We start from the raw sequence: 72,089 nt of genomic DNA, 5'->3' as shown, positions 1-72,089 counted from the left end.
TTTTCAGTTCTCAGATCTTCATTCCTGCTCTAGTTATCCTTCTGTTTCTTCAGAACATACGTTTCTTTCCTCTTAGCATTTGTTTTCTTTTTTTGAGGTTTAGTCTTGGAGTACGTTTTTGCCCTTACATTCTCTCTCTTCTGTGTGTGTGTGTGTGTGTGTACGTTTTTTCCCTTACATTCTGTGTGTGTGTGTGTGTGTGTATGTGTACGTTTTTTCCCTTACATTCTCTCTCTCCTGTGTGTGTGTGTGTGTGTGTGTGTGTGGCTTCAGTCGTGTCCGACTCTTTGCGACCCTGTGGGCTGTAGCCCACCAGGCTCCTCTGTCCATGGGATTCTCCAGGTTGCCAATCCCTTCTCCAAGGGATCTTCCCGACCCAGGGATTGAGCCCACATCTCTTACGTGGCAGGCAGGTTCTTTACCACTAGTGCCACCTGGGAAGCCCCTCTCTTTTCCCAATTTCTGCAATTATTTGCACTTTGATGACTTCCGAGAATTTTACTGTTTTCAAAGAATCTTGAATGGGATAATCTGCTTCTTTAAATTTTGCTATAAAGTAATCTCTTTAGGTGGCTATACTAACAGATTTGAAACATCAGAGTCAGTTTTGGTAATTTGCTGTCATGTGTCCTAACCATTCGGAGTTACTAACTAGCAAGTTCAGTCTTTAACAAAGGCAGTTAGTGACTGCTTTAATAACCTGGTTTCTATATCTTTATTTGGAGTGAAGAAAAAGATTGGTTTGTACTAATAACTATTATAGTTTCACCTGACCCCAGCATTTTCATTCCTTTGATTTGCAGTGTTCACTAACTGCAAAGCATCGATTGACCATTACTGTTGTCTTCCTGAGTCTGGAAAAACTTGTATCTTCTTAGCAGGTTAACTATATAGGATAAGAAAGAAAATAATTGACCTGTCCTAAATAAATTGTTCAGATAAATTTCAAGTGAACATTTAAAATGAAGCTATGTCACTATGCTATTATGAATAGTTTAGATAGATATTTTAATTCAGTACTGAAATACTTTTTTGCTCTCCTTTCCTATTTTACCTTTCTCTCCTTCCCGGTTTTCTACACGTCAGATTAGGTCATTGATCTGAGAGAGACATCACTGACCCAGAGCAGTGTTGCCTATGAAACGACCCTCTGGTCTGCCCAGTGAACTTTCATTGTACGGAGACCTTCGCTGTCCAAATTAGAGTGCCTGTTTCTGACTTGTCTCTTAGATTTCCGAAGCAGGTGAACATTTCTGGGTGTTTTGTGTGTGTTTTTGTTTGTTACTTGAGCTACTTTTTTTGGTACCAGCTAGGTATAAAAAGTTTACCTTTACACTCTTGCCTGCTATTTTAGCCCCATGAGAGTTATGGATATCTTGATGACCACATCCTCCATCCAAAAAAAATTATATATATATATATAAATCTCCCCATTATCTCTGCATTGGAGAAACCAAGGGGGAGGAAATATAAAAGCTGAAAGGACAAAATACTGATTTCTGTGCCAGGAGGGTCCCATGCAGTCTTTTTCTTCGGCTGCACCATGCGCATGAGGAATCTTAAGTTCCCCCTGAAATGGAAGTATTGTGTCTTGACCACTGGAATAGCAGGGAAGACCCCATGTGTAGTTCTAAATAAGAGGGGTCTGTCAGCATTGATCCGGTTTCTTTTGACTCCCAACAGTGCATGTTCGCTTGTAAAATCATCTTACACATACCAAAATATTTTACTTTGGAAACATTTGGGAACTTGTGGGTAAATTGGAAATAGTGATTTACTCAAAAGGGTACCTGTTGGGGGCTACACTTAGATTTGCTTCTGAAATGAATTTAAGTCTTAGCCTTTCTTCCTCCGTCGGTAGACTTATCCCCCAAGTCGGCTAAAGTCGTACACGTTGCTAACCGTGAGGGCAGTGGCAGTGGTGGCCGTTTGGTACTAGGGCTTTCCATGGGCCCGGTGTGTCTGTCTGTGCTGCCTTGTTTGTGACAGTCTTGTGGAGTAGTGATGCCATCCTGTCAGATCAGAGAAACCAGGCCCAAGTTAAGTTCTTTGCCTAGTTCACACCACTGATAAGCGGTGGAGCTGGAATTTGAACCGAGCAAGGCCCATCAGGGTTCATTCAGTTCCCATGCTTTTTACAACTGAATGAATTGGGTGACTGAGTGATTTTTATTGATGCATCAAGTGTCTGACAGTGAAGCAGAGAATGTGCAAGTTGAAGTTTTAAAAGTCTTATACATGGGCTGGGAAGTATGTTTCTTAAAGATCAGAATATCATCATCAGTTTCTTAAGTCCTGTTACTAGGAGTCTAGATCTCTTGCCCTTTGTAGAGGTAATTACAAGCAAGTGGTCCTCACTTCTGTGGAAGATTTTGATTTTCTCAAATGCAGATAATTACAGAGAAACAAGATATGCTTACCAACTGTACGGTTGAAAGACTAGCACATTATTCCTGACATATTCTTGTTCATTAAACTTGGGAGCTCACACTAGTTTTCCTTGTTCAAATGCTAAAATTGTCTTAAGGTTTTTCTCCTACCTAGTTACACATATTAGGATCAGTGAATCCTTGATTTTTTCAGTAAAATTGGAATGATTCAGATTTAGTCCATTTGTTCCAATCATGTTAGCATTTTATGTATGTTCTGAATTTTGGCTTGTCTGTAATCTTCCAAATGTTACCTTTGATGTGCTTTCAAATTTGATTTTTTTTAACTCTTACGTATGCACTGAGACTTCTCATACATATCTCATTGACTTTATTTTCTCTTACAAGGTTCAGTTATAAAAAAGATGTTTCAAAAACAGTATTGTTGGCCTCAAAATGATTTTTTTAAATTAAGTTTAGTAAGTATAAAATAGCCACCAAAGAATGAGCTCTCTAAGTAACCCATCAAAGTAAATATTGACACTTGTTATTTATGGTTAAGTAAATTTATGTTTTCTTCTGTTAGACTTCAAGGCTGGTATGTTTTTAGTAAAATGCTCACGAGTGTGAAACCCCTCACATCTGCCATTTCTGCAACAGCAGCTCCCCGACGGCTGCTGAAGCTCTGATGTTCAGTAGAAGGAAGCTCGAGCCGTCTGCCGGGTGGGGGCCAGCTCCCCGCATTCCCCACTCCCATGTGTTTCACCTGAGGGGCGGGAATCTGCACTCTTCTTTCAAATCTGAGATCCCCAAATCTGCTGTGTTCGTTGATCTTTTGCCACTTGTCAACAGCCCCTTCTCGAATTCCTCTTCAGTAATTTTGCCTTTTTTAAACTTTTTCAAGAGCCTTGTGTCATTCAGAAGTTCCTCCATGTCTTCATGGAGGAAAATAGGAGTGAAATAGTCTTCAGTGCTCATAGATGGGCATTTGCAACTGTACTGCTCCCACAGTACAACTGTGAAAGTTCTAAACAACAGTAAACTATTATACATACGATGTGCTTGATGCTCCGTCAAGTGCATTAAGTGGCAGTACTGCATAGTGGTTCAGTGCATGGACTCTGAAGACCGCCTGTTTGAGATCAGTCCTGGCTACCCTGCTTACCTGTGTGACAGCGGGCCAGTGCTTCATGTCTGCACCCCAGTCTTCCTGTTCATGAAACTGGGCTGATACCCACCTCGTGGGCTTTGATGGGTTGAAGGCGTTAATTCCCCAACTGTTTATCCTAATCCAGATGGTTCTAAAAACTAAACTTGTGTGTGTGACTCAGTGGTTAAAAATAAAGTCTAACTTAGAATATGAATAGTCATATATTTTGCTGCAGAAATATTCATTTGTTCACAGAATGCTAATGCTACTGCAGATCCTGCTGAGGTTATTACAGAATACATAATATATCTATATTACATTCTAAAATTCTGAATTCACAAACACATCTGGCCCCAAAGTATTTGAATCGGGTTATATATACTTATATATGTAAAGTGCAGAGAGCAGTTGCTTATTGTTGTGGATAACATCGGTATCTTACATGCATTTAGGCTGAGAGGTTTAAATACTATATAGAAAGCCTTTCTAAGTTCAGTCTTTCAAGATTCAGGATTCTGTCTGAAGAAGGTGTATCAGCTAGTTAAAAATAATTGCTATAATTTTTTAAAATTACACTAAGAGCATAAAAGTTGACTGAAAAACTTTAATTTTGAATCAGTTATTTTAATTAAGCAGAGCTTAAATATGCATGTGTTGTCAGCACTACTTTAAAAAGAATCATGAAGTGTGGCCAGAATATTACAAACTATGTGTAGACTGTTAAGGGACTTCCTTTCAGAAGTTCTTTAATTCCATTTTAATTTAAATCTCAAGACAGAATAAAACTATTAGGGCTTATAAAAGCAAGTTGCAAGATCACAGCACTTGGAACCCACAGATTCTGTCCTGTTATTTTCATCTGTGTACAGAGGCTGACAGTTGCTTTTTGCAAGAGTTAGTTCATTGGTCTGTTCCCTTTATCCCCTGCTCCCTGCCCCTCAGACGGTCAGTGGGGAGCGGAATGTCTGTGCAGTACCTTGTATATACACTGTATACTCAACTATAGACTCAAGTTCAGGGGCTTCTCTCTCTCAACTGCCACTTTTTGTCAATCATTTGTACTCTAGCATTGACCTTTTCTGTGACCCATTTTACTGTAGATGACACTTTGCTAATTTAGCTGGTTTAATGTAGTGCCTATGAAATCTGCTAAGAAATTGAATGTATTTCCTTGGAATTACTACTTAACTATTTTGCTGTTTTATTAGTTGTAAAATTATCAGTTTCTTTCATTTTGACTATCGCAGCGGTAACTTTTATAGCAAAAAGGATACTAAGACAGGAATCTGAAATCTTAAAATCCCTATTTTGATGTTCACAATGGTGTTTTGAGGACAGTGACTTAACCCTTCTGAACTTTTTTTGCCCTGGATGCTAATTACCTGTCAGGGCCGTGAGGGCTTAGTTGTCCTGACTCAAAAGTATGTGGCCAACAAATGTCAGTTAAGTATGAAGTCCTGGATTTTTTTTCCCCCTCAGTGCTGTTGAGTATTGGAATTCCTAAAAAGAAGGTAACAAATCTGTTACCTGTGCTGTTCAAGGGCTTTTGTAATTCAGCCTCAGCCATAAATATATAAATTTTTTCAGTTGTATCTCTCACTGCTTCACGGTGTACGTAAGATCCAGGCACACAGGAATAGTCTAGGGGTTTGCATACCTTTTATCTAAAGAGCCTTGTAGTGAATATTTTAGACTTTGTGTGCCACATAAAGATTATTACATGTTCTTCTTGTTTTTAGCTTGCAGACCTCTGTCTCTCAATATCCCCCCCCTTTTTTTTTTTTACCCCTTCCACCCAACCTGGAAAGCCTGTTTCCTACTGTTGTGTCAAAACAGCTCCCATGCTGCCTCCAGGAAAGCTGTGTAATCTTGTGCCACTCCGTCCACCACTGACTTTGCAGCAGTCGGATCGGGGTGTCTGCTTATGGTTGAGGCACCTGTTAGAGCTGTTGATAGAGCAAACCTAAACCACAGTGTCATGTGAACATGTTTGAGAGTTTGATCTGTCTTTTATCAAGTCACTACAGTTGACTCATTTCTTTGCTCGTGTGACTGAGCGTCTTTGGGGAGGGTGGCGCAGGCTGGCTTCCAGCCTTGTATCTGCAGTACTTCCCTGGTGCGTAGAGAGGAAGCCTTCACAATTTGGTGAATGGTCTTCATGTTGCACGCTGCAGAGAGAAATGTCCCTATTTTCTTCTCTTCATTCTTTAAGTGTCCTCAGAATACTCTCAGAATACCCATTCCACCACCCCCTCATTCACTGCCAGCTGTGATGTGGCAGTGTCTCGTTGATGCCTTTTTAAGGCACCTCCCAGAGTTTCACTGGTTTTAGGGTTAGTTGGGTGGTATCTGTTCTACCCTATGTGTCCTACTTCATTATTCCCTTACTTTTGGATCTTTGATGCAGAGCATAATGCCTTTCACGTAGTAGATATCCAAGTGTTGGAACTGTTATTTTACACCAGACTAGTTTTAAAAAATTGTACTTTGTTTCTAATATGTGACCTTGATATTATTTATTCATCTGCATATAAAATTGATTTTTAAAATAGATGATTAGCCTGTGGTCATGAGAACTAAATCTGATTTGTTCTTTGGTTATCTTCATCGCTGGAGGGAATAGCAGTTATGTAACTAATCAAAAACCATGTGATATTCAGGTATTTTTGTGATTGATTTAATTTTTAGTTTCCTTTTATTCTCCCCTCAGTGTTTTAAAACCAAAATATGTGGATTTCCTAAAAGAATGGACTGACATTTACTTTCTTATTAGCTTTAATTATTCTTTGAGAAGAAATTTTGAGCCCAAGAAAATTAGAGTAAAAGAGGGCAGAGTTTTAACAAATCCAGAATTTGTGTGGAGATATGCACAGTTCTGGAAACCAAGAGTGAATCAAGCAGTTTAATTTATAAGCATACCAGCTTTTGGAGCTGAAAAGTTGAACTGCTTACTAGTACATTTTTTTCTGGAAAACCCCCAAAGAAATGCTGAGATATTGAATACTATACGAACCGCTTTGGTGAGAGTTGCATACTTTATTTTTGTAAACAATAATATCTTTGTGGTCTTTCTGTCAAAAGCCATACTTTTTTTCTTGGAGTGGGTTTTCACTTTAATATACGTAATACAGTACTATATAGAGTAATATAAGTGAAAAATTCATGTTCATGGCCTCATACATGATTAACTGCCTCATTCTGATTAACATTGAAGGCCAGGTATGTGCTAGACCTTGTTTCCAAACCAGGGGAATGCACTGGTGAATGAATTCTCTGCATTTATGGAGCCTAGCTCATGGGGGGAAATAGGCTGAGTGTATGTTAATGATGTTAACTAGATGCTTAGGGAGAAAACTGCATATGCAAAGAGGACAGTCGGTGGTTGAAACTTGATGTAGGAGCCCAGTTGAGAACTCAGAGCAGGTGATGCCTAGATACAGACTTGAAGGAAGTGGAGGGAGCCGTGAAGATGTTGAGACCCAGCACTGCCAGCAGCAGGAACAGCGGCAGCTGGGGAGGCGGCAGGGCTGGGGCGGAGGGAGTGAGGGGAGACGGAGTGGGTGGAGGTGGCGGGGGGCCTCCACCTCCCAGGGCCTTGCGGGCGGTCCTGGTGAGGCGATGGTGGCTGACGCCAGGGCTCGCGCCCGCTTAAGGTAAGCCCCCGTTGTTCTCAGCGCTGTCACAGTGTGTCTTCAGTTTTCATTAAATGTACGTGCAGTCGAATCAGATGTAGTTTATAAATCTAACAGGGATTGCAGTGGAGTTTTACTCTGAACACCTGATGATGTGAATGAATTTGAGTTACCGTTTATGACTTAATGGGTATATGTGAAATCCTTAGGTTCAGTATTTTATTAAAATAGTTGTTTCTGTTCTTTCCACATTACAGGTGATATTACATTTTAGTTTAATCTTTGTTTAGCAAAGCTATTTCCTGTTCTGGAATCTAAATATATAGTAAGACCAGATACTGAGGCAAAATTGGGTTAATTAGAACAACTGATTATGAACAGAAACTTAAGTGTGGTATAGGATTCGATGTGTAATAGAATGGTCAAAGTCAGACCAGCAGGCATGTTGTTACGGGCCATCTGGCAAGACTGGAAGTGGTCTTGGTACCTATCCTCCCTTAACCATGTGTTTGCATGCATTCCTTGTCAACATGAGACAAAACAAAAATCAGGATTTTAGAGCCAGAATGAGTCTTAAATACTGACTACTCTAAATCTTTGGTTTTACAAAGGAATTTTTTCCCAGACACACTCATATACTTTTTTCTTCATAAGCGTTCTTTCACTTACACAGGTAGAATTTAACTTACATAAAACTTACGCTATTTACCCCAGTCTTGATCTCATCTTCTGACAATTGTCCCAAATGCCCGGCAGCTAAAAATTACAGCGTTGGGAAGGTATTCTGTATAAGCTTGAGGGTGAATGACCTTTGCCTGGGAAGCTTGTTTTTTAAAATGTAGGCTTTCATCACTTTCCCCCTGAGATTTGAATCAGTAGGTTTGGATAGGACCCAGTGAATCTGTTTATTGTGACCTGGTGACTTCGAAGTATGTGACCTGGGACCTCACCCTTAAATAAGTGATTTCATGGAGTAAAAGATTAAAAAGTGATGTTACTAGTGCTAATCATCTCTGAAGTCTTATTTCCAAGAAATTATAGAGACAGGTTGAAAAGCTACTTGGGATCTTGTTCTTTGAAGAATCTGTTTCCCTCTAATGTAGATGTGAGGCAGAGGAGAGGTGCTTAGTGATTATTTTTGTTCCTCTGTCAACAGAACCTTACGGTCATTATGATACAAGTCATTGAATCCATATGACCATGTGGTGTTGCACACGATGAAAATCTTTTTCAGTCAAGTGGAGCAAATTGAGACCATTTGGACAATATACTGTTTATCGTTGCTGAGATATTATTAAAATTGAGCAGAGAATACTAGAATAGTCAGTATCCATGGAGTATATATGGAATATCAGAGTATTGATTTAAATAAGGCAACTTCTTTAGTAACTGGAATATTCTCAGCTGTTGTATGATTACACATAGGTGCTAAATGAATTAAAAATTATAATGCTGGTTGATTAAGTCAAGTAAAATGTGTGTTTAGGAGAGCTTTCTGGAGTGGAGCTCTTTTTCACTTTGTAGTTTTAGAGTTTCCTTAGTACCTTCTAGGCAGGAGTATGGTTTTAATTAAAAAGAAACCAATTGCCTTTAAAAGCATAATTTCCTGCTGAGAGAAAGTTTATGGATAAGTTTATTCCAGGTCTTTGACTATGTCAGTATAAAGTAAATCCATTATAAAAAAGATGGGTAATGGCCTATGTTAATAAATAGGCCGTTGAAAAGAAAATTTTTGGTAAATAATCACACCTCAGGAAGCTGAAGAACAGGAAGCTAAGGAAATCATGTTTAAAAAAAAATTGCAAGTAAGTGTATAAATATAATGCTAGTTTTAAGAAAAAGTGTATAGACAGTATTTCTCCTAGACTATCTCATTGCTATTAGGATTTTTGCAGCTGTGTTACAGATGAGAAAAAGGAGATTGACTCAATTGCAGAAATTTGATATGAAGAGAATTTTTGCACAGGAGCAGGCGCAGAAGGAACAGAAATGTGACATGTGACATCTGTAGGGCTGCTAGTGAAGTCATGGAAGGGACTTACAGTGGGGTGTGCTGCTTAAGTGGTTTTTAATAATTTGGTGTTTAACCTCGGCACTTATTTATAGCTTCGTTACTGATCTTTATCAATCTATGGTGATAACATAGATCCTGATAAAGACTGACTCTTGTATATTTGATTTAAAAACTATTAAGACATGGTAAAGGTTCAGTAAACCAAAACACCTGAGAAAATAGCGTTAGCTATTTGCTAGGTTAGGTTCTATCAATACATGCGTAAGTGTATATATAGTTGTACTTACCTTTACACAGTAAGTACCTAAAAATTGAATGTAAATTGATTACTTTTGAATGTAAGCATTTTAAATAAAATCTGTGGTTGAGTCCCTTTATCGTTAAAAGTCAGTCAACACTAACTTAAACCAGTTCTGTAAATTTGATTCTAACATACTGGGCTTTTTCAAAGTGAAACCTGTATATGCATATAAAATATGAGCATGCATATATGTACAAAAGCCCTTAAAAGGAATTCAGCTTTCTTTTATAAACAGCAAAACTCATTCTGCTTGTAAAACGTTTTTGCTAAAGTTTGCATAGTTGACTCAAATTTGCACCTTCCTGTCTGCATATGCTACTGGGGCTGTCTGCATGTAGAGTTTTGTTGACTCCCTCCTTCCCCTCAATAAGTCAGTTAACTTAAGAGAAAATGTGACATTTCTATAAAATAAATGTACATAAACAAATCAGCGTATTCAGCTTATGCAGAAATAAAAATTATTCCACTCACACAAGGAATTTCTACTTTGTAAAAATGTAGCTTGTATTTCGGACTGTAATAAAATCTGGTATAAGAACACCTGTTGAGTGGGTTAAGTGATTATTCTGAATATATTTGCTTTTTTAGTGTCAACGTGATGGTGGGAAGGAGGTTTAAGGATGAGGTTAAACAAGTTTTTAATATTGCAGAGGAAGTTTGTTCAATGAGACATGTTAGTCACATGAAACCCAGCAGTACTGTTTCTTCATTTTCTCTGCTGACACAGCAGCACCTATTACATCTAAGACTGCTGAGTCAAGATGGGACTTGACCTTGAGAATGAACCTGTGGTGTCCATACGGATTGGTCTACCTCACCAGTGAGGATTAGCCAAAGGACAGGTCGAGATTCAGCACTGCAAACTGGGCAGCGTTTGCAGCTTTTGGACCGCCCAGGTCAGAGGTCCCTTAGGGATTAGGAGCAGTTTGTGAAAAGTTTGTATTCTGCAGTGTCCTCTCTCCCCTAACCAAATAGTCGTCTTTGTACACTCGATCTCCTCTTTCAAAGTAGACCTTTAGTTTTTTCCATTGAAAAATTTGAGTTGTCATTCTTGCATTTAACCAACTTTGACTTTCCTCTCTATTCTTAAAAAGCCCAAAGCTTTGGCTCAGATGGTAAAGAATCTGCCTGTAATGTGGAAGACCTGGTCTTGATCCCTGGGTCAGGAAGATACCCTGGAGGAGGGCATGGCAACCCACTCCAGTGTTCTTTCCTGGAGAATCCCATGGACAGGGGACTCTGACGGGCTACAGTCCATGGGGTCACCAAGTTGGACATAACCAAGCAACTACACTTTGTTTGCTTTTTCTTTTTTGTCCTTAAAACATCCATTTCTCCCCTGCTATGTTGACTTCCTTAGGTGTTGAGTGACTTTCTTTTTTTTTTTTTTTTTTTTTTTTGTTGAGTGACTTTCATAACAGCATAATCCTATTAAGTAAATTATCCACCTATATTTCATTTACTTGTGGTGCTTTGAGGAGGGCGCACGTTTTCAAGAGGCAGCCTTCCTTCCCTCATGACCCGCTCTCCTCCTCGCTAAGCCTGGCACCCTTCACTTCTCACGTGGAAAGCTTCCAAGGGGCTCCATGTAAAGTGGAAATGACCAGCCCCCTCCTTGCCCAAAACCTTTCATTGGTTTTCTTTTCGTTCTGTGCGTGTGTGTTCAGTAGCTAAGTCGTGTCTGACTCTCGGTGACTCTGGACTGTAGCCCTCCAGGCTCCTCTGTCCATGGGATTTTCCGGGCAGGAGTACTGGGGTGGGTTGCCATGTCCTCCTGGTCCTTCCCCCAGTAAACTCAGAGTTGACATGCAGTATTGTCTGGTGTTTCTGCCTGTTCCCATCCTGACATGCCTGCCTCCGCCTGAGTGCTCCGTTTCCCTGCTTAACCGCACAGCCTCACGCCTACCCGAACTGCTCCCTCTGCCTGGAGTGCCCTTCTGTCACCGCCTGCCCGGCTCCTGCTCATCCTCGAAGACCCACTGAAGGCCTTCCCTTCCCAGAAGCCCAGTGCTCGCAAGTCTTATCAAGGCCTTCTGTGTACTGACGCCGTCATCTGCCTCATGAGACCGCAAGCACATCTGGGGTGGGATCACCGACTCTGTCTTTTTCCTGTCTTATTTGCAGAGGCAAGTACATACAGGCTGCTGGGTGATGAGGTGGGAGGTGGTGTGCAGAACCATGGGCACTGACTTGCTTAGAGGGACTGCCATTTTGAAAATGTCAAAGTTGTGGCGGCAGGAAGCTGCTGTTGTCTGAACAGCATGACCATACATGTCAGTATGTGTCTTCCTTCATCCCTTTTTTCTCCAAAGCCCTGACTTGCTGTTCATCCCATTTAATGTAGGTACATGAGTGTTCGTCCGATAACAAAGTTTGAGAACTAGATGTACCGTAGTAAGGTGTCTTTAAGACTATGGGACTGTCGTGGTATCACAACCTTTCATCTCTCTGAATCTTTGTGTTGTTTTGGAAAACTTACTTTCTTTAGGAGGGTTTTTAATCTCTTAAAAGTGAGAGTCAAAACTAAAATGTCAAAAATAAGAAATACCTGTTCATCTTCCTGATCTAATACCTCAATTTTTAAAGACAGACCTTGGTCCTGAGGTTCTTTGTGTCGTCATAAATAAGCCATTCCTCCTCAGCCGTGTCTGTCAGACAGCGCTGCCCGCCGTGTTACTAGGAGAGTAACTCACTGGTAATTGAACTATGTCAGCAGCCCAGCGTGTACTACAAAGGTAGAAATCATTATGCTGCTTCAACCCCGAAGACCACCTAACGGAAAGCAGATTGAAAGGGATGTGAAGACCTGGTTTTCAGAATGTCAGTGAAAGTGCTTCCCCACAAGTCTGATTAACCTTGGACTGCACTCTTCTTTACCCTAGCGCTCTTTTCTTGGCCCAACTCTTAACAGAGCGGCCTCCTATTACCAGAGTTCCCGTGAGCTGCCACCTTCAGCGTTGTTTACTCTCAGGTAGATTTCATTAGATGTCTCATTTTCCCTTTTTTGTCTCTTATTTTTATCTGGGAACTCTGGGGGCACATTTGCAAGAGGAGAAAAGAACAATAAAGATTAAGAACAACTGAGGAATTCTGAGCAAATAACAACAGAAGACAATCGTTTTAGTCAGTGACTTGATTTAAAAGGAACTCAAGTGTACAGTTGAGATCTTTGACATATTGTAAGTAATTTTTCATGATTATTTCAAAATAGCTTGGTAAGGAAGGCTTAAAAGCAGAACTTCCTGGCAAAGAAAAGCAAAAAAAAAAAGCAATTAATAAAAGGACTATTATGATATTTTAGACTTAAAACTACCCTCTCAGTATGTTTGCAATTCTGAATAAAGTTCTGTAAAGCAGTTGAAAAGTATTCTGTTCAGTGTCTCGAATAACATTGCTCAGATGGAACATAAAATACTTTATGGTCCCTTTAGCTTCAAGATGCCCCAAGCTTTGGCTGTCTCTGGAGTTTGACTTCTTCACAGCACCTGCTCCCTGAAGTACTTTCACACCATGCCCAGGATGCGGGCCACCCACCAGCTACAAGGCATGATAACTCTGCAGGCTGAACGGCAGCCCTGGTAGTTATAAGGCCACGGGTAGTAGCCCCCCAGGGGCTCACAGATCTTCTGGCAGTGGGTGTAGCTCCTCCTGCATTCTATACAGCAGATCCCTTCATGATCCAGTCTGGGGTCGAATGTCATGCTTTCTCCTTCCTGCTGCTGTGAAATAAAAAGAGAATTACTTGTGTTTCCTTCATAAGGAGACGTTTATAGCACGCACATTCATTTTAAAATAAGGTCTTAAATGTCTCAGTGGTACCAGCAATCACTGTTTTCCGTAAGGCGCTTTCAATCTTTAAAACCTTATCATTCAGAAACCCTTCTAACATGAGGGAACTTACACACCCTGCGTGATCGGTTGCTTACAGGAAAATTTTTTTTTTTTTTTTTTTTAATGTTATGGTGAAGTTTCTCCATTCTCAGGTGGCGCTAGAGGTAAAGAACCCACCTGCCAATGCAGGAGACAAAAGAGACAGGAGCTCCATCCCTGGGTCAGGAAGATCTGGAGGAGGGCATGGCAACCCACTCCAGTCTTCTTGCCTGGAGAGTCCCATGGACAGAGGAGCCTGGCGGGCTCCAGTCCACGGGGTTGGAAAGAGTCAGACACGACTCCGCACACATGCACTCAGGGCAGGAGGGGTCAACAAGCCTACTGGCTGAGGCATTCCTCACCTGAGGGGTCAACAGAAGTTTACTAGGAGTAAAAAGTAGGCAGGAATCTCTGGTTATTGAGAGGTTTCTGAGCTACTTCCTTAAAGGGATAAGGGAAGGGCGGAAGTCATAGGGAAGATGTTCCTGCTTGCAAGCTCAACACTTAAGATGGGAAGAAACTGCTCTGTGAAAGTTTTTCAGGGACACGGATCCCTGAAGTCTGGAAGCAGGGCACAGTCACATCCTATCCACCTCCTGTAAAGGGGCTGAAGCCCTCCCCTAGACCCAGGTGCAGGGAGGCCAGCTGCCTGGAGAATAAATTAACTTTTCTGTTTGTCTATTCACGTTTTATTCCTTTATTGTTCTTTGAGCTTTAGCAATGAAGTACCGTGGCATCCTGAATTTTCTAGTAAGCCTTGGGTTACTTAAATACTTTTTGCTCTGCGTCTTTTTAAAATATAAATATTAGTCTAAAATGACAAACCAGAAAATAATTTGCAACACATGAAACAATAAGGGACTGAGTAGGCTACATAGGAAAGAAAATGCGCAAATGACTTCTCTGTGCATGAAAAGATGCTCAGCCTTACAGATAATTAAAGACTGGCCAAGACAGGAGACACAGTTTTACACCCAAGGCTATTTAAAAAGTTTGATAATAAACGAGGCCTTGTATTACCATTTAAAGACTTGTAGCTGCTATAATTCCCTGGAAGGCAATCTAGTGTCCTCTATTACAATGTAAAATTCCCATCCACTGTGACCCAGTAAACCCACATGCGTCAGTACCTGTGCTAAAAGTGAAAGTTAGTCACTCAGTCATGCCTGACTCTGCGGCTCCATGCACTGTAGCCTGGTGGGCCTCTGTCCATGGGTTTCCCCAGGCAAGAACACTGGAGTGGGTTCCCTCCAGGGGATCTTCCCAATCCAGGGATCGAACCCAGGTCTCCCTCATTGCAGGCAGATTCTTTACCGTCTTGATGGGAGATACCCAGGAAAAATGAGTAACTCTCCGAGGCGGCATAAAATTCAGGGTTAAATATTATCTGAATAGGAAAGGGTCCGGGAGATGTAGATCTCTTATGGCAGGGTCAGTGACTTCTAGGAGAGATGAGTGGACCCTTAGAAGAACACATTGGAGGTATGATAGTTTGTGATGAAGTTGTCTGAGTGTGGTGCTGATTTCCACTCTCCTCCTGTGATGAGTCCATCTTCCCTGGTTAATGAATTAATGAAACTCCCGGGGAGGGGATTTATGACAACAAAATTCCTTCTGGAGGATCTGTCTTTAGGCAGATACAGGGAGTTCACAGAAAGCCTCTCTCTGCAGTTGCAGTTTTTTAAATACCTACAGCACAGAGCCACCAGGAAGGGTTTTTCTGGTGGCTCAGCTGGTAAAGAACCTGCCTGCAATCAGGAGACCTGGGTTTGATGCCTGGGTTGGGAAGATCCCCTGGAGGAGGGCATGGCAACCCACTCCAGTATTCTTGCCTGGAGAATCCCATGGACTGAGGAGCCTGGCGGGCTCCAGTCCATGGAGTTGCAGAGTCGGACACGACTGAGTGACTAAAGCACAGCACCGGGGTAGTCCCATTTGTGCTGAAGATGTACTCCCTTCGTGTACAAGACGTGTGGGCAAGATGACAATGGGGCACGTGAGTACTTCCTGTGTGCTGGGACCTGTGCTAACAGCCTCAGCTGCTTTCCCTCACGTCGTCTTTCCCAGACCCTGCGCAGGCTGTCCTAGGTGCAGCCTGCTGATGGTATTGGAGGAAATAGTTTACGTGCCCACCAAAGCAGAACTGTTTCAGTTTCTATACATTTATCCACACAATGGACTGCAAGGTCACCACTGAAGTGGATGAAGTGGAACCATACAGGAGATACAGTAGAATTCCTAACATACTGTATTGTAACTGGGGAGACAGCAAAGTAAGGAAGTTGTGTATGCTCTTTTGTGTTAAAAATGTGTGTGTGTGTGTGTGTGTGTGTGTGTACACACTTATGCAGAGAAAGTGGGCAAACAGCCATTGTTAAAGACTGCTCGGAGGAGGGTGTCTGTGGTAGAAGGTAAACTCACTTTTCATTGTATACATTTTTTAAAAAATAAATGCATGTATTTTTTTCTAATTAGTTAAAATACTAGTTTATTAGTTTATTATTTAACTAGTCAAAACACTAGTTACACATACATGCTTATTTTTCTGATTTCACTCCCTGCAACGTATAGTGATGATAAACTATACTTTGTTGAAGATTTGAGAAGTTTTGAGCATGTTGGTGTCATCCTTACAATCACCAGTTCCCAAGGTTTCCGTCTGAAGTGTTTGATCCCCTGTGTGAGTCTGTCTCCCAAATGGACTGAGTGCCCGCAAGGGCAGAAGTCACTCCTGTGTGCACAGGGCCTGGAAAAGAGCAGGTTCTCGGCAAATGTCTGATGACTGGATGAATATTGTGGACATAGAAGGGGAAAGAGAGTCTTTTCAGTCTGTGTGTTGCCTGCAGGGCACATGCTTGGAAATATTTTTAAATAATTCCTGATGTGAATGTGTCTTCATGAATTTGCCTGTGACTCAAACGAGCAGAGCCCAGAAAACAACCTTGAATAAGGAGTACAACCCATCAGGATTTCACACTACAGAAGCAATACTGAAGTGCTGTTACCCTCACTTATGAACTCTGCAGTAAGCAAATTAAGATGTATTTGAAATAATTGAATAAAAGTTGGATACTAAGTGCTGCTTTGAAATCTCGAGCAGAACCACCGCAGCTTCGGTGCTGGGTTTCATGTGCCCAGTCAAGGCTGTGGTACAGACGCCGGCACTCACGTGGTAAGGGTTGTCTGGATTGAAGGGCTCTGTGTCCTCCTGGACGCCGGGTCTGGTTTCATTACTTGGTCTCCCAGGGCCTGGGTTGCCCCGTGGCCCACTGCGTAGTCTACTTGTGGTCGTTGTGGTAACAGTTTTTCTTACCAATTCTCTTCTTTCTCTCTGGATTTCTACAAAAATACGAAAACAAACAAGAACAATAAAACTGCTGTGAGTTATTTCCTTTATTTCATTAAGGAAATTCTGTGTTTATCAGGGTGAAAAACATAAGAAAAGGACACAAAAACAAACACATGGGTAGATCCTATCCTATTTAAATATACACATTTTCTTAAGACTACTAAAGTCTTGGGTTTAGCATCAGATAACCAGACTTTGGTTTATAATGCCAACTGAGGCAGATGGTGTAAGACAGCTGACCGAATCCACTTGCAATTCCCTTCCTCAGCCTGGCTCTACTTGCTGGTCAGTAGCTCAGTCATGTCCTACTGTTTGTGACCCCAGGGACTATAGCCCCCCCAGGCTCCTCTGTCTGTGGGGTTCTCTTGGGAAGAATACTAGTGGGTTGCCATTTCCTTCTCCAGGAGACCTTGGACCAGGGATTGAACCCGAGTCTCCTGCATTGCAGGTGGCTTCTTTACCACTGAGCCACCAGAGAATCCCCTGCTTCTACTTAGGGGCTGAGAAAGTAAAGTAGCACATTTTCCCCTAGCCTCCCTTGCAATTAGGAGTGGACAGATGAGACCTAAGCAGAATGCTACTACAGTTTCCAGGAAGGTTTTTGTTTTCTTGGTGAAAGGGACAGATACAGCTTCCTCCGGCTGGTTTACCTTCCTTGAAGGTAGACATGATATCTCGGTTATGTGACTAGAAGTGATAGAAGGATGACAATCCAGCATGCCTCATGTAGCAGACAGTAAGCTAGAAAGAGAGTTGATGACGGTGCCAAAAACCTACCTCCAGAGTTCTAGCTGTCTGAGAAAAGTTAACCTGTATGTATTTGTTGAAATCACTGTTAATCAGCTATTCTGTTACTTGCAGCCCTATGCATTCCTCCTGGATTTACAATATATGTATAAAGCATTACAGTTTCCAGGAGATTTATTATTATCTTGGTTGATTCTTTTTTGAAAAAATTATTTTTGGCTGTGCTAGGTCTTCATGGCTGCTCCTGGGCTTTCTCTGGTTGCAGCAAGTGGGGGCTACTCTTCATTATAGCGGCTTCTCTTGTTGCGCCTCATGGGCTCACTAGTTGTCCACAGCATGTGGGATCGTCCCAGACCAGGGATTGAGCCCGTGGCCCCTGTATTGGCAGGCGAATTCTTAACCACTGGACCACCAGGGAAGTCCTTGGTTGATTCTTTTACAAATTCTGGGATAGAATAAGCAAATACTTTTATACACAAAGGCATCTGATCAGCAGATGCAAATTAGCAGATGCAATTGTTAGGCTTGAGAAGACCAAGTGACTCAGCCGAGATCACAGAGCAGGTGGCAGAGATGAGCGGCTCTGGCTCCCAGCTCAGTGCCCTTGCTTTCCACACTGCCTCGTGGGTCCCATGGCCTCTGAGTAACAGGAATGCAGAGAGGACCACAGCGGGCGCTTTGGCGTCTCTCCCAGCCTCAGTTTCTTCTCTGAAATGGGGATAATGCTAGTATCTAACTCACAGGGTAGCGATAGAGGTCATGAGAATTTTGTCTCAGGGTTTTAGCATAGTCTTTGGCATATAATAAGCCCTTGAATGTTAGGTGATGATGGTATCTGTGAGGCTGTGGTTGTGTGCCCAGCTGTGGATAGCTTCCATGGGTAGCCTTTTGGTTTCTCAGGCAGGGCTGGAGACGCATTGGGGAGACCTGGATTCAAATCTCACACTCCATTTCTTTTTTTTTTTTTTCTAATTAAAAATTTTTTTAAAATCAGTTGGACTTCTTTTAATCAGTGACCTCAGGAGAGCAATTCAACCACTGACCTTGGTTTCTTCATCTATAAAAGGGGAGTATGACTGGACAGTTGTTAGAATACAGTGTGTATGAAGTTGCTTTAGTCATGTCCGGCTCTTGCAACCCCATGGACTGTGGCCCGCCGGGCCCTCTGTCCACGGGGTCTCCAGGTAAGAATACTGGAGTGGGTTGCCATTCCCTTCTCCAAGGGATCTTCCCGACCCAGGAATTGAACCCACATCTTTTACATCTCCTGCCTTGGCAGGCGGGTTCTTTACCACTAGCACCACCTGGGAAGGCTGGGTAGTTGTTGGTAAAGATGAAATAAGGACAAAATGGAAAGCTGCAGCACACAGCCCGCGGGCCGCTTCCCTCTGACCTTGTTCGGTCACTCCCAGTGCTCTGTGGTTCAGCTCCGTGACGCTGACGAGGGCAGGGGCTGCCAGACCCTGGCGCTGGGAGGCTCTATTAGAATTAGGTGGCGGGGATCCCGGCATCCTCGGAGAGGGTTTAATTCTGTTGTCTTTATTGTAAAATACACTGCATTTATGAGAGACTGGAAAGGAAATCCCTCACTTTCAATGTCTATGCTATTCCATCCTGTGACTACACCAACATTTAATTTAATCCTTTTCAAATCTGGGGGCATTTAGGTGATTTCCACTTTTCTGCTGTTGTGTATAATATGTGTAATTCTTGGATGGATGGGGTGATGATTGAATACCTACCATGTGTGATTAATACTTAATGACACATTACTGAATATTTCAGAAGGGATCACGCTGTTGGACTGTGAGGGAACAAGTCACAGCTCTTTCTCAGAGGGTGAAGGTTCTCGTTTTATCAATCATCCTGCACTGCCAATAGCACCATCGTCCCAACTCTGCCCCCAGGCCCCCCCGTCCCGCTCTGTCCTTTTTCCATAACACCTTGTGTGTGTTAAGTCACTTCAGTCGTGTCCAACACTTTGTGACCCCATGGACTATAGCCCGCCAGTCTCCTCTGTCCACAGGATTCTCCAGGCAAGAACACTGGAGTGGGTTGCCATTTCCTCCAGGGGATCTTCCTGACCCAGGGATTGAACCCCCATCTCTTTTATCTCCTGCATTGGCAGGCAGGTTCTTTACCACTAGCGCCACCTAGGAAGCCCCCCATAGCACCTTGGATTGTAGCGAAGAATTTTCTTATTTCGGTATATATGCAGTGTCTCCCCTAGCTACGATGCAAAATTCCTAGGGGGCATGGATTCTTGTCTCTTCTGTTCATCAGTGCATTCCAGGTGCCTGGAACAAGTAAATGGCACATAATAGACGTGCCAATCACTGTTGAATGAATGAATGAACTCTCTGGGTAAGAGGCATGTCCTCAAACAGAAAGTAGTTAGAGCTCATCATGATGACCGAGTTGGAGACTTTGTCCTTTTTTTTTTTTTTTTTTAAGACTTTTGATATGGGCCATTTTTACACTCTTTATTGAATTTGTTACCATATTGCTTCTGTTTTATGTTTTGTTTTTTGGCCAAAGGCATGTGGGATCTTAGTTCCCCAACCAGCGGTTGAACCTGCAACCCCTGCATTGAAAGTCAAGGTCTTAACCACTGGACCGCCAGGGACGCGCCGAGACTTTTGTCCTTGATTGGAAAAGGTGACAAGGTATTGGAGAAGGAGTTCCTGGGTGATGGATGGCCCATTCCATGTGAAGACAGGTGGGGAATAAAGAGGCAGAAGTTGTAAGTGGCCAGAGAATGGAGGTATGAATACTCGATGGAGCAAGACCCAGGATGTGCTGTGCTAAGTCGATTCAGTCCTGTCCGACTCTGTGCGACCCTATGGACTGTAGCCCACCAGGCTCCTCTGTCCTTGGGATTCTGTCTGGGGCTAGACCCAGGACAGCAAGAGCAATGGTCCATTTGGCAGCCCTTGCGGCAGACACTGCTCAGAGGATTCTCTCTCACTGAGCCTGCATGTGGCCTCAGAATTCTGAACCTGCTCTTCCAGACAGCTGCTGCCAGTGACTTATAAACTGCATCCTATTTGCTTTGCCTGGGCTAAAATGTAACCACTTTATCCAAGCTTTGGAACTGAATAAGACTTGTGAACTGGGGGAATGAGTTAGCCATGGCAGAATGAGAAGCTGGGACTTTCTAAGCCTGGTGTGTGTTTTTTCAATTGTGGTAAAATATATATAAGACCCACCATCCTAACCATTTTAAAGTATATAGTCAGGCATTAAGTACAGTCACACTGCTCCACAACCATCATCACCAACTGTATCCCAAACTTTTCATCTTGCAAAACTGATTTCTGCACGCATGAAACAGTCACTGTCTGTCCCCTTCTCCTAAGTCTGGTGGTTCTAACCCCCGAATTCTCTGTATTTCCATGCTGTTCTCTCTCCGTGTTCAACGTAACTTTCTGAGAACGTAGCCCATCTAAGCTGTGCTATGAAGGGGGCCTTTGCCCCACCAATAAACCAGAGCTGCAGAGCTGGCCTTTGGGAGGTCAGTGGGGTGACTGTGGTGGAAATCAAGACAGTAGATATTTCTGGTGGCTCAGTCGGTAAAGAATCTACCTGCAATGCAGGAGACCTGGGCTTGATCCCTGGGTTGGGAAGATCCCCTGGAGGAGGACATGGCAACCCACTCCAGTCTTCTTGCCTGGAGAATTCCATGGACAGAGGAGCCTGGTGGGCTGCAGTCCCTGGGGCCACAGAGAGTCTGTCACGTTTGAGAGACTAAACAAGGACAAGCGCTGGGGAGAGACGGAACCCCGGGGAGCAGCCTGGCTGCAGGGCTCACCTGCCCTGGAAACGGCCCCAGGTGTACTCCGACCTGCTGTGAAAGCCCTTCATTTATTTTTCTTGGACTTGGAAGCAGTGTACGAGCCTTGAACTTAGGCATCTCAGCCTGTGTCCACAGCTGCCTGTGGCTATCCGATGATTCAAGGTTTGAGCATAATAAAGATTTGGCAGGGGCTTCCCTGGTGGTTCAGTGGTTAAGAATCTGCCTGCTAAGGCAGGGGACATGGGTTCGATCCCTGGTCCGGGAGGACCCACAGGCCGAGGGGCAACTAAACCCGTGTGCCGCAGCTCAGGAAGCCTGTGTGCCTAGAGTCTGTGCTGCTCAACAAGAGAGGCCACTACAGTGAGAAGCCCATGCACTGCCATGAAGAGTAGCCCACATTCAGCAATGACGACTCACCACAATCAAAAAATAATTAAATAAATCTTTTACAGAAAAAAAAAAAAAAAAAATTTGGCCGTAGGATAGATTTTTAGTCCCTTGAGTCTCTGCTTTAGGGATAAAAGAATGTAAAATTGCAAAGTGCAATAAGGGAGAGGTGGGCAGAGCAGAAGCAGTGGGAGGTCATAAATAAGCCCGCAGGTAAGGCCGAGGGGCCCGGGCCCACCTGCTTCCTGCCGCCCGCTGCTTGGGCCTGCCCCGTGACCTCACGGCCGCCCTCCCCTCCCCGTCGGTCTCCCGTGCCAATTACTGAGACGCTGCGCCCTGCACCCGGCTTAGCTTCCTTGTCACGGGCTCGTGCCTGTGCAGGGCTCACAGGAAACCCACGCCGGCTGGGGGCGGTCCAAGCAGTTCCAGAGAATTTAAAATGTTACCTTTTGGGTAGGTTGCTTTAAGCCAGAAAATAGGAAGGTCGCCGCAGAGTTCTAAAACTTTGGAACTCAAGAAGCTGTTGTCCTTCACGGGCTGGTCTCCAGCCACCCAGATGAGAGAATTTTCTTCGTATTTAACTGGCATGATCTTGCCTTCCTGTAAGTGAAAAGGAAATGCGTGGATCAAAGGGGGCAGAGGAACACGCTTTGTATGAAGATTCATGTGTTGGTAAAAGATTATTTTGCCCTATAAAAATGAGTTTAGGGTTAGCAGATGCAAACTAGTACAGGATGGATAAACAACAAGGTCTTTCTGTAGAGCACAGGGAGAGTTATATTCTATATCTGGTGATGAACCACAGTGGAAAAGAACAGGAAAAGAACAGATACATGTGAAACTGAGCCGCTTGGCTGCACAGCAGAAATTAATGCGACTTTGTAAATCAACTGGACTTCAATCCAATTTAAAAGAAAACGTAATGAGAATCCAACGGCATGCACACACACGGACTCTGAAGTCCTCATCTCTTTGTAGCTCTCTTCACAACACTCCACACCCCTCACGCCATCTGGCCTTTGGATAATTCGAAGGTGTGAATCTGAGCGTCTTAAGTAGAAGTGAAAATTACTTGATGCCAACTTTGAGATTTCGATTAATCTGATATTTTTGATCAAAGATGCTTTGGAGGAAAAGCGATTGAATGGACTCTAGAATCTGATAGAGGAGAGAGGCGTCCTTCGTGTGAAGTCAATGTCCTCCGGGGCCTCGTTCTGCCGCTTCCAAACCACAATGGAAAAAGCCAGTGATTGGTTCTTTAATGTCTTCAGTTCAAAGTAGTATTTAACATAAACCATTTCTGCATCTCCCAGCTATAACAAAACATATCTCAGATGTTCTTCGCATCAAGCGCACCACTGAAATTTCAAAGCTAAAGCCTGGATTTTCTTCTGCAGTGAGATGCTGAGAATGGCTTGATAACCCGGGAGACAAGTTTATTTTGCCAGGTTGTGCCTTTCATGTATTTATTAGTTTGCAATAGGTTGGAGAAATTAAAATGTTTTCTCCTGATTTCATAGCTAAAAGCAACACTTCGTTTATGCTTTATCCCTCAGGCTTCTGGCAGCATTAAAACAACTTAAAGTTATTGGAGGCAGTGAACACGCAGGTAATCCAGTTATTCACCTGAAATTAAATGGCTCCATCCAGGAAATGAATGCTCTTTGGGTATAGTAGCTTTTAAAAGTTGTACAAAACTGATGAAAAATGCATGAGAGCTAGTGGTACATAAATCTACCCCATCATAATCTGAAGTGCATGGGGACAGAGTGAGGTGATAGGGAGAATGCATATGCGTGAAACCTACAAGCTAGGAACCTTAAGTAAAAGCGCATGCACATCCTTTCAGCTGCTACCCCATCTCCTTCCTCCTTCCTTTCTCTTGGAACACAATCCTGCTTTTGTTTGTGGCCCCAGGGAGACACCTGCTTTCTCAGACTCCCTGGCAGCTAAGGGTGCCCGTGTGACCAGTTCTAGACAATGCAATTCATGCTAAAGTGTGTGGAGGGAATGCGAAGCCGTCCGCTTTTCCTGAGTCCAGAGAAAGCATGGTTGGCTTTGTTCAGCATCTTCCTGCCTTCCTTTCTTGACAGAGTGGTTGACATTTAGAGCTGGAAGTAAAGGCTGCAAAAATAAGACGCTGGCCGTGGAGTCAATGCCTGGGGTCACCTACTTCCAAGGAGGAAAAAACAATCCTTATTTGTCGAAGTCACTCTAAGTGTCATGGCCTGCTGTGTGTGTGTGTGTGTTCAAGCTCAGTCGCGTCCAACTCTTTGCCACCCCATGGACCGCAGACCGCCAAGCTCCTCTGTCTTTTCCAGGCAAGAATACTGGAGTGGGTTGCCACGCCCTTCTCCAGAGGATCTTCCCCACTCAGGGATCCAACCCACATCTCCTGCATTGCAGGCAGATTCTTTACCAGTGCAACACCTAGGGAAGCTACTTGCAGCCAACACATTCCTAATTCATACAAGCATGTTGTCTGAATTTGGCTTTGTCCACCAGAGAATCCACCACACACCGGAGAAGCAACTAAAACACAAGAAACAGAATTCACCTCTGTGGCCTCAGAAAAGAATCAGAGGCAAAGACTTAAGTGCAGAGCTATTCACCAAGGTGAATTATATCTGTATTCAAAAAAAATTATTTTAAATTATTAGTTTTGAGAGAATGGAAATTTGAAGATACCGATATTCAAGAGCAAAAGCCTTTTACAATTATAATCCTATGATTATAATTTTAAATTTTCATTCATATAAACTTTTAAAAAATATTTATTTATTTGGTTGCACTAGGTCTTAGTTGCGGTATGTGGGGTCTAGTTTCCTACCCAGGGATCAAACCATAGCCCCCTGTATTGGTGGTTTGGAGTCTTAGCTACTGGACAACCAGGCAAGTTTTAATATCAATTAAAAATTATAATCATATGATAACATACAATAATCCATTATCACCTACATTTTGGAAGACCTAAAGTTAAGTGAAACTAATAAGGATGTACATCAGTATAACTTCGATTATAAAAAGCATATCACACACATTGTACATGAAGAAAATTTACCAAAACATTAGCATTAGTTATGCATGGATTTTGTAACTCTGCATGACTTTCTACTCTTTCCTTTCATGTATTCCTGGATTTCTATAATGACAAAGTGTTGTTTTTAAAAATCAGGAAAAAAAACCATGTTTTTTTAAAAAAAAATCAGAAAATGTACTGCAAACCTTTTTTTATGCTGCACCTCAGGACATGTGGGATCTTAGTTCCCCTGACCAGGAACTGAACCCACGCCCCCCGAGTTGGAAGTGTGGAAGCCCCTGTACCGCTGCAAACTCATGATAAGATCTCGGTCAGTTAAGATCTGGTTGGGAAGTTGGCTCTTTACGTCTACTCATGAGGGAAACGTTGAGGATTACAGTTCATTAAAGGTTTCATAACAGAAGCTTAGTGATAAGACCTTGAAAAGGTAACCCAATAAGAGATGTTCAAGGTCAGAACACAGGCGGTCTCGGTCTCATTTCTAGAGAGCGGGTCCAGACTTGTGTTCCAAAGGGTGCAGTTCATGGGCCACAAACGAGCTCATGATCAGAGGAGAGTGATGGGAGGGATGAATGGCTGGGGAAGTGGGGAGTGGAGGAGATACTGAGGACATGCTGGCCAGCTTGAAAAACTGTATGTTGAGACACCTGGGCCTACTCCTAGGAGAGCAACAATCGAGCAGTTTCCAGGCGCCTCTGCTTACTCTTAGTTTTCTTCATCTGCCTTTCGGGAGCTGATGCCTGGCTCACCTCCCTCTTGGGGATCCTGGAAGGATCAGAGGTGATCATAATAAAATTAAGACTCAAAGCAGCATCCGTTTAGTCATCATCTAGCAAGTTCAGGGCCGTGGGGACAGAGTGCACACCCTCGTTTGCAGATGACAGACTGAGGCTTAAAAACCTGACGCCACATTCACAGCAAGCGTCAGAGCTGGGATTTAAACCCACAGTCTCCAAAGTCCATTTTTCTTCCACCCTACCCTGCTACAACTCAAATGGAAGATGACAATGAATGCGGCTACTTCGTAAGCCCTAAAGCACCAAATCAGTATAAGGTATTACAGTTAAATATGTCTTTAGAATGCTGTGTGCAACTCTTAATGCAAGCTCTTATAAAACCAAGCTCAAAGGCAAGCTATTAATAATAAATGGATGAAATATGTTTAAAGAACTTCACAAGGTTCTGATACATAGGAAAGGAATTCTATATATGTTGAATAGCCTCATTGGGCTGAACTTGAACTGGTGAGAAGCATTGTAGGGGGTGCCATTCAGCTCAACTTTGGCAAAACAATTAGAACTTCCTCCCAAGAAGTTGCCTGACACACGGGGAAGGAGAGCCTGGTCATTGTTTCAAGCAGAGGCTGAGTGATCAGCTATGAGGAATTTCCAGGAGGACTTCTCCCCTGGCTGAGTGGCACAGAGGCTGGAGTGAGGCTTTAGGCTCCTGAGCCCCTTAATGATCCTAACACCTGAAGTCCTTTAAGTTGTCTTAATTGCTGATCAGTTCCCTGAGTGCGTGCTAAGTTACTTCAGATGCATCCGACCCTTTGCAACCCTATGGATTGCAACCCTATGTAGCCTTCCAGGCTCCTCTGTCCATAGGATTCTCCGGGCCAGAATACTGGAGTGGGTTGCCATTTCCTTCTTCAGGGGATCTTCTCCATCCAGGGATTGAACCCGAATCTCCTACATCTCCTGCATCAGCAGGTGGGTTCTTCACCACTAGTGCCACCTGGGAAGTCCCTAGCATCAGCAAATAAGGGCCATGTCATGACCATTACCCTTTATGTACTTTAAAATCTGGTTTTCCAAAACCTTCAATTATGCAACATCATGTAAGAATGATCACTTGGAACCAACAAGTAGGACCAAAGTAGTTAAGTTCTTTGTCAGGGAAGAAAGAGAGCTTGTGTTCTGGTCACAGCCCTATCCAGGATCTAGAGGCAGGAGGGTTGTGCCTTCAATGTGTGCCAACGCTCCTGCTGGTACCCACCAGTTCAGAGGAGATGCTCTGCTTGGCCAGGGTGTCCACCTCCGGGATGCGAGCCTTCACCTGCGCTTTGATGTAGCACTTCTCTCCTCCAGCGAAACGGATTCCTGTGATGCCCTAGGAAACAAAAGTTGATCCATCCTCTGTTCATCCATTCATTTATTCAGTGTATTGAGAGTCTACTGCGAGCTACGTGCTACTCCAGGTGCCAGGTACAGGGGTGAACAAAACAGGTGGCATCTCTGCCCCATGGAGCTTACCTTTCAGTGTTATTTACCAAAAATAAAAAATAGAGATAAAGTCAGGTGGCGTTAAGTGCTAGAGAAAAATAAAGCAGGGTGTGGAAATAGGTGTGACAGGAGAGGGTGCTCTATTTTTTATTGTTGGCCATGCTGTGAGGCATGTAGGATCTTAGTTCCCCCACCAGGGACCGAACCTACGCGCCCTCTGCAGTGGCAGCATGGAGTCTTAACCACTGGACTGCTAGGATCGTCCTAGGATGGTCCTTTAGACAGCATGATGGGGAGGCTTCTGTCAAGGTCTGACTTTGAGCTGGGATGCAGTGCGCTAATTGCTCCACCCATCCTGCAAGCTCAGAGGAAATGCCGTCTTCTCCCTGCAGGTTTCTCTGCCCAGCCCAGCCTAAGTGGGTCCCCTCTCCTCTGGCTTTCTGAAAGCCCTCCCCTCGCCACCCCTCATCTGGCACTGAGTTCTCAGGGCCCTTGTGTCTTATGAACGTCACCTCCCCACTCAACTCTAAGCCTGAGATCAACCCAATTCTCTTCTTTTTTGTTTTCGTTTGGTGCTCCCACAGAAGTTCTCAGAAGATGCTGGTCCAATTAATGAATTTCGTGGATTCAGGTTCTTCTTAAGCTGCTGAACCCAGAGGAAACAGTAGCTTTCTATCACACTGGGAGCTGAAGTTTGCTCGCAGAACTCATCCAAGGACTTGGATGTTTTGTTTTTGTCCCATGAGATATAGACAATGTCTCCTCGTCTGCCTAGGGACTGGCCTCCAGGGAAATCTCAGCCGCAAGGCTCCGGTCCTAGCTGACAGCTCAGCCCTGATTCTGCCCACGGAGTGCGTCAGGCATAGCGTTATGTCCTGACCCAAGAGTGTTTACTTTCATTTCTGGTTAATTCCATGACTGGTGGCCAAAACCAGTATTAAGATCTACAAATTATATGCCATAACAATGTAGGCGCCAACACGAATCTGAAATTCTCAGCTGGGCAGTCTCCTATTGGGTTGAGACAAATGTCAGGAAGACACAGAACTTGTTCTAATATATCAATACCAGGGAGTGGGAGGGAGAAACACCTTTAGAAACCTAGGGCAGGATTCAGCCCTCCTTTTTTTTTTTTTTTTAATATTTTTTTCTTTTCTTTTCTCCTGATTGGAGATTGAACCTGTGCCCTGTGCAGTGGAAGCTCAGAGTCTTAATCACGGGACCACCAGAGAAGCCCCAGCATTCAGCCCTCTTAAAGGAAGAAGGAAGTCACATGTCAGTCACGCTTGAGGATCTTCACGGAAAGTTACACCGAATGGAAGCTCAGAGCCAGGCGCCCTGCAAACATGGATGGGCGACAGACAGAACGAACGACTCCTTCCTCTTGAAGCTCCTCGTCGATTCTCTTACGGCCTGATCGACCACATGCACGTGTAACGCATCTCACTTATCCCTCCCCGCGTCACCTCTCACCCAGAAGGAGGAGGAGGCATGAGCCCCCATCCCCAATCCTCGACAGAGGAAGAACTCCAGGCTTATTGCAGAGGGTCTCGATTCTGCACCAAAATCACATGGAGAGATTTTAAAAACACAGATGTCTGGGCCTCCCCTAAGAGATTTCCATTTAACTGGCTTGTGGCTGTGCCCAGACACTGGCATGCTTAAAAGCTCCCTGTGTATTTATGATGTAAGCTGGGGTTGAGGACCACCAGTCTCGGGAGAAAGAGACTTGTTCAGGGTGTGTGTGTGTGTGTGTGTGTGTGTGTGTGTGTGCGCACACACACACACTTGCTTAGTCATGTCTGACTCTTTGGGACCACCTGGACTGTAACCTGCCAGGCCCCTCTGTCTATTTCCTTCTCCAGGGGTCTTCCTGACCCACAGATGGAATCCACAAAGATTTACAGCAGTAGCCTACTCTGCACTGAATGTTTGCGTCTCACCCACCCCCACCTAGATTTGTATGCTGAAACCTAAAGCCCCGTGCAGGGGTACCTGGAAGTGGGTCTTTGGGAAGGGTGAGGTCACGAGGCTTCCCAGGTGGCGCTAGTGATAAAGAACCCACCTGCCAAGGCAGGAGACATAAGAGACTCAGGTTTCATCCCTGGGTCGGGAAGATCCCCTGGAGAAGGAAATGGCAACCCACTTCAGTATTCTTGCTGGAAAATCCCATGGACAGAGGAACCTTGCAGGCTACAGTCTATAGGGTTGCAAAGAGTTGGACATGACCAAAGCAACTTAGAACACATGAGGTCATGAAGGTGGAGCCCTCATGAATAGGATTAGCGTCCTTTCCCCAGAGAGCTCCTTCTGCCTTGTGAGTAGGACACAGTGAGAAGACAGCCTTCCGTGAGCTAGAAAGCAAGGCCGTCACTAGAAAGGCAACCTGCTGGCACCTTAGCCTTGGACTTCTCAGCCTCCAGAACTATGAGACACACACTTCTGTTGTGTAGAAGTCACCTAGTCCGTGGTAATTTGTTATAGCAGCCTCAGGGTACTAAGGCACAGCCTCTGGACCCAAGTTCCCTCTGTACTAGTGACTCACAAACTTTTCCTTGCAACCAAATCACCTGGAGGACTCATGAAACAAAATACTGTACGGACCCCCCACCAGTTTCTGAATCCGGGGGTCTGGCGTGAGGGCTGAACCATGCATTTCTAACCAGCTCTCAGTGCTGCTGCTGCTGGTCGCCTAAGGAACACACTTGGGGAACCACTGCTCTCTACCATGCTGTCTCCCAGAGGTCAGTTGTTCTTATTCTACATGTCAATCTATGGCACATGGTTTGAAAAACGAAAGTTTGGGGAGGGGGATTACTGCCTCTGCTGCAGTGAAAAGAAAAAAAAAAGAGGAATGAGTTTTCTTCTTTCCGTCTCCTGAGAACAAAGAAGGTAAAGAAAACAGTGAGCAGGCCTGAACATCCCTGGTTTTTCACTTTAACTGCTCCTAACTCTGCATGTCCGCAACTAAGCTTGCCTTTCTGCCCGTAACTCTGCAGGAGCTATGCTTCACACCCATCTTCCTTGGACTCTATGCGAAATACATCCCGTATTTGCATCCCGTATCTGGTGTTTACCCTTACAACACTTCCCCTTATTGCTGTTTGTTGCTAATCGCTCAGTCGTGTCCGTGTCCAACTCTTTGCAATCCCATGGACTGCAGCACTCCAGGCTCCTCTGTCCTCTACTATCTCTCGGAGTTTGCTCAAATTCATGTCCGTTGAGTCGGTGATGCTATCTAACCATCTCATCCTCTGTCGTCCCCTTCTCCTTTTGCCTTCAGTCTTTCCCAGCATCAGGGTCTTTTCTGATGAGTCAGTTCTTCGCATCAGGTGGCCAAAGTATCGGAGTTTCAGCTTCAGCTTTTTACACATCAGAAAGAAGGCCACAGAGCCACCAGACTCAATTGCTGGGTTAATGATGCCAGCCTATGACTGTCTTTGAAACAACGAAAAAGGAAGGAATCAGGATGCTAACACCTTTGCTCCTCGTCACCGGCTCCTAATTGGGAGTCCTTATTTAAGCCCGCAGACTCCTCTTGGGGGGAGGGTGGGCACAGTCCTTGAGGCGTGAACCTACTGTGTTCCCCTGTCCACCAGCTGGGAATTAGTTACCTTTCTATTTCCTCCAAACTCTGTCGCCATATTTTTTATTTGGCTTTGGTGGGAGGAGAAAGCCAAGATTTTGACCAGCCTCCCACCCCCCTCCGCCCATGTTAGATCTCTTGACTTCAAACCATTGTAGCTTCTGAGAGGAGATGCCGGGAGGAAGCACCATCTATCCATTACCATTTCCCCAGGGAGAGAACTGACTACGGATGGATTCACAGCCCTGAATGTGTCTAGTATTGAGTTAGTTCTGACAGTCGGTCTACGGGCTGCAAAGAAAACTGAAGCCCCATGGGGATGGGTCCTGTGGGAAGGAATTCACACGTATTAACCACCCTATGTAGCTACAAATCCATATCAAGCAGCCAGAAACGCTAAGAGATTAAACAGAGGGAAGGGAACGGCACAAGAAAGACAGGCAAATTTCCTGTTTTTGCAAACAAACAAGACCTTAGAAGCTGGTGATAATGAAGATGTTTGCTAACAAAGGTAGTGAGTGAGGATCCCAAAGATCTAATAGCCTTTTATCCAAAGTCAGCTAATCTCATTTTAGCCACACAGTTTTTTCTTTTTAGGGGTCTCATTTATTTCTGTGGCTTAAACCACAAATTCCCAAGGAGGGCAAGGGGACCTTCCCCCAGAGGGGTGATTTAGAAACTTTTGAGGGAGTTTTTTATTGTCACAAAACTAGGGGCTCTCTGGCCCTTTGTTGGGCATGGCCCAGGGGTGCCTGGTCCCGACCAGCCTGGGGGAACTCTGAAGAACCAACTGCCCAGAATCTTGGCTGAAAAACTGGATTGTAAGCACTTGAGCCTGGAACCTAACACTGTTTTAATGTAAATGTAACATGATTTTTGGCACAGTCTTAATGTACAAAGGATTTCCTAGGAGTGGAATTATTATGAAAACGGAGAGAAATGTTACTTTTGTTTACTATTTGAGAAGATTTTTGTTGTTTAGTCACTAAGTTGTGTCCGACTCTTTTGTGACCCACGGACTGTATAGTCTGCCAGGCTCCTTTGTCCATGGGATTTCCCAGGAAAGAATTACTGGAGTGGGGTCCCATTTCCTTAGGGTCTTTCCGACCTAGGGATCGAACCCCTGTCTCCTGCCTTGGCAGGGAGATTCTTTACCACTGAGCCACCAGGGAAGCCGTTTAGAGAAAAATATCGGCTATTTAATTTCTCAGCACATACTTAGGTCAGTCTGCATTTTAGGCTGTGGCACAGACGGTGACCCAAGCATATGACTATGACGTTTTCAAGGTACATTAGGCTCAAGTTCTAATTGTATTATAAATTACTTTCACTTTATTTTTTCTTTGTGTTATAGTTAGGTGCCAAATGGATTCTTGAAACCAATAACCTACTTACCTATCAGATAGGCTGTGCTGTCCATTTCTTCCCCCTCCAGTTTTAAGTTAATTAATTAATTTGGCTGCAGCAGGTGCTAGTTGAGGCATGTGAGTTCCCCAACTGGCAAGCAAACCCAGACCCCTCACCTTGGGAGCATGGGGTCCCAGTCACTAGACCACCAGCGAAGTCCTCCCTCCAGCTTTTTAAATTAAAAATTTCAAATATACACAAGGTCAAAAGAATTGTATAGTGAAAATCTGTTTATATCCACCATTCTTATTTTTTTAGTTTTAGAAGTATTTATTTAATATTTATTAAAATGTTGTATCTTCCAAAATTGGAGGCCATTCTCTTTGCCTCTATTTTCTCCTGCTCCTGTGCTTTCTTGGAGAACTATCTTAATTTCTAACCAGGATTTCTGTTACATCTGTGGGTCATTAGGGTTGAAAGGATTGACTTAAACCAACAGCATTGATACTTTTGAGGGTACAACTTTCATACATTTTGAACAGAACTAGCGTCTGTGTTCCTCAGGGGTTTACAGAGATTCTCGTGACCTAACTCTAGTCAGGCACCTCTGAGTCCTCTAGGCCCCAACCTTGGGCTCTGTCTTGGCCGGTTTATTCCAATTTTAGCAAGAATCCTGCTGAGTCAGCCCTAGTCTGATTAAACTGGATATCTGATCCCCCTGACCTGCCTGCAGCAAAAATCCCGTTAGGTCAGTTGAGCAAAGAATGACTCTTAGTAATTCCCCATCCACCAGCACCCCATCTTGCTCCGTGGCTGTTATGCCCCAGTTTTCCTTACTATATTCAGAGTTGAGCCCGCTCTCTCCTTAACTACAAAACCCCACAGTGGTAGCCTCCCTTGAATGGAGTCTGCCTTACCTTCTGCAACAAGGAACCCGAATAACTCTTTTCTCCAATGGTGTAGAGCCTGGAGCCCTTCATTCAGTGCAAATTCCCTCTCGGGGGCTCTTTCCCACCACTGGCTCCATACAATTTTGGTGGGGTTAGCAAAGGAGGCTGTTCACCTACAATTCAGAAACTTTCCTACTCTGGGCCCTCCATCCTCCCCCCTCCCTTACTTCCTAAGCTCCCTACTTAGATCTTGGGAGCAGACCTGAACACAGGTATGGCATATCCTTCCCCGGGCCTGGAAAGCCCTGCCTCTGCCTCTGCGGTTGAAATCCTAACCATTCTTCCAGACCTGGTTCAGCTGTTGCTGATAGCGAGCAGGATCCTACAGGGCTCCTGCACACAAAAGCTTTCTGTGTCCCCCATTTCTTTGATTACAGGAAAAAGGCTTCATTCAGCCTCCACGACCTTCCCTGAGTTCCAATGGCCAGGTTCAAACAGCTGTTAATTAGGGAAGGGAGAGGATGCAGATACCAGGGAAGGACAGTCCAGAGAAACAATGGTGCAGCCTTGGGGCAGGGTCCTAGTTCCCCATCAAGGGATACACACAGTAATATCTGTGAGCTGTTTTGCATATACTGAAACCCCTTCCCAGTGGGAGAACTTAACTGTATGCTGCCCACAAGTACTGAGACCCCATCAGCTGGAACCAGGAGGTTGATGATGCTGACTCCCACTTACCTTACCACCAACCAATCAAAAGAATGTCCATAGCCAATCACACCCTCTTTGAACCATTACCATGAAATTTCTCACTACCCACTCCAGGTTGGGACACAGTGTTGAGGGCATTAGTCCACTGTGGCTCTCTTTGCCTGGCAAAGCGAGAAAGCTATCCTTTCTACTTCACTCAGAACTCTGAATACTAATTCAGTGTCAGAGCCCAGAGGCTGGATTTGGCTTCATCGCCACCTCTGCAAAACCCGCTCCACCTCCTCACTAGCAGCAATGGCCTCCTCCACGAGGACCCCACAGCTCTGCTCATAGCTCCGTGGCAGCGTGTCTCCCAGCCTGACCTAAAGCCACTTCTCTGTGGATGTCCACCTCCTAATGTCCTTGGGAGAGGGAACAAGTGTCAGTCGTCTTTGCATACTCCATGCTTCACACCATCCTTTGCATATAGATAGTCAGCTCCCATAAACGCTTCCTGAACTTGACTGACGGTTTGTAATACAGGAGGAAGTAATAGTTCAGGTACCACAGTGGCTGATTCATGTGTTTTCAGAAGTCCAGGCTTATTTAAACCCATAACAGGTTCTATCCATCAAAAAAATGTTCTACTCACCAGTTCTGACTTAGAGAAATGTGGAAGCTATCAAAGAGAATTGATCAGTTTATAAAATATTTGTGGCCCCGTTGGCCTCTAAGAACAAAACACAATCAATACCATTATGAGAACCATTTATAAAACAGAAATATAGGTTTGGGATTAAATATTTTAAAAGGACATTCCTGATACATACACATGTTGAGAGAGATGGATCTTTTCTTATTTATCTGCATAGCTACTTTTGCATATCTTGATATTGTGGCATATCCTGCGTATTCAATTTTGTTCTGGGTTGAATGAAAGATGCATGTGTGGGAGTCACATTTTATGATTTTATATTGAGCAGTGCAAAGAAAAAAATGCCTTTTACCTTGTCCTGGGTCTTGCAGTAAAAGCCTTTAATAGGTCTAGAGAAATTATCTCTGGGACTCGACCAGAACCATTTGCAAAGCTATGACCAAAGGAAATGGAGCTGGGCACTCACAGGACTGCGGAGCCTGTCCCCAGGGCTGAGCCCACGCCAAACACAGCCAGCTCTTGTCCTCGCCAAATAATGTCTGACATCAGCCGAGCTCGAAGGTTAGCATCTGTTTGATATTCAAAAGGGCTTGTGAAGTGTGTTTGGCTATCAACAAGGGGAGTTCTTTCATTCAAATGAAAAGCACCTCTAGTTTTTCTCATCAATCAGAGGAAGACAGGTCGGTGAGATGTTCGCAGGCCAATAAACCATCAGAAGAGACATTATTTTTAAGAGCCTTTTTTCATGAGGAAGTCTCACCTACTCCATCTATAGATTTAATAGGAGAGCACAAACAGTGAGGCCTGTTTCTTTTCCTAGAACAAGAGAGAGAATGGGATATTTATGGTGGCCAGCCAGAGAGGAGGCCTGGAGTGACACTTGGGTTCACAGATGTCCACTGAAGCATCCATGCATGGCTTGATGTCTCCAATTGCCTGTAAATTGAATTTTTGAAAACAAACATGTGTGTCCTTTGCAAAGGAGACTCGAATGTTTCATCTGTAATGGGCTCTGTTCAGACAGCAGATGATACACTAGGCGAATTTCTCCATGCTCATTTTCTGGATTAAATGGGAAATCTGGAGCACTGAGACATGTGTGTAAATAGATCCCACCTGCTGTTGATTAGATTATCAGGTCATTAAAGTTTCCCTCTTCTCGATAACTGCCAGTTTTAGATCTTGCCACATTCTGGGAGACCTTGGGCATTTTAGTCACCGTATTAAGAAGGCTGCTTGGTGAAAAAGAGCTCTTGCAAGTCTTTCTGCCAAGACTTTGGATAGCTCCAAGAACTTGTCTTTTCTCAGTGCTAAGGGGCTGTTTTTTTTTCATTTTGAAAATGTCAAGGGCAGAGAGTGATCCTTCCTCAGAGAGAACACTCGACATGGTTCAGGGGGGTTGGCGGCACCATGACCGCCATAAGGAGCAGTTCCCATTTGGGTGTGTGTGAGGGGCTCGCCTTCTCCCTGAATGAGGCGTCTCCCAGGCTTGCCTAGTTAAACTTCCTAAATGCATGAAATATACTTACATTCTGGAAATCATTAACTTCAACCGCTTCTTCAGCTCCACTTCCCATTTTAAAGGTCTCCAGGTTGTTCCCAGCATCTATTTCCATTGACCCATCTTGTAATTTCCCATTGATACTCATGGTATAATGGACATTGTAAATCTGGAAGTGAACACCAGAATTAGTGATGTGTCCCTCTTAGAGCAATTCAGGGCTTATCTTTATACAAATTAGTATTCCTGTGTCTCAGAGATACACTGAATCATCCTTAATAGTAAGACATTTATCTGGGAGGACTTCATTCATCCACCAATCACTTAATACAATGATTTCTTAAATAATATCTTGAAAGTAAAGGCTTTGATCGTCTCTGATACTAATCTGAAGAGCTCAGTGGTTTGCAGTCCTGGTGGCACATAGACGCATCTAAGGAGAATCTTCAGCTACCACACCTGGGTTGCCTCCACAGGATGGATCAAATCAGAACCTGCGGGGATGCAGCTTGAGGGCAGATCTTTCTTTTTCTAAAGGTCAATTCTACTCTGCAGCCAGAGTTGAGATCTGTTGATGGATAAATGGACATTGAAGAGGCAGAGGGTTCACTGGGCTGTTAACCAATCAAATCTGCAGTGGCACCTCAATTTGAAGGTATTTTTAAAAAATCCTTCAGTCAAGACTTGGCATGGAGGGTGGTATACAGTAAGGACTGCAGACAGGACTGGGGTATGCCTGAGATACAGCCACGTTACAGAGAGCAGGTCCACATGCACATCTGTTTCCACTCAAAATAAGAGGGACTCCTATGAATGATGCTATGGGGCAGACGTAAGGTGTTGTGCGGCGTTGTCACAAGATGTGTGGGGAGAAGGGAGAGAGTTTTGGCATTGTGCGGGAGCACTGGGCAGGGAATCAGAAAAACAGCTGGCTACCCCACTTAGCTCTGCATCTTGGGAGTTGCTATGAATGCCAAACGATGAAGTGGGAACCTCAGAGGGGGTTTTCATTTATGTCATCAGAGCTCTGGGGTGTCACAGAGGTGGCCCAGAGCAGGTGGGACCGTGAGGTTCCTTTACCCGAATCCCCCCCACCCACGGTCCATCTGCAATTTGACCAGAGCAGCTTTGCTTCTGATCTGTTTCATGTGTTGCATTTTTAAGTAACATCTTGTTTAAAATCCCAGCATTTGAAAAACCCTTTTTACAGTGTACCACTAAATTACAGGATCCAAAGGGCTCTCTCTCTCTCTCTTTAAAAAAATATTTATTTCTTTGGTTGTGCCAAATAAGTTGTGACACTCAGGATCCTCGATGTTCGTTGAGGCGTGTGGGATCTAGTTTCCTGACCAGGATCAAACCTGGGCCTCCTGTGTTGGGACCATGGAGTCTTAGCCACTGGACTGCCAGGGAAGTTCCCAACAGGGCTCTCTTAGTTTAGACACCTGGTTAGGACACTGGTTTAAAAAGTGATTTAAACCACTGCTGCTCTGCAAGAAACTTCTCTGCACTGTGGGGTAGTAGGTGGGCTTCTCTTCTCTTTCCTTCCATTGTCTGACTTAGAAGCATATTTATGTATATATCTATATCTTCCTGGAGAAGGACATGGCAACCCACTCCAGTATTCTTGCCTGGAGAATCCCATGGACAGAGGAGCCTGGCGGGCTACAGTCTATCCCCACAAAGAGTTGGACAGGACTCAGTGACTAACACACTATATCTTATGTGTGATATATGGTTTAGTGGCTCAGTCATGTCCGACTCTCACAATCCCATGGACTGTAGCCCGCCAGGCTCCTCTCTCCATGGGATTCTCCAGGCAAGAATACTGGTGTGGGTTGCCATGCCCTTCTCCAGGGGATCTTCCCCACCCAGGGATTGAACCCGGGTCTCCTGCATTGCAGGCGGATTATTTACTGACTGAGCCAACAAGGAGGCGCATATATGATACATAATGTATCTCTTGTGTGTTGTGTGAGATACACACTCTTCCAAGTGGATGGAGTGGGAACTGATGACACGAGCTACTTAGTGTCAGGTCGGTAGGTCAGAACTGCAAAGAGCTCAAATTCAATTCAAGTCAGATTTTTCTCCCTCATTACGAGAAACAGCTAACTGCCCCCATGGACTAACCCTGGGGAAAGTATCTGTTGTTACTGGATCATTACTTGTAGAAAACTCATTATTGCAAGACCCACAAAGCACTGTTTGATCAGCAGAGATGGAGACACGGTGGCTGGTACCCTTGTAGGCAGTGGAACAGAAAATCCCGGCATTCACCACCTCTGAGCACAGGTCCTCCCCTCCTTCTGATGAACGTCGCCTCCTGCAGGACACTGCCCCCCCAGCTCAGCTGATCGTGAGAGCCACTGCCGGGGGTTCTGATCTAGGGGCGTGGGAGCGGAGCCCACCAATCCGTTTCCACTTTGCACCTCGGCGGTCCTCACCATCAGCCCGTTTGGGGAAACCTGTTTTCTTTGGCTGAGCCTGGGCTCCCTGCAGATGAGGCTCAGAAAGCGGGCTCTGTTTGGCCTCTGCGCTCTCTGAACAGCCACTATTCATCTGAGTTAATTTTGGCTGTTAAGGGGTGCGTGGCGGACAACACGTGTGTGAGTTTCTGCTGGCACGAGTGTCCGTCCTTCACTCATGAGACAAGAGGCTCTTTTTTTTTTCTTTAAGCCTTGCACATAAACTTTTTACTACTAGAGTGATCCTGGATTTAAGAAATGAACTATTTCCAAATTCTTAGAAAATCTTAAGGAGACAAGATCATAACCCTGGAACAGTGGCTTGTGCGCCTAATTCACTTTCTTCCATCATCACCCTTCTCCACCTTCCCACTCAACAAAACACCCTAACCAGGCCTGGGTATCGCATCCTTTTAATGGAGCTGCAGCCCCTGCTTGCCCCAGAGCAGCAGAGGGGGTTTGTGTCCTCCTGAAGTGCCTGGGGTTGGAGACTGGTAAAAAGTACTGAGCCCCAAGCTCAGGAGAAGGCTGGGTTGGTGAAGCAGTAATCACAATATCTGCTCTAAACTGATGGAGCTGTTAGCACCTAAGGCTATTTCCATTCAAGCACAAAGAAAGTTTATTATGTGCCAAAATTCTGCTCAATATGGTGCCTTTTACAGCCAAGGAGATTTGCTAATGAGTTTCTAATAAAGCCTGGGTTCATAAGATAATTACATCATGTTTGGGACCAACGTCTCAAAAAATCAGGCTGAGAATAAAGGCCCCAAGCGATGATCTCATCCCCTCATCCCAGGCGCTTGGGTTGTCAGTTATCTCATATTGGTGGGAATTTCCCATATTTCAATGCCTTGTTTCATTGACAATAATGTGGATAAAACATGACCTCAATATTTGAGCCCAGTCGCTTGTCCCCTCATTATTAACACTTCAATGCTTCAGAGTCCTCTAGCTGATTTCCAGTAAACCTGTCCTAAGGGGATTTATCCATATGAAAGGCACAGGAGGTGAATTACTGCTGCTTCTCCTCTATAAACCAATACAGAGGAACAGAGGCATGGGTAATCTCCAAAGAGTGGGTCTCTGTCTGTTTGATAGAGACTGACCTTCTCTGCTTATGTTTTGTTTGGACCATTGAGATTTGCATTCAGGGAAAGCAGACCTGTGCATATGCTATGTGTGGATGGTACCAAACTTACTCTATTTAGTATTTTGTGATTTGTTTTTCAGACTTAAATAATATGGATCAGCATGGAATATTTTGGGAGTTGGAAAAAAAAAAAACCCTACCACGATTTTCTTCAGTCTCCTACCTGTAGAGGAGACAGCAGTAACTTCTATTGTTGGCAATAAAATGTGATTCACCCTTCCTCTGTATTTTTAGAATTTAATACCACTCTCTTGAACCAGACAACCCACCATCTTGCAGTGAAGTAAAAGTTATGATAAAAGGAGGCCCTACTCATTTTGGATGATCTTTCAATCTCTCTTTCTAGAAGCTTGTCAGTTAACCCTATTTGCCTTGAATAATTAAATGCCAAATATATAAATGATATATATATAAATGATATATATATATAATATATATATAAATATATATCATGACCCAAATCTTTACCAAAAAAAAAAAGCAAAGCTATTTTTGTCCCCAAAGGACCCATACCATGGAATTTTTGTCATCTAAAAGATAGCATTTACATTTCCCAAGGGATGACAGTCTAAACCCTGCTATTAATGGAGATGGAGATATAGAAATGTTCAGATATGCTGCTTTCGAATATGAGCATCTGGCCCGGCTTCTATATTTAAAATACACAAATACATTAAGGCACTTCTCAAGTACACATAAAATACCGCTCAATTCTGATCCTACAAGTCGATGCTTGTAAATTTGATATAGTCTCTTAAACAGACTCAGTGCTAAATGGCATGCTTATCTACATTAGGCATTTGAGTTAAAAATACAAATTATGCAGTGACTGCAGAAGATGTGATGTGTAAAATGGTTGAATTGCTTTCAGCACCATTTTCCCTAAGTACTGGAATTCGTTCATGCTTTGAATTTCATGGTGGGAGAGAAAGGGGAAAACCGCAGTCACAGATTCTCTGAGGGCAGTGATTAAGAAACAGCCCTTTGTGTGCACCCTGGAGAGGGAATTCTTTTCCATTAGTTGAAATCAGCTTACACCAGGCCTGGCAATGGTCATCAAGATAAAATTCTCCCCCTCCTTTAGATAGGTGAACAAAACTCAGAGTGTTTAATGAACACCCTGGATTCTTGCCCATTCGGGTCAGAAGCACTTTTTATATTCCTTGAGAGCCAGCCGAGCTTTAACATAAATAGTTGCGTTCATAAAAAGTAGGACGGGCATTAGCAAAACATTTACCATTAAATCACATATGACCAGGCCAGAAATGACTTTTAAAGATATTGGCTATCTATAAGGAAGTTAGATTTTATTTTATTTTTCCCCCTTACAGCAAGAGGGAAGGGCAAATTAAAGGATGAGGAGTGAGAGAAGAGAGAGAGAGAAAAGGAGGGAGGGAGAGAGAAAAAGAGGGCGCTAGTGGGCGGTCAGGTTCATGCCATTATTAGGTCTGAATGTTCCTCCTCTACCTTTGTCCCAGGTTCAGTTCATACACAGCCTTTCTCAGCTGGGAGAGGCCATCGTTTCATTTCTTCCTAAGGGTGAGGAAGCCGAGGCCAGAGGGGCCGTGCCTGACCCGCGGTCCCTCGGCTGTTCAGTGGAGCGCCAGGCTGCGATGCGCCTTCCCCGCGAAGGGCCTCCCTGAAACCGTCCACTGCATCCCCCGGTCACACCGCTTTTGAAGCCCAGACTGGCTTTTCTACAAAGTTGCCCGTCAGTGGGAAGCCACGTCGTGGAGTTGGATGGACGAAGGGACGAGGTGCCCGGGAGGCCCCCGAGGGGACAGCATCCGCTGGGGCCCCCGAGGAGGGGACACGCGAGTGATCCAGGGGCCCCGGCCACCCCGTGCGCCTCCGGACTTACGTGATTGTCGCTCCCCTTCCAGAAGTAGAAGGCCCCGATGGCCCCCAGGAGCAGCAGCACCGCCCCCGAAATGAGGACCACGGCTCCGACCTTGAGCAGCCGCGCGGGGCTGGAGGGCTTCACGGTCACGGCTGCGTACGCCTGCGGGCGGCCGGGAGAGGACCCGTCAAGTCTGCGCGCAGCGACCGCGGCATCGGGGTGCGGGAGGAAGTGGGGAACAGCGGCCCCGGGCTCCTCCGGGCGCCCCGTTTCTCCGCGCTTCCCCCGCCGCGGGTCCTCTGGTCCTCAGGCCTGGATGCGCGCTGAGCAAACTCTTCGCGGTTCCCTGTCGTCGACCCGCGGGTCTGCGGTCTCGGCGGGCTCCCCTCCACGACGCCCGCTCCTCGCTCCCTGTCCACGTTCCCCTTCGCGCGCATCTGCGGCTGCCCTCCCTCTGCACCCACACCAGCGTGGGGTGCCACCCCAAGCCCACATCTGGGCGCCCGAATTTGCCCCCACCTCCCAAGTTCGGTGACACGCAAATCGCAGACCCGGGACGGGGTGGTCCGGACCCCAGCAGGTCTGGGGCAGTACCGCAGCCCCCCAGGTGAGTGGTACTCACCGGGGGGCTGCAAAACTCGACGTCGTCGGGGCCCACCAGGGCGATGGGCACTTTGTCCGAGTTCTCCGTCATGACCGCGGCCGCAGGAGCAGGACACCGGGAGGCTCGGCGGGCGCCCTGGGCTCTGGCCTGCGGCCCCGACGTGCAGGGCATTTCAGCGCGGGGCACGCGCGCGCACACCGTGCCCTCCGCCTGGGCCAGCCCAGAGCTCCCCACCCCTCCTGGCGCCTCACCTCTGCCCTGCCTTCCCTCTCCCGCCCCGAGCAGCGGTGAACGCGCCCAGCTTCCCACAGCCCCCTCTGCCCGCGCTCTCCGCACCCCTCCCCAAGCCCCTCGGGAGTCTGAGTGCGCCAGGGTGGGGGAGGGGGAGGAGACCAAGGATGCTGAGCCCCGGGACCCCAGGGCATCCCGGATTGCCAGGACTCTCTCCACCGTCCGGGGATCTCTCAGGATGTCTGAGGCTCTGCTGGGCGCCTGGCTGGAGGCCCGTTTCCTGCAGTGAACTCGTGTGGGCGCTGGGGGGCGGGGGGGGGGGGGCGGCGGAACAGGACACAGAGGAGAGCGGGGTCGTGGGGTGGACGGGGGACCCCGGCCCAAGTCTGCGGGCTGGACCCCGGACAGGCGCGCGGATCGGGGTCTCAGCGATGGGCTCTCCTCCCAGGTTTCTCTGGGAGCCTTAGCAGGAGGCTCAGCAGGGAAACTGGAAGCCAAGCTGAGAAAGAATAAGAATAGGTTCTGGTTGATTAACTAAATAAGTTAAACAAAGAGACAAAAACAGCAATGGCAACATACATACACCAAAAACACTGTTATTATGTATATAGTGTACATTTTATACTATGGAGAGAGATAGATATAGTATTAATATGTATATTAATTATATTAATTAATAAAATTATTTAATTTATTAACATTATACATATTAATATGTGATTTAATTTAAAAAGCAGAACAGGAGAAATATTTTTGCCTTTGGAAGTGCCGTCTGCCAGTACTAGGACTATGTGTGTGTGCATGCTAAGTCCCTTCAGGCGTGTCCGGCTCTTTGAAATGACCCCCATGGACTGTAGCCCTCCAGGCTCCTCTGTCCATTCTCCAGGCAGGGATACTGAAGTGGGTTGCCATTTCCTCCTCTGGGGGTTCTTCCCAACTCAGGGATGCAATCCACATCTCTTAGGTCTCTTGCACTGGCAGGCGGGTTCTTTACCCCTAGGTCCCTCTGGGAAGCCCACCAGGACTCCATGTGACCTCATGTGAATCCAGGCTTCATGAATGGGTGCTGGGTTCCAGCTTTGTGCAGAGTCCGATACTGAGGAGTAGGGAGCACTTCAGGGGAGGGCCTGAGGTCTCCCAGCAGAGGGAGGGCAGGGCAGGACTGTGGCAGCAGGACGGATGGGCTCTGGAGGGACACCTGGTGACAGGTGTGAGGACAGGGGAGCTGGGAAGTGCTGAGGGGTGGAGGTGACTGGCGTGGCGGGGTCCGCATGTCTCTGCTGCTGCTGGGCTGGGGATGCTGAGGCTTCAGGCCTAGGAGGATGGGGGGAGTGATGGGAGCCCAAAGGAGAGGAGGATGTTGGGAGGAGCAGTTGTGAGAGAGCCGATCTGATAAGACTAATTTCAGACTTGTTGAACTTGATGCTCAGTTGCTCAGTCGTGTCCGACTCTTTGCGACCCTATGGACTCTAGCCCGCCAGGCTTCCCTGTCCTTCACTGTGGCTGGAGTTTGCTCAGACTCATGTCTGTCGAGTTGGTGATGCCATCCAGTCATCTCATCCTCTGTCACCTTCTTCTCCTGCCTTCAATCTTTCCCAGCATCAGGGTCTTTTCTAATGAGTTGGCTCTTCACATCAGGTGGCCAAAGTACTGGATGCTTCAGCTTTAGCATCAGTTCTTCCAGTGAATATTCAGGACTGATTTCCTTTAGGATGGACTGGTTTGCTCTCCTTGCTGTCTGAGGGACTCTCAAGAGTCTTCTCCAGCACCAGTTTGAAAGCATCATGTGGGGGCTTGTAAAGAAGAGCCCGGGGACCACCCTGAGCCTGCCTTGGATTCAGACAAGGCACCACTGGCTGCATCTTCCATGAGGTGGAAGGTGCTGGAAAACCTCCTTGCAGCCTGCAGAGGCTCACCCCCCAGGGGCACTGCTGCCGAGTTCAAGAACTCCTCTCCCCAGGGCACTTGTAATGGGCATTTGGTAAGGAGAAGTCACGTCCAGAGAAGTGGGAGGAGACCCAAGATGAAGTAGTGATGCAGGAAGAAAAGGCAAGTTCAGGAAGGATGGATCCGCAGTATCAGATGCTGACATCATGGGAGAAGGAAAGAATACACAGAAAGGCCTTTGGACTCCTCAGTGAGGAGGGCGCAGGAGCCAATAAGACAGCAGTTCCATTTGCTCCATTTATTGGGCACAGAACGAATGCTGCAAAGCATCATTGTGACTAAAAGTATTTGCAACTCATACCACAGACCAGGAACTCGTTTTCTCAAACAGAGAGTTCCTAGGAATCATTAAAATACCACTGGTGGAAAAACTGGCCAAAGGATGGGAACAGAAGTTCCACACAAGGGGAAATTCAAATGACTCTTCAACAGAAGAAAAATGCTTGACAGCGCTTATAAAAAGAAATGCAGATTTAAAGTATTCCTTTTCACGTATCTGGCTGGTGAAAATAAACACCCTTGTTAGAACAGTCTATTGGAGAGCATGAGGGGAATGAGGCCCACGTTGCTGTGGGTGGCTGAATTGGTGCAAATTTTATGGGGAAAACTTGATTCCAAAATGCAAAGTGTAATTTCATTTCTGTGGATTTATCCCACAGATGGGCTCACAAGGCTGGAAAAATTCTCTCTATGCAAGGCTGCTCCTCGCAGCGTGTCTGTTAGAACAAAGGCCTGGAAACGGTTTCAGTGTCTGCAGCAGATAATTCATGGCGCATCCTCACAGAGGGGTCTTGGCAACAATTTGAGAGGATGAAGCAGCTTTGAATATACTGATGTAAGAACACGCACCTAAGATACTTTAGTGAAAAAGGCAAAGGGTAGAAAATGTATCTAAATGCCTCCATTTGTATTTGCAGTTCAGTCGCTCAGTCGTGTCTGACTCTTTGCGACCCCATGGACCGCAGCATGCCAGGCCTCCCTGTCCATCGCCAACTCCTGGAGCTTATTCAATCTCATGTCATCAAGTCGATGATGCCATCCAACCATCTCATCCTCTGTCATCCCCTTCTCTTTTTGACCTCAATCTTTCCCAGCATCAGGGGCTTTTCTGAGGAGTGAGCTCTTTGCATCAGGTGGCCAAAGTGGCCAAATTTGTATTAAAAAACACAAACAGGGGAATTCCCTGGTGGTTCAGCGGCATATTAAAAAGCAGAGACATTACTTTGCCAACAAAGGTCTGTCTAGTCAAAGTTATGATTTTTCTAGTAGTCATGTGTGGATGTGAGAGTTGGATGAGTGCCGAAGAATTAATGCTTTTGAACTGTGGTGTTGGAGAAGACTCTTGAGAGTCCCTTGGACTGCAAGGAGATCCAACCAGTCCATCCTAAAGGAAATCAGTCCTGGGTGTTCATTGGAAGGACTGATGCTGAAGCTGAAGCTCCAATACTTCGGCCACCTGATGCAAAGAACTCTTTGGAAAAACTCTGATGCTGGGAAATATTGAAGGCAGGAGGAGAAGGGGACAACAGAGGATGAGGTGGTTGGATGGCATCACTGACTGGATGGACATGAGTTTGAGTAAACTCCGGGAGTTGGTGATGGACAGGGAGGCCTGGCGTGCTGTGGTCCATGGGGCAACTGAACTGACTCAGCGGTTAGGACTCTGCACTTTCACTGCCAAGGGCCCTGGTTCCATTCCTAGTTGGGAAACTGAAATCCCACAAGCCTCATGGTGTGGCCAATAAATAAATAAAACAAGAACATATGTATGCAGGACTTGCATGGTGGTCCAGTGGTTAAGAATTCACCTGCCAATGCAGGGGCCATGGGTTTGATCCCTGCTCTGAGAAGATCCCACATGCTGCAGGGCACCTGAGCTGGTGTGCCACAACTATGGAAGCCTGCCTCTACAGCTCACAGTCCACAGCCAGAGAAGCCACCGCAGTGAGAATCTTGAGCACCACAACGAGTGTACCCCGCTCATCGCAATCAGACAAAGCCTGCACGTAGCAACGAAAACGCAGTGCCGCCAAAACAGATAAATAAAAAAGAATACGTGCGTGCGTATGCCCTCTGGAAAGACTCACAAGAGGCCAGTGGCAGGGGTTGCCTCTGGGGAGAGACAAAGGGCTTGGGGTCACCCATGGGAGAAAGGTGCTCCTCCTGTACCTTTTGGAACGTTCTGGATTCTGTACTGTGAACATGCATTGACAGTTCAAAAAAATGAGTGAACACGCTGGTCAGGATGGCTGCCATCAAAAAGTCTACAAGCAAGAAATGCTGGGGAGGGTGCGGAGAAAAGGGAACCCTCTTACACTGTTGGTGGGAATGCAAACTAGTACAGCCACTATGGAGAACAGAGTGGAGATTCCTTAAAAAACTGGAAATAGAGCTGCCATATGACCCAGCAATCCTGCTGCTGGGCATACACACCGAGGAAACCAGATCTGGGAGAGACATGTGCACCCCAATGTTCATCGTGGCACTGTTTATAATAGCCAGGACATGGAAGCAACCTAGATGCCCATCAGCAGATGAATGGATAAGGAAGCTGTGGTACATATACACCATGGAATATTACTCAGCCATTAAAAAGAATTCATTTGAATCAGTTCTAATGAGGTGGATGAAACTGGAACCTATTATACAGAGTGAAGTAAGTCAGAAAAAAACCAATATAGTATATTAATGCATATATATGGAATTTAGAAAGATGGTAATGATGACCCTATATGTGAGACAGCAAAAGAGACACAGATGTAAAGAACAGACTTTTGGACTCTGGGAGAAGGTGAGGGTAGGATGATTTGAGAGAATAGCATTGAAACATGTATATTACCATATGTGAAACAGATCGCCAGTCCAGGTTCGATGCATGAGACAGGGTTCTCAGGGCTGATGCACTGGGATGACCCTGAGGGATGGGATGGGGAGGGAGGGGGGAGGGGGGTTCAGGGTGGGGACACATGTACACCCATGGCTGATTCATGCCGATGTATGGCAAAAACCACCACAATATTGCAAAGTAATTAGCCTTTAATTAAAATAAATTAATTAATTAAAAAATAAAATAGTCAAAAAAATGAGTGAATAAAATAATAAATAACAGTGAATAGGCAGGAAGTGAATGCTGCAAATGGAGACAGTTCTTTTAAGAACTTTGGATTTAAGGGGGAGAGGAAAGTAAGGAGGCTAGTCCAAGGGAGCTGGAGGGTCAAGGACATCCTCCCCAGCCCTCCCAGGCTGGAGAGACATTTGAAAACCGAAGGGGGCTGGGAAAGGATGGGATGAACCCTGAAACAAGCAAGAAGGTCAGCCCTGAGAAGGAGAGAGGGCTGGGGGAGTAAGAGACCATGTGGATGCTCAGGGGGCTGATGGTCTGAGGAGAGCGACATTGAGGACAGGGTGGGAAGTGTGGTGGGTTGCAGGACTCCGCCTCCTTCACACAACAGATGAGGCCTGTTCCAGGCCCGAACGCAGCTGCTCGGAGCACAAAAGACGCCATCCTGCTCATGGTGGAGTGGAAAAGACACTCTTAAAGCAAGTAATCACAAAATAATGGTGTCCCCACATTTCTGATCAACAGTGAAGAGGATTCGTCGCAGCACTATTCACAATAGCCAGGACCTGGAAGTAACCTAAATATCCATTGACAGAGGAATGGATAAAGAAGATGTGTACATATATACAAGGGAATATTACTCAGCCACAAAAAAGGATGAAATAATGTCGTTTGCAGCAACATGGATGGACTCAGAGAGTGTCACACTTAGTGAGGTAAGTCAGAGAAAGACAAGATCTCATGTGATATCACTCATATATAGAATCTAAAAAAGGATGAAAATGAACTTATTTACAAAACAGAAATACAGTCACAGGTGTAGAAAACAAACTTCAGGTTATTGGGGGGAAAGGTAAGGGGTTAAACTGGGACATTGGAATTGACATATACAGACTACTATATGTACAATGGATAACTGATAAGGACTTACTATATAGCACAGGGAGCTCTTCTCAATACTTTGTAGTGACCTGTATGGGAAAGAATCTAAAAAAGAGTGTGTGTCTGTTGCTCTACAACAGAAAGTAACACAACATTGTAAATCAACTGTACTCCTTCTACAGGTTTAATGCAATCCCTATAAAAAATCCAATTTAATATCTATAAAATGTTTCCCGGATATAAAACAATCTTAAAATTCATTGCTGTTGTTCAGTTGCTAAGTCGTGTCTGGCTCTTTAGTAACCCTAGGGACTGCAGCCCGCCAGGCTCCTTTGTCCTTAAGATTTCCCAGGCAAGAGCACTGGAGTGGGTTGCCATTTCCTTCTCCAGGGGATCTTCTTGACCCAGGGATGAAACTCTGGGTCCCCTGCTTGGCAGGCTGGTTCTTTACCACCAAGCTACTTGGGAAGCGCTTAAAATTCAGAAAGAATTACAAAAGTGAGCTGGAAGATAGTATAATGGAACTCACCCAATGAGAACAGCAAAAAGAAAAAAAAACCCCACTAACCTTTGTAAAACAGCATTTTGACTATATAGAGTACGTCTATAGACAAATTAAAAAAAGGGAAGGCTAAAATAAACCATGTAGTAATGAATTGTAATTAGAATCATCAGTCTGAATTCACGGGTGTTAATATGGGCTGGAAGAAGCACAAGCTGGAATCAAGATTGCCAGGAGAAATATCAGTAACCTTAGATATGCAGAAGACACCACCCTTATGGCAGAAAGTGAAGAGGAACTAAAAAGCCTCTTGATGAAAGTGAAAGAGGAGAGTGAAAAAGTTGGCTTAAAGTTCAACATTCAGAAAACTAAGATCATGGCATCTGGTCCCATAACTTCATGGGAAATAGACAGGGAAACAGTGGAAACAGTGGCTGACTTTATTTTTTTGGGCTCCAAAATCACTGCAGATGGTGACTGCAGCCATAAAATTAAAAGATGCTTACTCCTTGGAAGGAAAGTTATGACCAACCTGGATAGCATACTAAAAAGCAGAGACATTACTTTGCCAACAAAGGTCCGTCTAGTCAAGGCTACGGTTTTTCCAGTGGTCATGTATGGATGAGGGAGTTAGACTGTGAAGAAAGCTGAGTGCCGAAAAATTGATGCTTTTGAACTGTGGTGTTGGAGAAGACTCTTGAGAGTCCCTTGGACTGCAAGGAGATCCAACCAGTCCATCCTGAAGGAGCTCAGTCCCTGGTGTTCACTGGAAGGACTGATGCTGAAGCTGAAACTCCAATACTTTGGCCACCTCATGTGAAGAGTTGACTCATTGGAAAAGACCCTGATGCTGGGAGGGATTGGGTGCAGGAGGAGAAGGGGACAACAGAGGATGAGATGGCTGGATGGCATCACCGACTCGATGGACATGGGTTTGGGTGGACTATGGGTGTTGGTGATGGACAGGGAGGCCTGGCGTGCTGCAGTCCATGGGGTCGCAAAGAGTCGGACACAACTGAGTGACTGAACTGAACTGAACTGAATATGGATAGATAAATATAGAAAAAGATATAGAAAATAAATCTATACTCCAATATAAATAAAACAATGAAAGGAAAAAGCATAGATATCCCGAGATAAGTAGCCTCTGCTCCGCACGGGTTAGGGGGCAGTCCTCGAGGAAGGCGCGTTTATGGTGAGGACTGAAGGAAGAGCAGCGATTCCCCGGGTGGGGACAGGTGCAGGGTGTGGGAGTGTGGAGAGACAGCTAGCAGGCCTGGCGGTGGTGAACAGTTTGGCATTTGAAAGAAGAGAGGCTGGACTTTGGAGAGTGAGAGAAAGAATGGTAGGAGGTGAGACTACAGAGAGAGGCAGTCATCTCAGACAAGACTGTGTTAAGGTTTTGATTTTTCCCCCTCGGGATTGGGAGGTCCTAAGGGGTTTGAAACAGCAGAATGACATACTCAGGATTGCATTTTAAAAGCATCACTTTTATTACAACCCACATAAACGGATGATACATTTTTTTTATCTGAATATTTTCTGTTAGTATAATTTTGTATGTTTTCAGACACCTTTTCCTGGTAGCCTAGGTCTTTGGCTATATATAGGGAAATACTTTACCTGACTATGGAACAGGGCTCCGCTTGAAATTCAAAAGCCTCTTTTCTTTCCTGGACTTGACATATACTTGCTGTGTGACCTCCAATAAAGTTTTTCACTTCTTTGGTGCTCCTTTTTCTCATCTTTAAGGTGAAAGGAAAGTCTAAAAAACTTCTCAATTTGTGACCTTCTATCAGTTCAATTCAGTCGCTCAGTCGTGTCTGACTCTTTGCAACCCCGTGGACTGCAGCACACCAGGCCTCCCCGTCCATCATCAACTCCCGTAGTTTACTCAAACTTATGTCCATTGAGTCGGTGATGTCATCCAACCATCTCATCCTCTGTTGTCCCCTTCTCCTACTGCCTTTAGTCTTTCCCAGCATCAGGGTCTTTTCCAATGAGTCAGCTCTTCGCATCAGGTGGCCAAAGTATTGGAGTTTCAACTTCAACATCAGTCCTTTCAATGAACCCTCAGGACTGATCTCCTTTAGGATAGACTGGTTGGATCTCCTTGCTGTCCAAGGGACTCTCAAGAGTCTTCTCCAACACCACAGTTCAAAAGCATCAATTCTTCGGTGCTCAACTTTCTTTATAGTCCAACTCTCACATCCATACATGACTAATGGCAAAGTAATGTCTCTGCTTCTTAAAATGTGGTCTAGGTTGGTCATAACTTTCCTTCCAAGGAGTAAGCGTCTTTTCATTTCATGGCTGCAATCACCATCTGCAGTGATTTTGGAGCCCCCCAAAATAAAGTCTGTCACTGTTTCCCCATCTATTTGCCATAAAGTGATGGGACCATGATCTTTGTTTACTGAATGTTGAGTTTTAAGCCAACTTTTTCACTCTCCTCTTTCACTTTCATCAAGAGGCTCTTTAGTTCTTCTTCACTTTCTGCCATAAGGGTCGTGTCATCTGCTTATCTGAGGTTATTGATATTTCTCCCAGCAATCTTGGTTCCAGCTTGTGCTTCCTCCAGCCCAGTGTTTCTCATAATGTACTCTGCATATAAATTAAATAAGCAGGGTGACAATATACAGCCTTGACATACTCCTTTCCTGATTTGGAACCAGTCTGTTGTTCCATGTCCAGTTCTACCTGTTGCTTCCTGACCTGCATACAGATTTCTCAAGAGGCAGGTCAGGTGGTCTGGTATTCCCATCTCTTAAAGAATTTCCCACAGTTTGTTGTGATCCACACAGTCAAAAGCTTTGGCATAGCCAATAAAGCAAAAATAGCATGTTTTTCTGGAACTCTCTTGTTTTTTTGATGATCCAGTGGATGTTGGCAATTTGATCTCTGGTTCCTCTGCCTTTTCTAAAACCAGCTTGAACATCTGGAATCTGGAAGTTCACGGTTTACGTATTGTTGAAGCCTGGCTTGGTGACTGTCTCTAAGTCTACGTTTTTCCGTATAGAGAGTCATAGAAATAAAAAAGTAAAAGGTAATAGAAACATCATTTTGACCTCTGCGGGCTAGAATGTCTAAATTGGAGGGGCAGCGAGAATAACAGAGGTAGAGGCTCTTTTGTGGTCCAAGCAAGAGATGATGGTGGTTGTTGTTCTTGTTCAACCGCCAAGTTGTGTCCAAATCTTTGTGACCCCATGGAAAACCTGAATGAACTTTTTGGTCAACCCAATATTAACAGGGGCTTCCTTGGTAGTTCACCAGTAAAGAATATGCCTGCAATGCAGGAGACTCGCAGGAAATGAGGGTTACATCTCTGGGTTGGGAGATTCCCCTGGAGTAGGGAAGGGAAACCCACTTTAGTATGCTCGCCCGGGAAATCCTGTGGACAGAGGAGACTGGTGGGCTACAGTCCGTGGGGTTGCAAAACAGACACGACTGAGAGACTAAACAACAACAAATAAAGACAAATACAGAGTGTCGCCTAAGAATTCTCATCACAAGGAGAAAGTGCTTTTCCTTTTTTTCTTTTCTTTTTATTGCATCCATACAAGAAGATGGATGTTGGCTGAACCTATTGTGACAATCACTTCACAATATATTTAAGCCAAACCACCATGCTGTTTGCCTTAAACTGATACACTGATGTGTGTAAATTATTTCTCAATAAAACAGGGAGAAAAGGAATCCCATGGTGTCACTAAAACACAATTACTTCTTTCAGGCAGCTGCACCTCTCTAGAACTTTCTAGTGACAACAGTGAGGTCCACTGGGGGGCTGAGGGTCACAGTTGTCATGGGCAGCCAGCTCTTGGCGCCCTATTCCAGTCCCTGCTCCCCTGGGCTCACGGACTGGCTCTTGGGTTCTGTTTGCTTTTCCTCCCTTGCTTCCTGCTGTCCAGCCAGTCTGGAGTTAGTGTGGGGAATATTTTTATATTGACCAAAAAAAAAAAAAAAAATGCATTGATGGCAGATACACTCCAGGAAAAAAAAAAAGTTGCATTCCAATGCTAATTACCAGGGGTGGGTTTATTATCTGCCTTTCCGGATCGTCAAAGCAGGGTGATCTTCCCTTTAGTTTAGTCAATTTTGAGTCTTTTGAATTTTCGTCAGTCCACGTGGATAGGTTAATTTTCAAATGATTTGTAACTACTCATCCCTAAGCCGCCTCCTTCTCATCTAAATACCGGCATGTCCTGAAGACATGCGGAGCATCGTGTGTAGGTAATCAGAGCTGTAGTCTGTCGCTCCACCTCTCTAGGTGGCTATTTCTTGGCTCGTTGGCTCAACCTCACCTTTCCACTCTCAAGAACTGAAATGTCCCTCAGTGGAGCTTTATGTGGCAGTTAGCCCTGGGATAGAGTCAGAACGTCCTCCATGTCTGCCTCCAGCCTTGCGCGCTTCAAGCTCTTTGCCCTGTAGCTACATCAGCTTCTCTAAAGTGCAACTCACATCGCCTCCCACCTCCACTCAAGACCCAGAGTGATCTCAGTGCCCAGGGTCAAGTCCATTGCCCCTCAAAGCACAGCCAAGGTGCTGGCCATTTCACCCGTTGCCTCTTTGTCTTGTTATCGGTCTGTTTCCCCCACCAGACAGTCATGTAAGCTTCTCAGAGGTCAGGACTGTGTCTTACTGTCATTCATTGGATAGATGCATACTTAATTAATTAATGAAGGGAGAAGCCATGCAAGGGCCAGTCATATCTTAGAAAATCTTGCTGGAAAGGTTCCTGCTCCTCGCTAATTGCCTTTGTAGAATTATGAATGGTCATTGACCTTACGGTAGGAGCTACTTGTGTGTTCAGTGAACATATTTAGCTAAAAACCAGAACTTGTGGTTTTATAGAATTTTTTACCTTGCTATAGGAAAGGTAGTCTGAGATACCAAGGTAGTCTGAGAGGTAGTCTGAGATACTACCTCTTCCAACAGGAGAGGTAGTTTGGGTGCTGACTATTGGACTGCTTCAGTGATTTATGGGGATAATGATATAGAAAATGAAGACTTAAAACTAGCCTAAGAAACCCAGGACCTATGATCACGGATCACAAGCAGCATGGAGCAACTGGCATCTAAGTTGCACGACCTCGTGTTGCTGGGGACTGTCTTATACATCTCTGGACCCGTTCACTGTTCAGTGTTCTGTGTCGAACATGGTAGGTCATTGGTAAATGCTTATTGATGATGGTTGAATAGGGAATAAGTCTGTCATCACTGTGTTGAACATAATTGCTCAGGGCAATGGAGACAGAAAACTCAGGAACTTCTAGACACTCTTCACAACAGAGCAATTACCACCTGAGCCCATTCACTGTGATTTGCCCCAGGTTTCCCCCCAGAGAATGGCTCATCCAATTAATAGTTTCTTTAAAATGACTTTAACACACCTTGCCTTGGCATCACTAAGGAAAATAGACTTTAGTGATTTTGGTAAGTAACTTGGTGACTTTCGAGTCCCATCCATATGGGTTTTTATGGTCCTCCCGCAATACTCATCCAGATATGTCTTCCTATGAATTGTGGGAAACTCTTTCTAAGAATGAGGACTGTGAAAATAGATAGGGAAAGCCAATTGAAGTCTCTTTGTGGAGAGTAATAAAAACAGGAGTGGAGAGCAATGAAGATGGGGGCATCCTGAAGGGTCGTAGGGTCTATCTCCTCTTTATCATTGCTCAACAGTTATTGCGGGTCAGCCCACAGCGGGTGCAGTAAGAGGGTAGGATCCCTGCACAGCAAGTGAATCCATATGCAAACACGGTGACCCCAATTGCTTTGCAATAGAGAGCCACATGGCCTGTGCCCTTAAAATACATCATTTGGGCAGCTGCCAGTGGGCTGATTTATCCCAGATGGCCAGAAACAGCCCTGAGATCATCAGTGCTTTTGTTAATTAGGAGAGAGGGGCAGAGGAATTAAGATATTCCTGGGCACCAAGCATTCATTAGCCACCTGGCCTCCCTAAATTATGAGCCTGCCATGATTTTCCCAGTGCTTTGACTGAAATTTTAATATTTGGAATGTATTAATAACTGGGAACATGTCATTCTCTAAATAAGCAATGCCCTTCTCGACTTGCTGGAGAAGGGAGCCCAGAGACTGGTCACACGGCATGGATACTGGCTGTCCAGGGAGATGAGCGGCGTAGGGGTGACCCTGGAAGTCCAATCCACAGCGGCAAATACAAACAGATGCGATGCATGAATGGACCTCTGGGTACTGCCCCTGATTCATAGCTGTTTGTTTTATTAACATTTGTACAGCACCTTAACAGGAGCTTTCCAAGGAAAAATGGCAAAACAGATGAAATAATAGCAGCTAACAATTCTAGTGCACTTATTATGCAAAATCACCATGCCATGCAGATTACACCAAGGACCCTTCAGAGTGACCCCATGGGACACTGTTACCATCCCTTGGGGGTTTATGCTTTCCCAGGCCTCTCCTGTTTACTTTTTAATCCTTGGCACCTACAATAGTTCCTGGCACACAGTAGTTGCTCAATAAAATCTGGTAGATGAACAGTTGAGTCCTCATTTTAGGGGAGGCAGTTGAGCCATGGCAAAGTTAGTAATCTGTCCAAGTTGCCCAGCTTTAGAAAGTGACAGAGCCAGGATTCACAGCCGTATACGCTGTCCTCAGGCATCCCCTTCTTCTGGATGCTCAGAGACCCATCAGCCTCCCATTTAGCTCTGTTTCTCTCAGCGTTCCCTTCTCCAGGGCTCTGCCGTGAATTGAATATTGTGTGCTCCCCCTCGCCAATTCATATGTTGAAGTTCTGGTCCCCATGGGATGGTATTTGGAAGCAGGGCCTTTGGAAATTATCTTGTTGCTGTTCAGTCACTAAGTTGTGTCTGATTCTGCAACCCCATGGATGGCAGCACGCCAGGCTTCTGTGTCCTTCATTATCTCCTGCAGCCTGCTCAAACTCATGTCCTTTGAGTCAATGATGCCATCCAACCATCTCATCCTCTGCCGCCCCCTTCTCCTCTTGCCTTCAATCTTTCCCAGCATCAGGGTCTTTTCTAATAAATCAGTTCTTTGCATCAGGTGGCCAAAGTATTGGAGTTTCAACTTCAGCATCGGTCCTTCCAGTGGATATTCAGGATTTATTTCTTTTAGGATGGACTGGTTGGATCTCCTTGCAGTCCAAGGGACTCTCAAGAGTCTTCTCCAGCACCACAATTCGAAAGCAGCTGGGTCGGTTAAAAGTTCCTTTGGGTTTTCCCATGACATCTTACAAAAACCTGAACAAACTTTTTGGATAACCCAGTTATCAGGTCTGGATGAGGTCACGAGGGTGGGGCCCCACGATGGGATTAGTGGCTCTACAAGAAGAGGAAGAGACAACAGAGCTCACTCTCCACCTTGTGAGGACTCGGCGAGAAGGTTATCTGCAAGGTAGGAAGAGGGTCTTCAAGAATGGAATCTGCCAGCAACTTGCGTTTGGACTTTCCAGCTTCCAGAACTACGAGAAATAAATGTGTGTTATCTAAGCCACCCTGACTGTGGTACTTTGTTGTGGCAGCCTCAACAGTCACAATTTAGACAACCCTCCAGGCACACGCATCAGCATCTCCCTGTCCTGTATCTCGTTCATTGAAGGCTCTGCTTCTACCCTTAAGCATCAGCTGGTGACAGTCAGCTTCCCACCTCCCCTTCCCACCCTCCCACCCTCCCACATCTGTGTTGGATATCAGAGCTTACAGAGAGAGTTCACGTATGTGATCTCTCATGATGTTCAAAAACCAACTTGTGAGACAGGCAGCACAGTGACTGTTATCCCAATTTTACAGAAAGATAAACTGAGGCTTGGCAGGAGCCAGTGACTGCCCGTGACCACACAGTGAGGACTAGGCCTCCACTCTCGGACGCGCTTAGCCCAGCATCCGTTTCCCAGACCCGCATTGTGGATAATGTCATAACGTATCATTTCACCCAAGAGCAGGTCGCCTGGCAACTGAAGGCTGATGAGGAGGGTGTCAACTCAAACAAGTGACTCTCCTGTGGCAGTATTTTTGGCAGGTGAACTCAGATTTGGGGGTATCTTAAAGGACTTCAAGTTGGTAGGTGTATGTCTTTCCTATACCTGAGCCGAGGCAGGAGTGTGCTTCTGAAAACCTCCAAATATCTGGCAACTGGTTCACTTGTCCACCCTGCATACCCGATTGACCTTCAAGCCCTGACCATTCTAAGCGTCACCTGGCTTGGCCTCCTGAACACCCCCATCACACCTGTCATACCCACTTCAAAGCCTCGCCCTGCCCTCCCAGGACTATTGCTGGGGCTTCCTAACTGGACCCCTGCCATTCCTTTACCCTGCCCAGGCCTCCTCTCATGCTGGGGACAAAGTGATCTGCCTGAATAACAGATCCAATGACTCCATCCTTCTGCTTAAAAAACTGTGCTTGAAAGCTATCAGACATATAAGTGACAGAAGGAAAAAAGGAAAGATAACAGAAATATTAAAAACTTTTCTTTCAGGGTGGGGAGAGTTGAAACTTGTTTTACTCTTAAAAAAAAAAAAAAAAACTCCCCTTTTACTTTCCTTTAGAGAGTAAGCTCATTGTGAGCAGAATTTTATTCATTTATGACACAAAGTGATTAGACACCTTAATACTAAGTGATATGTGGACAAACAACCACACCTGATGTGACTTCTGCTAAGGATTTTCACCTGTCATATGTCACAAGAGTCAACCCAGAATCCATTCTCATTGACTTTATTTTTTAAAGAGCCTAACCAATTTTTGACTCCAAGGAAAGAATCCAAAAGAAGGAAAAGTCAATAAAAGTCAATAAAAAGTCAATAAAAATGAAAATGATCATTGTGGAGTAATTCATAATAAAGAAAACCTAGCAACAACCAAAGAGTGAGTAGTTAAGTAAATTACGTTGTGTCAATTTGATGGATTATCATGCAGTCACTACAAATTAGAATCAGGCAGACTGTGTAGCAACAGAAAATGCTTATGATTTACTGTTAAGCACGCAAAGCGGAATAGCAAATTGCACGTATACCTCATTACAGCCCGAAAAATCATGTTTATACATGGCGAGGATGCGCAGGAAGCAAGGAGAGTGAAAACTCTCCTTGATTAGTTTGGCTGGTGGGACTGTGAGGGCATTTGCTCTGCGTTTGGCGTTTGTGTACTGTTTTTCATGCTGTTTGTGCAGTTTCAAGAGGATGCTGTTCCGCCCTTTGGGGGTCCACTTTTGAGACTGTCAGTCCCAGGAAGGCACATAAACAGCAACAAGAACTGTGATTCCTGATTATACCTTACTGCTGGGTCTCTCCTGGGGGCCTGGCTCTGCTGGTGGGAATACGCTGATCCAGCCCGATCGTGGCTGTTTGCACAATTGTTCCCAAATAGAACGTTGCTGCAGAAACGCAAACACTGGATGAATATTTATACGCAAATGTGATCATCGCCATGGCCATTTACCATCTTTGTTTTTTCATTTAGAAACAACTCAAGTACAGGCTGAGAAACTTTACCTGGACTGCTGTGGAGGGAATTGCTGATTAGGGTAGAAGTGTGAACTAGATGATCTGGAAGACTGACTGAGTCTATAGGCCTTACGTATCCTCTGTGTGACTTTGATACACACGCGGCTGAGGCTCTTCACTGTCCACAGGACATCTCCTGTTCCAGGCAGGCCTGGGGCATCACTAAGGAACAGAGCATGGGAATGGTTGGGCCAGGCTGTGTGTTCAGGTAGACTTGGAGGGCAAATCCCAGTTCTCCCACTGACAAGCTTTGTGACTGTGGCTGAGTTACTTTTGAACTCTTCGAGTCTCCATTTGCTCATCTATCAAACCTGGACATCAAAACTTACCCCTGAAGGAGTGTAAGTTGGTGCAGTCACTATGGAAAACAGTAAGAAGGTTCCTCAAAAAACTAGAGTTGCTGCATGATCCAGCAATCCCACTGTTGGGCAGATACTCAGACAAAAATATAGTTCAAAAAGATACACGCATCCTCATGTCCACAATAGCCCTGTTCACAAAAGCCAAGACATTGAAACAATGTAGATATTTATCAACAGATGAATAAAAAAGATATGGTACATATATACACAATGGAATACTACTCAGTCAAAAGATAAAATAATGCCATTTTGCAGCAACATACATGGACCTAGAGATTATCACACTAAATGAAGTAAGTCAGACAGAGAAAGATAAACACCATATGATATTAGTTACACAGGGAATCTAAAATATGACACAAATGAACCTATCCATGAAACAGAAACACACTCACGGACGTAGAGACAAGACTTGTGGCTGCCAAAAGGGAGGGGAGGTACGGGAAGGCTGTACTGGGAATTTGGGGTTAGCAGATACAAGCTGTTACATATAGAACTGACAAACCACGATATATATGGTGGTATATATATGTATATACCACAGTATATATGAATCTATGAGCCTCACTCATCATTTGTGTGACTTTTATACACACGTGGCCGAGACCTTTCATTGTTCATAAGCCTTCTCCTGCTCCAGGCAGACCTGGGGCACTAAGGAACATATATACCATATGGAATATATACCATTTATATGCATATATACATACCTACACCACAGGTCTGATATTGAATATCCTGTGATAAACCATAGTGGAAAAGAACATGAAAAAAGAGTGTATATGTATGTCTAACTGAATCACTTTGTTGTACAGCAGAAATTAACACAATATTGTAAATCAACTATACTTCAAGAACATAAAAAAAAAGCCTATCCTTGAAGGTTGTTGAGAGTATGGAGAGGAACAGGCATATTATAGGTGCTAAATTAAATGGACTCATCTCACACGCTCGCAAAGTAATGCTCAAAATTCTCCAAGCCAGGCTTCAGCAATACATGAACCGTGAACTTCCAGATGTTCAAGCTGGTTTTAGAAAACGCAGAGAAACCAGAGATCAAATTGCCAACATCCGCTGGATCATCAAAAAAGCAAGAGAGTTCCAGAAAAACATCCATTTCTGCTTTATTGACTATGACAAAGCCTTTGACTATGTGGATCACAACAAGCTGTGGAAAATTCTTTAAGAGATGGGAATATCAGACCACCTGACCTGCCTCTTGAGAAATCTGTATGCAGGTCAGGAAGCAACAGTTAGAACTGGACATGGAACAACAGACTGGTTCCAAATAGGAAAAGAAGTACGTCAAGGCTGTATATTGTCACCCAGCTTATTTAACTTATATGCAGAGTGCATCATGAGAAACGCTGGGCTGGAAGAAGCACAAGCTGGAATCAAGATTGCTGGGAGAATTATCAATAACCTCAGATATACAGCTGACACCACCCTCATGGCAGAAAGTGAAGAAGAACTAACGAGGCTTTGATGAAAGTGAAAGAGGAGAGTGAAAAGGTTGGCTTAAAGCTCAACATTCAGAAAACTAAGATCATGGCATCTGGTCCCATCACTTCATGGCAAATAGAAGGGGAAACAGTGGAAACAGTGGCTGACTTTATTTTTTTGGGCTCCAAAATCACTGCAGATGGTGACTGCAGCCATGAAATGAAAAGACACTTACTCCTTGGAAGGAAAGTTATGAGTAACATAGACAGCATATTAAAAAGCAGAGACATTACTTTGCTAACAAAGGTCTATCTAGTCAAGGCTATGGTTTATCCAGTGGTCATGTATAGATGTGAGAGTTGGACTATAAAGAAAGCTCAGCGCAGAAGAATTGATGCTTTTGGACTGTGGTGTTGGAGAAGACTCTTGAGAGTCCCTTGGACAGCAAGGAGATCCAACCAGTCCATCCTAAAGGAGATCAGTCCTGGGTGTTCATTGGAAGGACTGATGCTGAAGCTGAAACTCCAATACTTTGACCACCTGATGCGAAGAGCTGACTCATTGGAAAAGACCCTGATGCTGGGAGGGATTGGGGGCAGGAGGAGAAGGGGACGACAGAGGATGAGATGGCTGGATGGCATCACTGACTCAATGGAGATGAGTTTGAGTAAACTCCGGGAGTTGGTGATGGACAGGGAGGCCTGGCATGCTGTGATTCATGGGGTCGCAAAGAGTCGGACATGACTGAGCGACTGAACAGAACTGAACTGAAAATTAAATGGACAAACACGATAGTGACCCAATAGCAAGCTGGTGGGCTTACACACACGGAAGCACAGAAGAAATGAGTTTTAGGCTGGGTTTCAAGGAACATATGAAGTGCATGAGCAACAGAAAACGGCTGCTAACATATGCTACGACGTAGAGCTGGGAGTCGCTGCCGATTCACAGATGGTGAAGATCCCGCTTCTCCTGGGAACAGCTGTACCAAAAGCAAACTCGAGCAATCAAGAGGTTCCTGACTTCTTATTTAATTGCCAAAAAAATATCAAATGCATAATCTGAGAATCACCATAGGCACTCGCTCTACCTTCCCTGAGTCAAGAGCCTGTCTACAGCCAGGAGAGCAGCCTTTCATGCTACAATTCAAAGAGTAACTTCCCTAATAAGCCGGCTGTTCAGACTCAAGCCAGCTACACATGTCATGGGAACCATTTTCTGTTTTAAATCCCTAGCAAGTCTCCTAGGACTAAGATTTCCACTGTCATTGAGACTCAACATGAATTCAAAGAGTCTCTTCATAGTTACCCAAGAGCTCCATAAACAAAAAGAGAAAAACCTGAGACTTTTGCAACCCAATATTAAGTTTTCCTTTTCTCATCCTGCTCTCTCTTGGCTTAGGAAAGTAAGAATGCTGAAAGCGCTCTTATTGTTTTGTACAGGACTTAAAAAAGCAAGCAGCCAATTTAATGTCTCAAAGTGGACCTTGAACACCCCCAAAACTTCGAATATTTCAGGAATGTGGAAACTGAAGCAATGAGGGTGTTGCATGAAAAGATGAAATGCAAGGTAAATATATGGTATTTTCAGAGTCAACACAAAACCCACAGGGCATGTATGGCAGCTCAGGATTCATTTTAAAAAACCCACTGAGCCAAGTTTTGTGCCAATGCCAGATCTGTGGAGGGGGCTGGACAGAGGTTCTATTCACAGCACTTGCGGGATTTGTGTAGAAATAGCTTACAGATTTTCTGACAACCTCGTCTTTCAATTCAGATGAATGAAGCGCTATTGTTTGGTCACGAGGAACTTTAATAAAAGAAGTTGTCACCAGAGCTGTTTCTCATGGGGTGCATGTGTGTGGAAATGACAGTCTTTAAATTTTTCTTGAAAAATGAAATTAGACACCAAAATCAATGCCAAAATAAGGTTAACTCCGAATGAGAAAATAAGGAAGTGACAGGATGCCAAGTTAAGACTAATAACCTTTGGGCTTTGTTAGTAGGCACACACTCTTTGCTACCACACTGGACCCCAGTTTAGATGGTTATGCTAAAGAAAAGGGTGTCTGGAGGTACACAGTACAGCTGGGCATTTTGTCCATAGCCACTTGAGTACTGTGTGGTTTGAAGCTACAGCAAGCTACAGCTACACAAGCTACAAACAAGTACCATTCCCAAAGTGTGTTCGTATATCCAATTTGTTTGTGAGTCCGACAAAGCTAGCCTAGGTACCCAACTAACACAGTTGACTATACAGTACTCTAATACGTTTATGTTAATTTTCAGACAAAAAGTATTATAAAAAACAAATAAACACAAAACAAACACAAAAAGTAAAGAAAATACTTTTCATCTTACAGTATGGGACCTTGAAAAGTACGGTAGTAGAGTATAATGGGCTTCCCTGATAGTTCAGTTGGCTAAGGATCTGCCAGCAATGGAGGAGACCCTGGTTTGATCCCTGGGTTAGGAAGATCCCCTGGAGAAGGGACAGGCCACCCACTCCAGTATTCTCGGGCTTCCCTGGTGGCTCAGCTGGTAAAGAATCTGCCTGCAATGTGGGAGACCTGGGTTCGATCCCTGGGTTGGGAAGATCCCCTGGAGAAGGGAAAGGCTACCCACGCCAGTATTCTGGCCTGGAGGATTCCATGGACTGTGTAGTCCATGTGGTCACAAAGAGTTGCACATGACAGCGACTTTCACTTTTGCAGCATAACAGCTGGTTCTTCTCAGCGGCACCACTTACATCCCCACTGCTTCTACACACGCTTCTGGACATCCTGGGGTTGAAATAAAGACACTGTACTGCTCTCCACTATACGGTACAGTACAGTTCCCAAGAGCACAACCATGTGTAGGAGTGCATGCATGTGACAATGTATGCCGGACACGTGAACTAACTTACGTGGCTGGACTTGCCAATGCATGCTCACATCTTTGAAAGTTCACAACTTGTAGGTTTGTATTTAGTTTATACCTTATTTACCCCTGTTCATTTCAAATATGTTGGTCTGGTTCAGGGCTTAGTGATGGCTCTCCAACACACATTTAGCTGTTCTAAAGCCAGAGACATTCTTGGCTGGATCTCAAAAGCCACATATTGTGCTATATAAGGGCATGTTAAGACTTCTACAATTTCCCAGGCATCTTCCATTTGTAAATCAGTTTAAACTGACTGCTGGGTAGACTATTGCTTCAATACCCCCTGAGCTGAAAGAGTCAACACAGAACCCAAGGATGCTAAAGCTCTCAAAACATTTGACTCAACAATTGTCAGTTAAAGAGGAAACGGATTTATTTCTCCGTCTTCTTCAAGGGCAGATGGTTTAGCAGAAAGTGAAGTGGATTTATACTCAATAGAGGTGGGGTTGAACTCAAATGGAAAGAGGGTGAGATTTGGAATATGATATGTGGGACCAATCACATACGTATGGACCAATGTTAGCAACCCTGAAAACCCTTTCTCAGCCCCCAGAGCCTCAGTTTATCTCTGAGAAATCAGTTTACCAGTAACAACATTCTCAAATGACAGATAGGAGCAGTCCATGAAATATGATATATTTGAAAGTGCTTTGTGTCTTGTAAAGTACTGTACTAATTTAGCCATTATTATGACTAATTGTCGGAACTTGAGCCAACCTCTTAGCTTTCCTAGGCCTTGGTTTCCTTCTTTGCAAAGTGGAGAGAGTCAAGGCAGGCCTTTCCAGTCCATAAAGTTAAAACTCAAAATGAAATAACATGAAAAACTTGGGTAAATGGCAAACTACTTTCTTCAGCAACTTAGAAAAATTAATTTAAAAGTATTCAAGTGAAATGCCTTTGAGTGTTGTCCATTTAGGGATGGCTGAATTATTTCTATTCCTTGTTGAATACTGTCACTTGTTTAGTTTAATCTACAGGTGATTTCCAAGATGCTAATAATCCTTTGAGTGGTCAATGTCATAATTACAATTTAGTGACTTAAGAAAATAATTTTCTTGTGTTACCAAAAAGTTGCTTTCCATACTTCACAGGGCAATTGCCTCTTGAAAGCTGGCCTATCATTGTACCCACCTTTTTTCCTTTTGGTAGCTATATCCCCTGTTTTCTAATCTCCCTGTTGTCTGCTTCAGCAATAGACACTGGTCCATACTAGCCCAGAGCCAACTCCAGTTCCCTTATGGCTCTGTCCACCCTTTGAAGATTGGAAGAGATGGTCTCTGTTGGCCATCAGGCATTGCTTATGCTGAATCTTTGTGGAGCAGGAAGAATGCATCAGATACATTATGGAAACAAACATTCTCAGAACGCTTTGATGGACAGACAGAACTTAAGCAATTGCATATATGTGCATCTCTGAAGACAGTCCTCTTTTTTTTTTAATGAATACTGACAATTTTTTTCACAATAAACTGCAAACAACTCAATGACAATTGTAGGCCAATGGATACGTGTATGGTGGCATGTCTAGACAGGGGAATGCTACCAGGAATTCACTGCTGATGGGTGCATCACCATGGATACGTCTCTACAGGGTTACAGTCAGCAGAAGAATCCAGACATAAAGTCAGCACCGTATTATTCCATTAATAAACTTTAGAAATGAAATATCTGCTCCTACTACAGTAACAGGAAGCAGCCTGAGGCTGGGGTTGGAGCTGGAGATTGACTTCATAGGGACACAAAGAAAGACTCTGGTTTGGATGGGAACATCTTTAAAGGCTTGGCTGTGAGAATGATGAGATGTACATCGATTTGTTAAAACTCATTGACTTACACTTGAAATGGCTTCATCTGTTGCGTAAAGAGTAACCTCAATAAAGTTGAAAATACTTTAAAAATAAATTCTGAATATATGACAGAGGATACAGCTCACCACTGAGGGACGGATGGAAAGAATGTGTAAGGTGAAACGAGGGTTAAAGATAATAATGGAATGCAGCCTTTGAGGCATTTTTTGAGCTTTTCCATGCTTTTCAGGGCTGACGCAGGATGGTGCTCCATAAAAGCCAACATGTCTTGAAAGTCTCTGTCATTATTGCCTTTATCTGGAGAGGGCTGGCTCAACCCAGCTGAACATACACTCTTCCTTTAGAAGAAAGTCCAGAGACAGACACTGTTGACATTATCTTTGCAATTTCAATAAAACAGTCCTTGGTGAAATGTGGTCCTGCTTCTGCTCCAAGATCTATCAATACTGGCTGCCAAGCCAGTCTTTGCCTTTCACAGAGAATGCGGGGGACAAGCATTTACACTTTTCTCTGTCCTGTAAGGCTGTCTCTTAGCAGCTTCCTCCCTCACCAAACAGGACAAAAAAAGATTTTTCTTTTCTAGGGGATTTTGACTTCCAAGAAATGACTGGGAGGTTAAAAGGCCATATGAGCTGATGTGACAGTCCCAAGGATTGACCTGTTTTTCACATTTCTCCCAAATGAAAAGCAGAAAATGAGCAATTTATTTAAAACTTGAGAATATAAAGGGGCACAAAAGACTAAGCCTTTTTGAAAAGTAAAATAGCCACCAGAAAAGCACATAATAAGACTTGTTAGCATCTGCCCACGTGGAGAGAGCAAAGGATGGCACAGATAAAGATCTATGTGTGTGTGTGGGGGGGGGCACAGAATTAACATATATACACTACTGTGTATAAAATAGGTAAATAACAAGGACCTACTACACAGCTTAGGACACTATACTCAATATCTTGTAATAACCTATAATGGAAAAGAATCTGAAAAAGAATATATATGCATATATTTAAAGGCTGTTTCAGTATACTTGAAACTAACATAGCCTTTAAATTAACTTCACCTCAATAAAAAACAAAAGAATCTGGTCCCAAGAGAGACTGAGGTCAATGAACACAGACTCAGAGAGCAAAACAGTGCATTGAATGAGGGACAGTCCCTAGGAGAGGCAGAGGTCAATGAATAGGCATTCACTTCTAAGGATATGGCCTGGGTCTGTCTCTAAAACAGGAAAAGGTATTCTTCAATAATGCATGAAGTGGAATAACGAATTTAGGATAAACTGTAAGACTGCAGAATTTATATTGCATATTTTCAATAAGTTCAAATTAAATAATAAATATACTAGTAAAAAAGAGAAAATTTATACTTATGACTAAGCTTGAATAGTAAAGGTTTATTGATTTTAAATTGTTTCTATTGAAATTGAAATGATTTAAAAAAGAATTTGGTAACAGTGGCATAGAGTTAGGGGAGTGGAGAATTTAAAATAATAGTAAAACAATAATAAAACCCACTAAAAGTTAGGAGAAAAAAGATCTGTGTGTGTGTGTGTGTTTGTATTGTGTACATACACACTGTTGTCATTAATAGACAAGATGCAGGAAAATGTAGTTGCTAGAAGGACACAGTTTTGGGTTGAATCATAGCTCCCAAAGTTACTTAACTTCTCTGAGTCTTAGTTTGTTCATCTGCGAGTGGGAAAAATAATAGTGCCTACTTAATAGGATTGCTGTGAGGATAAAATGAAATATAAGGAATAGAAAACACAGCAAATACCTGGCATAGAGCAAGCCCACGATAAGTACAGCTATTTTGCTATTCCCATGCATTTCGTGTGAATGTAAGTATTGTAAAGAGAAGGTGAACAGTCATCCAGTGACTTTTGGGTTTTGAGATTGGGTTAACTGCTTCCTACAGCATCATAAAAGGGAAACATATATTCTTTAGTTCAAAGAAATTTTCTTGTCCTTTTTCTGGGTCAATTACTTTCCCCATGTCTTCACTTTTTGGAATGTCTTTTGAACGATCATTCATCATTTTTATTTCCCATTAAAAATTCTAATTTCAGTGAATTTCTCACATCTTTATCTTCCACTTCTTTTATTCTGCTATATATTTCTTGTTCTCAAATGATACTTAAAAATAGCATTTTAGTCTAATTTCATTGATGTAATACCTCCTCCTCTATCTGTGGGGATATGAATTACAGTTTTTAAAGATGTTTTCTTCTAGTCCCTGCCTTGTCTTTATTTCTTCCAGGATTCTTCGTCCTGTGTGTTGGTTTAGATCCTCCTTTCCTGTAGTGGTTTTCCTCACTTATCTGGTATCCTTGGCTCTCATTGACACCACTTAAGTGTGAGGTCCTAAGAACTGAATGGAAGCTTCCTGTGTATGAGCAGGACTTATCAGCTGATATGCAAGATGGACGGATACTTGGTTTTTTGTCAGGAACACCCACATGTTTTTATCTGGAGGTTTTTCCCCTGGGCCCGTCACTTTTCTTGGAGACAAGAAAAGAAAGAGGAAAGTGTTAATCGCTCAGTCATGTCTGACTCTGCGGCCCGGTGGACTGTAGTTCACCAGGCTCCTCTGTCCATGGGATTCTCCAGGCAAGAATACAGGAGAGGGTAGCCATTCCCTTCTCCAGACAATCTTCCTGACTCAGGATCAAACCTGCAGATTCTTTACCATCTGAGCAACCAGGGAAGCTAGGATTCCTCTATATACTCTTGAGAATTCCAGTTTAGTTCCAGCATTTGGGAAGCAAGAATGTAACTGAAAATGGTGTCTGATTGCTCAATCACTGTTTCTACAATTGCCAGTAAGGGGACCAGGTTGATGGAAAGGAGTTTGCTTTATTTTGGATGCTGGCAACCAGAGCGGGGAATGGTGGATGCCTGTCCAAAGGCTGACTCCCCTCCCTGACAGTCTAGGAGGCTTTTATGGATGGAGGGAGGGGGTTACATGCAGAAGCAGCACAGTCAGCTCTGACAGTCATCTTCAGAGTGATCATTGGTGGTCTGACCAGCGTCATCTTGATTGTGTAAGTGGACTTTAGTTCCCTGGTCAGTTTGTTCCTATTTCCTCGAGGTCACTTCTCAGAATTGCGGCAGATTATGTCATGGCTACAGTCTGCTCATCAGGTAGTTAATGTCTTCCACCTGGTGGATATTTCAGATTCTACAAGACAGCTCACAGGATATGATTCAGAATATTATCTATAGCCCATGAGAAGGAACGAAAGATCCTTGACTATGCTTAATGACTACATTATTATTATTTGGTCTCCTTTGGCTGTTTTCCTTTGTTTCAGAATGTTCTCACTTCTCTGATTTTACTTATTCTTTGGCTAAAGTTTTTCCACAGACAAAAGGCAGGCAGAGGACATGGTGGGGTGGAGGGCAAGGACCATAGGGTCCTACTCCATTTCAAGAAAGGGAAGTGGCTAGAGGTTCTGTCCATGCAGACTGCACTATCTTCTTTAACTCTCCTTTTGGGCTTCCCTGGTGGCTGAGACGGTCAAGATTCCGCCTGCAGTGCAGGAGACCCGGGTTTGATCCCTGGGTCAGGAAGATCCCCTGGAGAAGGGAATGGTTACCCACTGCAGTATTCTTGCCTGGAGAATCTCCAAGGACAGAGGAGCCTGGAGGGCTACAGTCCATGGGGTCACAAAGAGTCGGACACGACTGAGCAACTACTTGCACTGTTTCTTAGAGGCAGCTCATCTTGCCCTCACCTGTGCCCAAGCCTCAGATTCCTGGCCCCGGCTTGGTGACCCTCCCAGACAGAACCTTGTTTTCTGCCTGGTTCAGGAAGGGCTGTTCCCTGGCTGCTTGGATGGGACAGGCACTTGGGGCACGAACTTCCTCTTACACTGCCTTCCCATCGGCTGTCCTCTTCTTCGCCTCTGCGTTCAGGGGCACCCGGTATTATCAACTCCTGAGCCTCTCTGTGGTCCCTGGGTACAAGGCACTTGCCTCTGGTTGCCTTCCCCAGCAGCCGCTGAGTCTCAGCCTTCTTTTTTGACTCTCCTTGTCAATAACAGAACATTACTGACATTTCTCATCTGCTGTTGCCTCTTCTCCTGTTTTTTTTTTTTTTTCCTATTTTGCAATATTTTTAGCTCTTTAATTCTTTTGTTGCCATTTTATCAGGCTTTAGGAGGAGTGGAGATAAACACCTGTGTTTATGTATCAGAAGTTCATCCATGGAATGTTAACAGTAACCCAGCACTCAGGTCCCATCTTGAAGATTCTCATGCCGGAGCCTGGGACGGGATCTGGATGTGCCTACAATTTCAGTTCAGTTCAGTTGCTCAGTCGTGTCTGACTGTTTATGACCCTGTGGACTGCAGCTCACCAGGCTTCCCTGTCCATCACTATCTCCTGGTGCTTGCTCAAACTCATGTCCATCAAGTCGGTAATGCCATCCAACCATCTCATCCTCTGTCGTCCCCTTCTCCTCCTGCCTTCCATCTTTCCCAGCATCAGGGTCTTTTCTAATGAGTTGCCTCTTCGCATCAGGTGGTCAAAGTATTGGAGGGAGCTTCAGCTTCAACATCAGTCCTTCCAATGAATTTTCAGGGTTGACTTCCTTTAGGGCTTCCCTGGTAGCTCAGCTGATAAAGAATCTGCCTACAATGCAGGAGACATGGGTTAGATCTCTGGGCTGGGAAGACCCAATTTCCTTTAGGATTGACTGGTTTGATCTCCTTGCCATCCAAGGGACTCTCAAGAGTCTTCTCCAACACCAAAGTTCAAAAGCATCAATTTTTCAGCACTCAGCTTTCTTTATAGTCCAACTCTCACCTCCATGCATGACTACTGGAAAGACCATAGCTTTCACTAGATGGACCTTTGTTGGCAAAGTTATGTCTGTGCTTTTTAATATGCTGTCTATGTTGGTCATAGCTTTTCTTCCAAGGAGCAAGCGTCTTTTAATTTCATGACTGCAGTCAACATATGCAGTGATTTCAAAGCCCCCAAAATAAAGTCTGTTACTGTTTCTGTGGTTTCCCCGTCTATTTGCCATGAAGTGATGGGACCAGATGCCATGATGCTTTTCTGGAACTCTCTTGCTTTTTCAATGATCCAGTGGATGCTGACAATTTGATCTCTGGTTCCTGTGCCTTTTCTAAGTCCAGCTTGAACATCTGGAAGTTCTTGGTTCGTGTACTGTTGAAGCCTAGCTTGGAGAATTTTGAGTGTTACTTTGCTAGCGTGTGAGATGAGTGCAGTTGTGCAGTAGTTTGAGCATTCTTTGGCATTGCCTTTCTTTTGGATTGGAATGAAAACTGACCTTTTCCAGTCCTGTGGCCACTGCTGAGTTTTGCAAATTTGCTGACATATTGAGTGCAGCACTTTCATAGCATCTTTTAGGATTTGAAATAGCTCAACTGGAATTCCATCACCTCCACTAGCTTTGTTTGTAGTGATGCTTCCTAAGGCCCACTTGACTTTGCACTCCAGGATGTCTGGCTCTAGGTGAGTGATCACACCATCGTGATTATCTGGGTCGTGAAGATCTTTTTTGTATAATTTCTCTGTGTGTTCTTGCTTCCTCTTCTTAATATCTTCTGCTTCTGTTAGGTGCATACCATTTCTGTCCTTTATTGTGCCCATCTTTGCATGAAATGTTCCCTTGGTATTTCTAATTTTCTTGAAGTGATCTACAATTTAAGGGCTCCCAGCAGAGTGATGAGGTGAGCCGACTTGGTGGCTCACTGAGCCCCAATGGAGTGTGGCTTTGAGCAATTTTTTCATGTACACTTGACTTCTCTCCTTCTTGCTAGAAGCACAGCAGTGAGAAACAGCTGAGTGTGAAAAGCACTTATTGGCTGCTTTCTATGTTCCTGGGACTGAATTAAAGACTCTATTGGTTGCAGATGATAGGATCAAACAGCTTTGGTAAAGAATTTTTAGCTAATATCAATAAATAATGGTAAAGGCAGGGACTGAAGCACTGTACAGGCTTCCCTGGTCTCTCATTAACTCTTTTTTTCTATACTTCGGCCACCTGTTGTGAAGAGCCAACTCACTGGAAAAAATCCTGATGCTGGGAAAGACTGAGGGCTGGAGGAGAAGGGGGTGACAGAGGATGAGATGGTTGGATAGCATCACCAACTTAATGGACATGAGTTTGAGCAAACGCTGGGAGATAGTGAAGGACAGAGAAGCCAGGTGTGCTGTAGTTCATGGAGTTGCAGAGAGTCAGACATGACTTAGTGACTGAAAAACACAATGACGTCATTCAACATGAGGCTAGAACAATTTCAAATGTCAGATTTGGTCTTCCATCTTTACAGATGCGAGTTTAGAAAGGAGGGATCTCTCCCTCAAACCCCACTGCTCCCATCCCTGTTCATGTGTGAAGAAAGCTGGGGAAGGGCCCGCAGTGGCTGGCGTGGGTAAGGTTTTTACCTCCTGATCAACGGTGATAGTGAGGTGGGTATTGTGAGAAGATGGTGATGGTGGCTTCAGACCTCAGAGTGAAGGAGAGAGGGAGGGATGATCCTTCTAAGGGAGGAGGGAGAGGGTTGTTCTTGGAGGGAGAGAGGAATGCTGGGTAAAGAGAAAAATAGATCCATTACGGTCCACCCTTGGTTGCTCAGTGCCTGGGCTTGTATGCACACACATGTGCGCTCTCTCCTTCTCTCTTTCCCTGTCTCTCCCCCTCTCTGTCTGAGACATTTCCAAAAATGTAATTATCCTGTGCAGAACTGCAAACATGCTTACCTCCTCATCCTTTTGAAATGTTCTGACTACTCTACACCATTCCATAATTCCACATCGTCGGTGATGTCCATTCCTTTTCATCAGCTCTGGATATAGCTTCTTCTATTCCTGTAATTTACAGGCAACATGAACATTTAATCTTTCTGAACTTACCCAAGTTCCCAAGGCTTTAGTCTCAGAGGGGTGAGTCCCTAGACATGGCTCACAATCGATGAACAAACAGCTTAACTGATTCCTACCAAAGACAAAATGAAGGGATCCTGACTGTCTTCCCGGTGCTGTTCTGCTTATGTGTTGCCAGGCAACAAACCATCTCCAGTGGTTAAGTCAATAAGAATCACTTTTGTTGTTGTTGTTGGTTTATGATTTTGGGGGTTGACTGGGCTCACTGAGTCAGTCTTGACTGTCTCAGACAATGGCTGGGGCTGGGGTCCTCTCAAAAGTATCTTTATCTTATAAAGGTTTGGGGGGCTGGAAAGACTCCGATCACTGGGGCTGGAACTGCTGGGACTCGTCGGCAGCTCTCTTTCCTCATGGTCACTCCACCTCTTATGTGGCCACTGAAGGCTCCTGGGGCTAGTGTCCCCAAAGAATCTGGCAGAAGCCTTTTGGTTCTTTTCCTCTGAACCTTAGAAATCACACACTGTCTTTCCCACCACATTCTGTTCATTGAGGCAGTCACCAAGCCTGGCTTAGTGTCAAGGGGGAGGGGACAGATTCTCCTCTTGATGGAAGGCATGTCAAGAATTTGCATACCTTAAAACTACCATACTGACCTTAACTCAGCCCATGCACGTTTTAGGGTCTTTGAACCCTCCACTCCTGGCTTATACAGAATTCTTTCAGTTGCATGTGACACAAACAAAATTCAAATTAGCATATAGCCAGACCATGGAAGGGTGGGGTGACTGAAGCCAGGGACTTCCACATGTGCGTTCCCTGTTTCTTCTGCAGAGTCCCAGGGGTTTGCTGGGGACACACACCCATCCCTATCAGTCACTATAGTTAAGGTGTGTCTACTGTGTCTGGCATAATTTAGAAGGGAGATTATCTCTTGGTCAGTCACTGTGGTC

The 72,089-nt window shown here is 44.6% G+C and overlaps 1 protein-coding gene across 2 annotated transcripts; it reads right to left on the bottom strand.

The window, feature by feature from the left end:
• Positions 1-12,586: 12,586 nt before the first annotated feature.
• CNMD (chondromodulin) lies at positions 12,587-42,039 on the bottom strand. Of its 2 annotated transcripts, none has more exons than XM_061133427.1 (7): positions 41,627-42,039; positions 41,026-41,166; positions 35,575-35,715; positions 26,651-26,764; positions 22,062-22,215; positions 16,506-16,675; positions 12,587-13,185 (listed from the first exon to the last, which is right to left on the bottom strand). In XM_061133427.1, the coding sequence occupies exons 1-7, from the start codon at positions 41,777-41,779 to the stop codon at positions 12,970-12,972; spliced, it is 1,089 nt and encodes a 362-aa protein (XP_060989410.1). In that variant the 5' UTR covers positions 41,780-42,039; the 3' UTR covers positions 12,587-12,969. The 2 variants fall into 2 exon arrangements, with proteins under 2 accessions (XP_060989410.1, XP_060989411.1); XM_061133428.1 differs by having other exon boundaries at positions 12,587-13,182.
• Between the last annotated feature and the right edge of the window lie 30,050 nt (positions 42,040-72,089).

The sequence above is a fragment of the Dama dama genome, chromosome 30 (genome assembly GCF_033118175.1).
Source record: "Dama dama isolate Ldn47 chromosome 30, ASM3311817v1, whole genome shotgun sequence".
In the NCBI taxonomy this organism is placed as follows: Eukaryota; Metazoa; Chordata; class Mammalia; order Artiodactyla; family Cervidae; genus Dama; species Dama dama.
Note: the sequence above shows the minus strand (reverse complement) of the source record. Positions and strands in the feature narration are given on the sequence as shown.

Bases quoted from the DNA above. Each gene is read 5' to 3' on its own strand.
- CNMD (XM_061133427.1), bottom strand. From the start codon at position 41,779: ATGCCCTGCACGTCGGGGCCGCAGGCCAGAGCCCAGGGCGCCCGCCGA. The intron at 16,676-22,061 runs GTAACATTTTAA...GTATTTTTGTAG, and splicing joins TAAAGCAACCTACCCAAAAG to AAATCCAGAGAGAAAGAAGA. The intron at 13,186-16,505 runs GTGAGTGCCGGC...TTTATTTCACAG, and splicing joins ATCCAGACAACCCTTACCAC to CAGCAGGAAGGAGAAAGCAT.